At 56.0% G+C, this 59,722-nt stretch overlaps 1 protein-coding gene across 2 annotated transcripts; it reads right to left on the minus strand.

Annotated features, from left to right (window-relative positions):
* Positions 1-13,417: 13,417 nt before the first annotated feature.
* DMBX1 (diencephalon/mesencephalon homeobox 1) lies at positions 13,418-35,736 on the minus strand. Of its 2 annotated transcripts, XR_011431370.1 has the most exons (6): positions 35,701-35,736; positions 21,686-21,851; positions 18,554-18,732; positions 17,926-18,274; positions 14,144-17,150; positions 13,418-13,734 (listed from the first exon to the last, which is right to left on the minus strand). XR_011431370.1 is itself a non-coding variant. In XM_070248430.1 (5 exons), exons 2-5 carry the CDS (start codon positions 21,837-21,839, stop codon positions 16,699-16,701), a joined length of 1,134 nt encoding a protein of 377 aa, XP_070104531.1. In that variant the 5' UTR covers positions 21,840-21,851; positions 35,701-35,736; the 3' UTR covers positions 13,418-16,698. The 2 variants fall into 2 exon arrangements, 1 of the variants encoding a protein (XP_070104531.1); XM_070248430.1 differs by having other exon boundaries at positions 13,418-17,150.
* Positions 35,737-59,722: the final 23,986 nt, after the last annotated feature.

Below are 59,722 nucleotides of genomic sequence, written 5' to 3' on the forward strand. Positions count from 1 at the left end.
GGTGAGAGAAGAAGGGCTTCCCGGGGCTGTGCAAGGCATAGACCTTTCTCCTGGCCTGGCTGGTCTTGCAGAGCCTGGGCTCACTCAGCCTGTGTTCTGTCCTGGTGGGTGAGGGCATCTGGTAGAGGGATGGATGCTGCTTCGCAAGAAGAAACAAGGGGGCTGGGGCTGGGGGGAAGACAATGCAACCCTGGGCCAGCCCCTCCTCTCACTGCAGGGACCCAGGCAAGCAGTGCCCGGTGGTGGTGGCATACACCGGCCCACCACCTCTTACGGGCCATGACTCCCTGCCCCTCCACCCTTGGCTTCATCAGCCTCCCTTGTTCTTTCCAGGGTGGGCTCTGCTGCTCTTCTGCCCTGGCCCAGGCACTTCCCACCAGCCCTGGGGCTCTGTCTCCCTTCCTGTGATCTGCCCCCCTCCCTGCCCTGTCTCTCCCTCCCTGCTGGAGCAGAGTGCATCTATCTCAGTAGCTGCTGAGCAGGTCATCTCTCTTAATTCACATAGGTCAGTGGGCCCTAACCTTTGAAGCATCTAGCCCCTAGAGCTGATGACTTCTTCTCAGAGCACTTCCCCACTCCTACCATGCACGCGCAAGTGTGTGTGTGTGTGTGTGCGCGCGCGCGCGTGCACAAGTATTTAAGGAAGGCCACCTCCCCAGGCTTCAGTCCTGTCTCTTCTGGTTCACTGGTCTGCAGCCTCAGACGCCACCTGCTGCCTTGGTAGAGTAGAGGTGAGAGGGGCCACTGCCAGTGCTGCCTCCGGGTGTGGCGCGATCACCCTTCTCCCACCACCTTCTTGGGGGAGGCACCCCAGATTCTAGTCCTGGAATGCTAGGGCCAGCCCAAACCCCTGTCCCACCTGCTGACCCCCACAAGAAGACTTCCAGATCCCACCTGGGAGCCTGGCTGCTGGGCAGGAACAGTGAGCATGTGAGGGCTCAGGGAAGTGGGCCACAGATCCATGGTGGGAGTGAGTAGAATAGGACAGAGTGGGGATACATTGGCTCCCTGGAGTCTCCTCTCCACTGCCAACCCAGCTGAAGGTCATCATTTGTCCCATCTGTGCCCCCTCCAGAGACACACCCAGAGAGACTGTTTATATCCCGGTGCCCCAGGGCCTACTTTACAATCGTTAGCCCTAGCAAAGCCCCGCCTCCCCCCACCCCCCACACACATCTCTCTTCAGGCCTACCACACAGGGGGGACTCCTCCCTTCATACTCCTTCCCCAGGCAAGAGCTGGGGGACAGGCCCCCTTAGGGCAGTACGGCCACCGAAGAGCCAGTGAGGCCCAAGAGCAGCCCCGCTCTCCTACACACGTGGAGGCTGGAGGATTGCTCTGTCCCCACCTCCACAGACCCCTCCAGGGCAGGCTCCAGCCCCTAAGGACAGACCTAGGGCTCCAGGAGGCCAGTGGGGGTCAGGTTTCTTTTGAAGGTGAGGATACGATTCTGATAGCACCAGGCATCAAGCTCCCTGACCCTGAGGAATTTGAGCTGAGACTGCAGGGACACTGGCCCGAGGGGCCCTGGGATGAGGGCCACACCCTTCCACCCCTGCTCCTGGCCCTGAGACTCTGGGAACTGAAGCACCAGGGCCCACCTCAGCTGTCCAGGGACTGCAGTGGGGAACACATAGCTGGTCTTTCTGAAAGGAGAGATGCTCCCTAGTGCCTGGGGGAACTTGGGGGGGGTGGGGTGTGGCAGAGCAAGCCCACCTCCCAGAGGGAACTACTGATGGCCTGGCCAAGGGAGCCCACTAGGGAGCCAGGAACTCAGATCCTCTCCTGTTCCCACTAGAAGAAATGAGGGCAGCCACTTAGGGCCATTTTTTACTAATTAACTCAACAAATAATTCCTGAGACTTCTGTGCGCCCAGCACTGGGAATACAGTGGTGAACAAGCTCAGGGCTGCAGCCGGGGGTGGGGGAGGGTGCTTACTTTCCATTAGAAGAGACAGACAATAAAGAACTCAATAAATGAGAAAACAAGACAAAAAATGTTAGCTAGTGGACAGTGCGATGCAGAAAATCACAATAGGAAGGCATGATGGAGGGACTTGTTGGATGGTTGGGGCAGTCTTCTCTGAGAGGTGACATTTAAGCTGAGCTCTGACTGACGAGAGAGAGCCATATAAAGGTCTAGAGCAAGAACATTTCAAGCTCAGGAAATGGCCAATGCAAAAGGCCTGAGATGAGAATGAACTTGGCCTTCCTGTCTCAGGCCAAAAAGAAAGGCTGTAGAGATGGGTGGGAGATGAAGTTGGAGACGGTGTGGTGGTGGGGCCCTGGGGGTGGAGTATTGCTCAGCTCACATAAAGCTTAGGAAGCCAGGGTGAGGAGTTAGGGTTTTCTTCTCGGTGAGATGAGAGCCACTGGAGGGTTTTAAGCAGGGAAGTGACACAATCTGATTTATGATTGTAAAGATCGCTCTGCCTGCTGTGTGGAAAATAGAGTGTTGAGGGCCAAGAGGGAAAATGGGGTGGGTTAGGAGGTTACTGCAGCAAGATAGGCTTGGGGCTGGGCCTGGACTGTGGCTGCAAAGTGGGCAGGTTCTACACCCATTTTTGAGGTCCCCCTGTTGGCAGAGTTTAAGGGGAGTGCAAGAGAGGAATCCAGGAAAGAGTTCTAGAATTTTGGTTTGAGCAGCTGGGCATAGGGTAGAGGAAAACCAAGGGCTATGTTAAGATAGAAAGTCTGGTAGCCCAAAGGAGCGGTCTCATAGGAACCGGAACCACAGCCCTGAGTTCTGGAAAGAGAGCACCAGGGGTGCAGATTGAGCAGCTTTTGGCATATGGGTGGTGGGTGGTTAAGCTGTGAGGCCAGGTGAGGCGTATGAGGAGAGAGAAGACAGGACCCAGACCCTAGAAGGGTCTGCCCTCTGAGTCTAGGGGAAAGAAGAGGCCCTAAGCTGCCCCTTCTCTGAATCTTGCCCAAGCGTCTGTGGATGCCAGTGCCTCTCTGATGAGGTCTGCGGACCAGGAGTTGGGAATTTGGGAGAAGTGAGTAGAATGTGAGCTCCAAGAGGTTGGGACTTCTGTCTTGTTCACTGCTGTGCACTCAGTGCCTACCTGGGACAAGGCAGGTGCTCAATAAATCTTTGTGGAACCACTGAATGAGTAAAAGGTGTGAATCTTATCACATGGCTAAGACTCCAGGTCCCTAGGAATAGGGAAATATCAAGATGCCTAGTTCTGGGCAGGAAGGGAGGAAAGTTCCTTATGTGCGTGGGGGTTCTCCTATTTTTTACTTCTTTGTAAGGAAGGGGATGACGCAGGAACGTAGAGCTGGCTAAATAGGCATTAGTGGACGTCTCTGAGAGCCAGGGTCCCTAAAGCAGGAGCTGGCCAGACAGATGAGCCAAGCCTGAGGAAATCGGCACTGCCAGGGAGTGCCACCAGAGGGCACCCTGGGCACATGACAGGGGATAGAGGCGCCTCAGCCCAGGCAGACTGCCCAACTTTGCCTTTTCCTCCTCTGAGGGTCCAGGCCCTGAGGATGGAGGGGAGCAAGGAGTTGGGTGTACATGGGGGCTTGGTGAGTAGGGGGCTTCTGTCACCCAAATTTACTGTGACACCTCCAACCCTGTAACCTGACCTTATCACAGAGGAAGCCCTGACCCTGGACATAGACTTAGGCTTTATCAAGGTCACAGGTAAGACCTGAGTCTGGTCATAGACTAAACCTAAACCTGATCTTAGACTGAGCCCTCATCCTTGATCCCGGTCACACTCTGAGCCTTGATTCTACATGGTCCATATACACTGAACCCTGATCTTGATCTTAGACTGAGATCTATCTTAGTCCAAAGACCAAACCCTGACCTTTATCAAAGATTGAACTCTGACCTGGACACAGACTGAGCCTTGATCATGGACACACATTAAGCTCTTATCTGGTCACAGTCTGAGCCCTGACCCTCATCCATGCACTGAGCCCCAATAACAGACTGAGACTGACCCTACTCACAGAGCCCTGAGTCTGGTCCCAACCTGAACTCCGACCTGATCCATACATTGAACCCTGACCCTGGACAAAGACTGAGCTTTCATTATGGTCACAGACTGACCACCCTTGATCCTTAAGACTTTCTCCCCCAAAACCCCTTTGACTTAAGGACCTTCCAGATGAAGTTCTCAGGCCAGGCTTCAGCCCCAGAAGGAAGTAACTCCTGGAAAGACTTTTGAGGGAGAGAAGGAATTCTGGGTTTCTGAATGGTCCAGAAACTCCTGGACATTTGACCCCTGAGAGGCCAAGCAGAGAAAGGCCAGTTCTAGCCTGTCTAGGACATGAGGGAGGAAGGACAGCTGGGCCTTTGTGAGATACCCCTGGAGCTGGGGGGTGGGCCTTCCCACCTGCCTGTGTGTCTGGGGGGCTCCCAGGCCGGGAGCCTCTTCCATCTGCACTTCTGACTCCGGAGGAACCCTGGGCAAGCCCCTTCTGCTCATTGAGCGGTGCTCCACCCCTTGCTACCTTTCAGGGGAAATGTGAGGAGAAGGTGACCTTCTGTGTGAGAGAGTGGGACCAGAGCATGACTGAGAGGCCCATGTCCCCACCCTGTGCCCTGGCAGGAAGAGAAGCCCCCTCACTCTGGGCACTCTCTCTGGCTGGTCACTTGGAACAGAAAAAGGGAATCATGCTCCAGGTGGCACCCACCGGGCCTCGGCCTCCGGTTGGCAGCGCCCGTGAGACAGGAGCACGGAGGTGGCATGGATCAGGAAGGAGAAGTCCCCAGGGCCCTGCACATTGCTGGGGTCTGGTGTGTGTGAGGGGCCCAAGGGCCGCGGGGAGCACCCAGCCCCTCCCGGGGGCACACTGACCGACGCAGTGTCTGCCTCCCCAGGGAGGCCTGGATGCCCTGTCGCTGCGGCCGGCCTCGGCGCACCTTGGGGGCCCCCGGGGCGGGGGTGGGGCCGAGCCGGGCAGGAGCCGGGGGCGGGGGAGGGGGCGGCTCGAGTCAAAAACGCTGACGCCGAAGACAATGAGCTCTCCGAGGCTGCGGCAACTCATTTGGTCCCGGCCACGCTTTATTAAATTCTCATAAACCTGTCAGGGGGGACAGGGCTCGCTTCAGTTTACCTCATTAGCCCGACACAATGACAGTGGGGGGGGGGGGGTAGCGGAGGGGGCGGCGAGGGGAGGCCCGCGCTCAGCGCTGAGAACCGAGCCAGCCGGGAAGATAATTGAATTAAGTGGCTTTTGTTAATGGTTTTTAAGACTCCGAAGTGTAAATAACATTTAGGGGCTTTCTTTTAATGGGGCTGGGGTTTTAGAGACCCAGGGAGCTTAGAGGAGGCCCGGCCGCCCCTGCCCCTCTCCCCCACCCCGGGGCGAGCCTCTTGAGATGCCCTGCCCGGGATGCAGTGAAGTTAGGCGGGGAGGGGCGAGGGGCGGGGCCAGGGTAGGGAGACGACTTCCTGGTGGGTCTCCGAACAGAGACAGAGAATGGGGTCAGAGCGAGAGAGGGCATAGAGACAGGGGCTGACGATGACCCGCCCGGGCCTGGAATGCCACCACTGGCCAAAATGGCCAGGGATGTTTCTGGGGTGTTCCTGGAGGCTTGGCTTGTGTTCAGGGGACCTGCCGTCCTGGGGCCACCAGTGTAGATTCCTCATTGAGAGGTCAGTGGGGCTGGGAAGGCTACGGCCGTATTGCTTATTGGCAGTGGGAGGCAGTGAGCACCCCGTCACCAGACGCGTGGGAGGGCTGTGAGCTGGAGTTTCCAGCCCGCAGCAGGGGGTGGATTAGACTAGACCCCAGGCTTCCTTAAGGAGTCTGGACTTGAACTGAGATGTAAGAGAACCTGCAGATAGAACTCACTTCTCTGGGGACACAAGGGCCTGGGGGGCTGCGTGCAAGGAAACAGGGACATGGACGAGTAGTTTTGGAATCCATCCCCTGGCTTTCCTCGGTTACAGCTTCTCCCTCCCTGCAGACATGACCAGGCCCAGGAGTTGGCTGGGCTGCAAGGGGCTCTGGGCTAGGTCCCAAGGGGCTGGAGGTGAGATGGGGTGGGGCTGGCCCTAGGCCAGCCCACAAAGGGTTAAGGTGTTAATCGCCCTGCATGCGACAAAGGGAAGTGGGTTTTCTGATCCAGAAAGGATCAGTCCCTGGGACGCCCCATCAGGCCCTTCAGCGTGAAATTACACCCCAGCAGGGGTGCTCCCCTCCCCCTGCACACACACACTCCCGCCTAGGCCTGGCACGGATTAGGGCCTGGAGTCATCAGCTTAATAGACCCCGCCTCCCCGAGCTCCCCCCTCCCCCCCAGGGAGCCTTCAGTCCTGCCTCGGAGCCTGCGCCAACCTCTTTCCTCACCCGCTGTCCACCTGGCTGGCTGGTCGTCTCTGGTCTCACTCTTGGTCTGGTGACTCCATCTATCTCCTCAGCTAAACCCTGACCCTAGCCATGCACTGGGCCCTGAGCCCACTCCCTGTTTTAGCTTCTTCGTAACCTCTAATCAGCACCCTAAATGTTTTTGTCTCACTGCTTATCTATTTGTTATCTATCTCCCCACCAGCACTAAGTGCCTTGGGAACAGGAACTGTCTCCTTCAGTACTGTACCCCAGTGACCGGCTGCATCTGGCACATAGATGGTGCTCAATAAACACTCGTTGACTGAGGCCCCTCCCAACCACCTCGTAAAGACTGGGGTGCAGTGTGGACATTAGTGCTTAAGACTGAGGAGTTGAAGCTAAAGCCAGTACCAGGACAGGGCCATGTCCTCAGGAAGAGACAGGGGCTGTGCCCTGGCCTCTGCCTCAGCCCAGCCTAATATCTCAAGGATGCCATGAATGAGACAGACCAGCAAAGGGAGAGGCCCTGCATGGCCAGAGGGGCTCACTCGTCCTGCAGTGCCACCTCTGGAGACCCTTACACCCCACTTCCTTGGGCCACAGCTGGGCCTTTGCCACAGAGGGTGAGACAAGGGGGTGAATATCACACGGGAGAGAAAATCCAGCAGGACATTCAGAAACAAGGCTGTCTGAGGCAGGCAGGCGGCCAAGAGAGACTACCCTCCACCCTCTGCTCAGGAAGCAGAGGCCCAGAAACAGCAAGGGCCACACAGCAAGGCCAGACAAGAACCAGATTCCTGAGGTCTAGGCAGAGTGTGACCCTCACACCACTCCTCTGGTTCCATTCAACATGTACGGTATTGGTTGAACACCAACTGTGAGCCAGGCTCTGGGCCATGCCAAGTCCTGCTCAGGGAACTCCATCTGCCTATGGAGAAGAGCTGTGTATGCTGGCCAAGAGGAGTCAAGAGAAGGGGGGCTTCCCTGGAGTAATCAGGCAAGGCTTCCTGGAGAGGGTGGCATGTGGATGGGTTCTGAAGAGTGAATAGGCTTTCCCCAGAAGGAGGGATCAGCAGGAGCAAAGACAAGTGGGAAAGGGCACAGTGAGCATGTGAGGCACCACACGGTCCAGCGTGGTAGGATGTCCAGAACAGTGTGAATAGACATGTTCTGTGTACTCGTGCCCAGGCCAGGCCTGATGAGGAGGGTCAGGTTTCAGCTCAATATGAGGAAGAACTTTCCAACACTCAGAGCTGGAGCAGGCTACCCTGCAAGGTAATGAGCTCCCCATCCCTGCAGGTTTGTGGGCGGGGGCTGGGTGTTAGTGACAACTGTCCAAATGGGGACTGACCCCTGAGGATGTCTACTCCAAGAACCTGGAGCAGGAATCCCCAGACCATCCACAGGCCTGGCCCTGCAGGGCAAGCCCTTACCCAGCCCTTGTCCATTCGCTTGGGCTTGACAGCGTCCTGGTGGCTGGAATGGGGGAGAGGGAGCGGAGGAGGCAGGCAGAAGGACTCCATTTGTGGTTCCAGCTACTCAAGGTCCTGCCTGTAAACATGTAGCTTCGACCCAGTCCAGTCTGTGGCACTTAAGTCCAAGTCCAACTTAAAAATAGGGACTGAGGCCCAGAGAGGGACTTTTCCCATATCCCACAGTCCGAGAGGCAGGTTGGGGCTTATGGGCTGCACAGTCTTCCTCTAGGTGGCTTGTCAAGAGCAGACTGAAGGTAAGCCTGGTGAAGCAGCCTTTCAGGCCATCATGTTGGCCCTGCCTCCAGAGGGGCTGTGTATGCTGGGGAGAGGCCCCGAGGCTGAGGGTGCCCTGCACCTTCCAGAAGAACAAAAACTCCCTTTCATCTCTCCCGTGTTGACAAGCATCGAGCCCAGCCTAACTGCATGCTTCCTGAGGTATTGGGGCTCCTGTTTCCTGGAGTTCTCTAAAGAAAGTCTCCCTTCCTCCTGGCTGCCCAGCACATCTGTGCTGAGGTGAGGGGATGGATGGGGTGACCTATGAAGGACCTAGGCTTCCACGTCTGCCAGCCCGCTCAGGTGGGGACGGCAACAAAGAGCGACTTTGTGCACACACGCTCATGCTCACACGCACCCGCACACGCCCCACACAAGCTCTTTCCAAGAATGGCTCTTCAAGCCTGGTTGCCAAGATAAAGGAGCCACTGGGCGGTCGGCCCCCAGGAGGAAATATCGCTCTTGTGTCCTTTGTTGTTCAAAGGGCTTTGCGAAATCTCCAGACTCCTCTTGGAAAGGATCCCGGGCTGAGGTGGCAGTTTCTCGCAGCTGGAGACGAGGGTGAGGATGGCACAGCCTCCCCAGCCTGGCAGCAGGGGAGCCACAGGGGGCCGGGCTTGGAGTCAGGAGCAGCAGTGGCAGCGGCTTAATCCTTCACCTTCTTTATTAGCTCACTCAGTTCCCACAAGCCTGGGGGTAGGCAGATCTCCCCACGTTACAGATGATAAAACAGAGGTTCAGAGAAGCCCAGCGGCTTATTAAATGCCCCCACAGTGAATGATTGCTACAAATGAAACTGACTTGGCACCAGTCACAGACTTAGCTCGGCGCTGCGCTGGCCCCATTCAGAGCCCCAACTCTGACCTCTAATTGAGCTGTGACTTGCCCTAGACTGAGTCCTACTCCTGGCCCCAACTGATCCCTGATCCTAGCCACACAAAAAGCTTTGACCCTGGCACCTCTGGCCCCCAACACAGCTGTGACCAGCCCCAGATTGATCCCTGATGCTAACCTCAGACAACTCCTTGCCCCTGTTCCAGGCCGATCACTGCCTGGTGAGGGGACACGCGTGGAAGGGAAGCCTCAGCTGTAAGAGGAAGTGGAGGCATCTGGGAAGGTGGGAGAAGCTGAGGGCTTTCTGGAGCCTCTGAGGTTCTGATGTCACAGAAGGCCTGGGTGAGTCAGACTGAGGGAGACTGTGTGAGGGAGCGAGACCGGATACAAAATTTGTGGAGTCCGGTGCAAATGAAAACACAGGGCCGGCTGATAAAAATTAAGAATTTCAAGATGGCAACATCAGAACATTACGGGGCTTGAGCCCAGAGCCCTGTGCAACTGCACAGGTCACATGCCCATGAAGGGGCCCCAAGAGGGAGGACAGTATGTGAGGACAGATGTGTGGATCGGGGGACATGGGCGTGACAGTGGCAGCGAGGGCCGGGCCTGACTCTCAGGTGGGCATTTGGGCAGCTTCTTCAGCAGGCCCAGGGCAGCAGTCATTGAGTGTCTGTGGGCACCAAGCTGGCAGTGTGGCTACGGAGGCCCGTACGTAGAGGGGAATTGTGCCATGATCTGAGTGCCCGGCCATCTGGAGGGTGAGTAAGATGGGAAGAATGCATGTCTGGGGGGTGGGGCTAGGCATGCTGAGCATCCAGGGGACAGACTGTGTGTCTGAGGGCTTGTGTTGGGGTTGTGTACATGAGTAGGAGAGACAGATAGACAGACACCCTGAGATCGTGTGTTCCAATGCAGAAGTCAGCATGTTCTGTGTGTATAAGAGAAGATATGTGTGTGAGTGTGGGTGTAATTGTCAGCGTGTGGGAGTGTGTGTGTGACTGAGTGTATCTCAGAACATATGCATATCCCCACCCACCCTCCGACGCCCTGGCCTGTGCTGCCTTCCCTGTTGTGAGGGGCTCCTAGGTGGAGATGCCCCCCAGCCTGCCCTGGCCCAGCCTCCAGGCCCTTGTGAGGCCAGGTCCCCTTCAGAGACATTCCTGCCTGCCATAGGGTGAGCAGAGCCACAGAGCCACCTCCTAGGCTGCTGGGGTGATCCTGGGCCAGTAGTGTCAGGTTCCAGGCCGGGCCCTCCCTCTGCAACCCTCTGAGGGCCTTTGTTGGAAGTTCAGACAAACTTGTCAGGGGGGCGGGCAGGAGGCCTCCTCTTAATCAGCTTTCCCAGAAGGAAGAGGAGAGTGAGAGATGGGGGTTGGGGGGTGGGGTCCAGCCCGAGGCAGCTCTGTGAGAAAGAGGCGGGAGGGGCGGACCCAGCCCCACTGGCCCTAGGACCCTCTCAGCAGGTGCCCCTTCCACAAGGGCCCCTAAGGAACTAGACACCTGGACTGAAAGAACACTGGGGCCAAGGCCTAAGAAAGGGAGGATTTGGGGAGAAGCTTCAGGGAGCGCCCCTGCCTTTCTCAGCTCACCCACCATGCGCAGTCTGCGCACCTACTGTGTGCTGGGCACAAGGCCACTCAGCCCCTCAGCCTCCTCCTAGCCCGTCTCCTCTACCTCATCTTAGCTTCCCAGGAAGCAGGCTGGACATGGTTAAAGATTCCCATTCAACAGAAGAGGAAACTGAGGACCAGAGGGGCAGTTATTTGCCCACAGTAAACCACACGCTGGGAGAGTAGCTGGTCCCAACTCCATCATAGAATCTTCTTTGCTTCATAGTCAGTGTTTCCCTGAGGCCCCTTGTCAGTGTCTCCCTGTGTGATCTCATTCGCCACATCTCTGTTGACAACCACCAAGGTTAAGAGTGTGGATTCTGAGGTGAGCCAGCTTCATACCTTGGTTCACCTACTGCTACTGTGTGGTCATGGGCAAGTTATTTAGCCTTTCCGTGCCTCGGTTTCCTCATCTGTAAAATGGGGATAATAGTACCTACTTCATAGGGTTGTGTGAGGATTAAGTGACTTCATGTTTGTCAAGTGCCAGGCACAGAGAAAGTGCTATATAAGTATGTGTTAAATAAAGCCTAAGTTGTCAGTGCAGACAGACCCCTCTCTTGAGCTGTGACCCGGTACATCCCAACATCTTCCCTTGAATAAACTGAAGGCTCCTCCAATGAGCTCAGGCTCACGCCTCCACTCCCACCTCAGCCCCAGGGTCCCCATCTACCTGTTGCTGAGCCAAAGACTCAGGGGCACCCTTGCCCCTCCATGCCTGCAGTCACCAAAGTAATGCTACTTCCCAAATCTCTCATCAATGTGACCCCTCCGCCCTTCCCCTCTCCCCCAGGCCACATCGATGCCACCCTCCTCTCAACAGGACATGACAACGGCTCCCTCTCTGGTCTCCTTGCCTCCTCATGCAGCAAAGGTATGGGGGGCAGGATTTACTAAAACTAGTCTCATCGCCCCACTCCCCCACTGGGAAGAGCTTCCAGTGCCCCCCACAGCCCTTGGGCTTGAGTCCGAGCTCCCAGCTTCCCTCTCCATCCTCAGCCCCTGACACTACCCCGCACCATCCTCAAGCCCCACCCAGACAGGCCCCCTGCTCCTCAGGGTTCAGGGCTCCCCCACCGGCTAGGTCCTGCAGCTCTAGGGGTGCTGTGCCTCTTCAGGACACCCTTCTCTCTTGCCCTCCTGGTGCATACTAGACCTGTGACTCAGCCGAAAAGTCTCCCTCCCAAGGGGCCTTCCTGGCCTCCCCAGGCTGAGCTAGGGACTCCTCCTCTGTACTCCCATAGTTCTTTCTTTCTTTATTTTTTTGAGGAAGATTAGCCCTGAGCTAACATCTGCCACCAATCCTCCTCTTTTTGCTGAGGAAGACTGGCCCTGAGCTGACATCCATGCCCATCTTCCTCTACTTTATATGTGGGACGCCTGCCACAGCATGGCTTGCCAAGCGGTGCCATGTCCGCACCCAGGATCCGAACCGATGAACCCCGGGCCACCAAAGCAGAACATGCGCACTTAACCGCTGTGCCACTGGGCCGGCCCCGATACTTCTCTATTTTTTGAATCCCACATCACCCTGTGTCGTAACTGTCTTGAGAGCAGGGACCAGGTCTTCCTTACTTGCTTCTATGTACCCAGCACCCAGCACAGGGCCAGGCATACAGCAGATGCTCAATAAGTGCTGAGTGGACGAGTGATTCGAACTGCAGGGTTACTAGGGCCAGGGAAGATGTGTTCCATGGGGCTGAGGTATGTAGGAGGCACGTGGTGGCTCAGGTCTGGGAGGGAGCAGTGGGAGATTTGGGAGACATTTGATCTGCCAGCCCCTCCGAGGGAGGCGGGAAGGCAGGGTGAAGGGGGGTGCTCCCCACCCTAATCCTCAGCCCCACTGGGGAGAGAAGAATGTGTCTCCTAGCGACCTGGGAAACGGGGAGGTCAGGGTCCGCCCCTGGGAAGCCCAGCAGGCAGCTCCCTGCACCCTATTCAGTCCTGCTGGGGTTCTCCTACCAGGAAATCCCCAGAGGGGACTCTCACTGCCCCCAAACCCCAGCCCCAAGCTTGTACCACCCCTCTCGCTCAGGAGGCCTGTGCAGACGCTCTGGAAGCCCAGGGAAGGGCGGTGGAGGCTGAGTAGGGGCTGTCCTCTTTTTCTTGAAATGCAGCAGAGCGGACCAAGATTTCACAGCGAGACGAACTTCTTAGTTGTGTACTTTTTCTGCACTTATTGCCTATATACTCAGTCTCAAAGTCTCCCTCTGTCTCTTGCTCATGCACAAGCACACACACACACATACACAAATGCAAACAGACCCTTAGGAATTCGTGGCACAGGTTCTCATATCTACATATAGACTCATAGGCTATAACACACACACACACACACACACATGTGCGCCTCACCCTGAGCTGGAAGGACCCACATAAATCTGTAATCCATCCTGCCACCCATAGCAGAAATCCCTTCTTCATCCTGTGCTTGCTCATCTCTGAGGACAAAGAGCTCACTCCCTCCAGAGGCCACCATCCCATTGGAGAACAGCTCTGACTTTAGATCCAAATGTGCCTTCCTGTCCCTCCCCTTTGGCCCTAGCTCACTTGCTCTTCCCCACAGAATCCCCTGCCCCTCTCCATCCTACAGACCCATCGCTCAGGCTACCCTGAATACTCGAGGTGTCCTGCCACAGGCTGCCCTGCCACATGTGCCTGGGTGAGGTCCAAGCAGCTGAGAGGAGATAGAACCCTTCCCCACCCTGGTCCCCCTGCTCCCCATGACCACTCCAGAGTGGCACACCAGCCATAGATCGGTAAGGGCCATGGAGTGAGCTACGAGGCCGGCGTGGGAGTGGCCAATCATGAGTCAGGCCTGCCTCCTCCCCCACCGGCCACAGTGCTTGACAGGCAGTGAGCAGACCTCGAGACAGCTCCTACTCAGCACACTGCGGGCATCTCTGGGAATGAAGCTGGACCGAGCACTGTGCTGCCAGATTCTCTTTTATTAGCCAAGTAGGACAGAGAACAGGTCACAACGTCACAGGAAGTCAGACAGACAGACGGACAGATACACGGGACAGGGTGTCATGCTGTACTACGCAGGGGTTGGGGCAGGGGAGAAGGAGGTGTGAGTCTTGTTTTTTCAACTAACAGAATAAATAAATACGGTACACAGTGTTTTTGCCACAGCTGGCACGACTTCTAAGCACAAATGGTCACAAAACAGCTGGTTTGGAAAGCAGTCTGTATGGCCGGCTGGCTGCAGAGTCCGAGTGGGAGCCCAGGCTCCTGGGCATGCTCTGGGGAAGTGAGGAAGCAGGGAAATGGAGACCTCAGATAGGAGGGAGAGGGAAGGAGCGAGGCTTTCCTGGAAGGGACAGTCAGAGCCTCAGGGTGACCAGCAGGCCCAGCTAGGCTTCAGGTTCAGCCTCAGGTATAGTGGGCCCACCCCAAGCCCACACCCTCTGCTCCCATAGGAGATGCCAGGCACACCCTCCTCTTGCTCTCTAGCTGCTCTCAGTAACTGAGGCTGGTCCCCTAAGAGAGGCTGAGATCCGCCCAGCGGGTGGGGACCCCATATACTTTCCTTGCCTTCTCTGGGCTGGTGCAATTGGGTCAATTAAATGAGGAAGTGTTGACAGAGCTGAGGGAAGTGGGGCTGAGCCTGAGGTGGGCCTGGCTCCAGCCATGACTCTGGGACAGACTTGCCTTTTAGGAGGACAAAGGAGGCTTCCTGGAGGAGGTGGTGAGGTCTGGAGCTGTTGGATTCCAAGGCCCAGTAACAGTCATTTGCATCCAGGGACATGCAGAAAGCTTCAGTCCCCAGGCCTGGTCTAGATGAGATTGTTTTAGTTTCAGAAGCAGACCTTTCTGGAGCTGATCCCAGAGGACAAACCAAAAATCACTTCTGTCTCTTACAGTCTCCACCACCCTCCCGTCCCCCTGCCTAAGTCTCTCCTTCTCTGATGCTCTTGTGGCTGTTGGACTCACCTTCCAAATCCCAGATACCAGATCCCGGTTCACCTGATCCCCCTGTTCAGAAACCCTCACCTGCTTATCTAGGTAAGGTCTTTAGCCTGAACTCAAGGCCCTCAGCCTCCCTCTCATGAGGCCTGCCACCCCTTCCCCATTGTCCACTTAATCTCACTCCATTGCTATGTTCAAATAGTTTTCCTGGCCCAGGTTACTATCTCCCTCACTTTTTTCCCATCTAAAGCCTTCTCCATCTGCCCCAACCTAGATGGACCTCCAAAGATGATGGGCATCCACGGCTCTGCAAACCAATCCTACCGGAGCGCCAATAGACCCCCCTCTCTTAGCACCGGGAAGGGAGACAAGCCTTAGGAATCTTTACCCAGTTTTCAGATGCAACTTCTCTAAGCAAAGGGTGGAAGGTTCAGTGGTGAGCCACAGAGGGTTGGGGATCATGATCCGGAATCTGTGCAAGCCATCCCCCTCCCCCTGCCCTGAAGGCCTGAGACCATGTGAAGACATGGAGATGGATGACCACAGAGGCTGGCACTGGAACTCAAGAAAAGCAAGATCAAATCCAGATTGTCTCAGCTAGAAAGGACCCATTATACTTATTAGGAAACTGAGGCCCAGAGACTGTGGCCATGCCCTCGGAGAGGCTTGTGTGAGCAACACCCACTGCTCCACAGCAAGGCAAGGGTAATTTTCTAATTCATACATTGTGCTTTTGAGAACCTTTTTGTGGTGGTTGTTAGTTTAACTAAAAACTTCTGCCCTGCAAGGTTGTGAACACAGACATGCAGAATGTTAGAGCTGGACAGGATGTCACAGGCCATCTAATCCAGATGGGGAAACGGGCCCAGAGAGGCTTTGGGCTGACTCAAGGTCACACCGCTTTGAAAGGGATTCTGCTGAGCTGGATCCCTGGCCATAAGCAAGAACACATCCTGCTGTACCCGTGACTAGCTGGACAGAAGCCTCTCCTTCAACAGGTGGCCCTAGGACAGGACACCGACAGAAGCCCGAGACTCCACAGTGCTGCCTGTCGCCCTCACTGGGATCAGGAGCTGGAGTTCAACCTTCCTTCCTGGTTCAAGGCGGGCCTGCAACAGACACTCCCTGTTGGACCGGGAGGCCAGCTGCGGGAGAGGAGCACCTGCTGCTCTGCCCTGAAGAGCACCGCTCCCCTGCTGCCTCCCGCACCAGAGAGAGGGCTGGAGCCCTGTGGTCCATCCTGGATGCACGCTGGCAGCAGGCCCCATCCTGGAGGTCTTACAGGCAGGGTGCTGCCATCCACTGCCTGCCCCATCCGACTCCTGCCTCCCCTCCCCTGGCCTCACAGCTGAGAAGAGAGAAAAGAGAATGTGTCCACCACACCTTCTAGAGGCCAGGCCAGGGCAGGGTGGGTGGGGGACAAGTGCCACCTCCTGCCTGCAGCTCCAGTGGCCACAGGGTCTCCAGCCAGGACCTTATCACTTCTCTTGAGTATGGAAAGGGACAAATTCAGAGAGAGGGTACCGGTGCGGGGAGGAGACAGGCAGGCAGAGAAGAAGCAGGAGAGGGACAGCAAGAAGCAAAATTACTAAAACTAAAAAGCCACAACCCCAAACAAAACATTGCTTGGGAATTGACGACACTAACACAACCAGCACCAAAGAAAGCAAGCTGAGGCAGGGAGAAGAGACATGGGGGAAAGATCCAGAGTGGGGAAGACAGAGGCCAGGGAGAGAGGGGCAGGAAACAGGATAGAGGCAGGGAGAGGGAGGTCAGGGAAGAAGGGAAGGGGAGAGAGAGACAGAGAGAAGGGAGAGCCAGAGTGAGAGGCAGAAGCTGCGGTGGAGGCCAGGGCGGCAGTGGAAAAGGAGCGGGGCAGGGGCCTGGGACAGGCTGGGGCCTGAAAATATAGCTTTATATATGTATAGTTATATCTCACATTCCACACAGCAACTTACTAGGGGCAGACCAGACGGGGAGGGAGGGAAAGGAGGGGAGGAGGTGACACGGAGGTGGGGATCTAGCCGGTGAGAGCCTCTCACTCCCCTGTGGAAAGCCTGGCCCCCTCCAGCCACTCCCCTCCTCCCCATCAGCCTCCTGGGGATCCAAGCAGGGCCATGCAGAGGATGTGCAGGTGTGGGCCTCCCCTAGGGCTAGGGCTCTGGGGAGGGCATGGGGGCAGGACTCCAGGCCCAGGATCCCTGGGCTCATAGGGTTAACTCCTTGAGAGCCGGCTGGGGATAACCATGGGCTGGGAGGGTGGCCCCAAGACCCCTGGCTGGGCTGGAGGCCAGCAGTCAGTTGGGCAGTGTATCGAGTCCCAGAGAGGCCGCGTGCTGCTTGGCCCGAAGCCGCAGGTTCTCGATGCTCGTGGTTTTACTGTTCAGGGCAGCCGAGGCAGGTGCCAGGCCTGCTGGGGGCGCAGGCAGCAGTGGGGCCCCCCACACACCCTGGTGGGCAGCGGCGGCTGCTGACAGGGACTGGTAATAGGACTGGCAGTGCAGTGAGCCCAGCGGGGCCATGTTGACGCCCAGGTAGGGCACGGCGGCGGCGGCAGCGGCAGCAGCGGGGGCCGGGCCCCCCACTTCGAAGGATGAGTAGTGCACCAGGTTGTTGGTGGCCGCCATGTGCTGGCGGAATTGCTCCTGCAGACGGAAGAGGCTCAGCGGGGATGAGGAGTAAGAGTGGGAGGGGCCCAGGAGGCCGCCCCCAGGGGCTGCAGGAGCCAGGGCCAGGCTGCCTGGGGAATCTGCAAGCAGAAAATCAGGTACCAAGGACTCAGGACAAGGGCAGTGGCTCGCCAGCAGGGGCCCCCTCAGCCTTCCCATCCCCTTGGCACTGCAGACAAAACAGGCTTTGGCTGAAACCATATCCACCCATCTCAGCCAGGGCAGCCCCTGAAGCATCCCTCAGAATCCTGGGAGGGAGGGTTCCTGCAGGAGCCCCAGGGACCCTGCCAAAGCCCCCATTTCTGACTTCCTGGGGAGACCCCTTGCCTTTCCAAGGGCTCTCTGCTCCCCATCCCCTCTCTAGTCCATGGCTCCCATCCTCCTCCAGCTCTCAGCCCCATCCCCTCCCTGCCCGGGCTCAGGGTTTATGTCTGAGATATGCCTCATGCCACAGCTCTGTTCCTGCAAAAACACAGCTCCGAGTCTCTGCTGCGTGTGGGAACCTCTGGTATCGGTATTTAGGCACTGATACGTCTGTACCAGTGGTTAAAATACTGGAATATTTCCATAATGGTTGATGAATAGCCTTTGCCCTGAGCTCCCCAAGTACCCCTCCCCTGCCAGCCAGCCCCAGAACCCCCAAAACCTTCCCAGGATTCACCATCTAACAAATGACCACCTGGCCAGGCCTGCTATGGCGAAGTCCTTTGTAATGGGTCATGTCTGACTGCCGTGTGTTAACGGCTGACTCTACCCCCTGCTCTGACCCTCCTCGCATACCCAAGCCCCTGTCCCTCTGGACCTGGCCATCCCCTGGGTTGGGCCACAGGACCCATAGCACCTGCCAAGCCTCACCTGCCTTGGGGCTGCCCCTCTTGCAGCCCAGCCCCTTGCTCTCAGCCCCAGGGCTCTTCTCAGTTTTGGGATCCTCGGCCCCTGCCCGGGGGTCCTCCTCCCGGTCCAGCTGGTCCTCGGGGGCTGACTCACTGGCCGATTGCTCAGACAGGCTCAGGTGAAGCTCAGCTGGGGGGTCGCCACTGTGCAGGCTGGGGGGCTGGTCTGTCTCCAGCTGGGTGTCTGGGGTTGGGGCCTCGGTCTTGCCTTCCCCATGGGAGCCCTCAGCCTCCTTCTGCTTCTGGAGCTGCTCCTTCTGCAGGCTGCGCTGCTTTTTCCGGAACTTAGCCCTGCGGTTCTTGAACCACACCTGCAGGCAGGGAGAGGAGCAGGAGGAGCAGCAAGAAGAGAAGTGGAGTTGTGGAGCTTGGTGCGCCGGGAGGGGATGGACAGGGTAACACTGCCCCCACCACTCCAGGAAACACACACCCCGGTCCCTTCCCAAACTTCCCTCCTCTCACTGATGGCATTCGTGGAGACATCAGTTGCACTTTGGCACTGACGGCTGAAATGCTGGCTCCTGAACAATGGGAAGCCAAGATGGGCTGGTGCTTGTCTGCAAGGCCTAATTAGAGGAGCAGGGCCCTACCTGCACCCGGGCCTCAGGCAGGTTGGTGCACATGGCCAGCCTCTCACGCATCACCACGTCTGGGTAGTGGGTCTTCTGGAAGGTCTTTTCCAGGGCCTCGAGCTGCTGAGCCGTGAACGCGGTGCGGCTGCGACGCTGTTTGCGATGCTGGGAGCCATAGCGGGCCTCCAAGATGATGTCTTGAAATGTACAGCCGTTGGAGGGCAAGGAGAGGGGGCCCATTTAATTAAGCGAAATAGGTTTCGAATTTTACCCTGTTCTGACCCACTGCAGACACCCAGACTCCAGCCAGAGCTGGACCCTGGCCCTTTCCCTTTGGAAATCACCCGTCCCCTCCCCACATGGCTGGATTATCAAGATCTCTTCATCTCTTCATTTGCCATCAGGACCACAGAGATCTAAATCATCTCCATGAACACCTGTTAGGAATGTGATTAAGGGGGGGGTCTTCCTTATTTGGTTTGGGGGTGGGTGGGTAGGTGGGTAGGCATTGCCCTATGATTCTTAAAGTCCTAGGGTACTATGAATATAACATTCTGAGGTTATATGATGCTAATAATCTCTAAATCCATGTCACAAAGGTTCTAATATCCTATGAGCCTTAGACTCTGGATGCCAACAGAATACTGGCCCCTGACCGTGAGAAGCCAGGCTGTGAGCTGGGACTTATCTGCAAGGTCTAGTCAGAAGAGGTCTGACTGGGTAGACAGAAGTCATTGGCACTTGATTCTATGTCCTCTGGGGATGAATCTCCTCATCCGGATTGGCCCGTGAGTCTCTGATGGCAGGACCTGAGGCTCCTGCTCTTCTGTCTCCGCAACAGAAAGCCTGGCTCTGGCAGGGCCCTCAGAGCACAGGAAAGGCTTGTTGCATCCAGTCTTGACCCTTCTGGCTGCTTCCTCAAGGAGGAAAGAACAAAGAGGCCAGGTGCGAACGACCACAAGCTTGGAGGGGAGACAGGGCTGGTGGGTCATTGATTCCACGGTCCTGCCCACATGCCAGTAACATGGAACCACCCTGGACAGACGCCTACCCAGGGCTAGTGTCTAGCCTCCAGCCCTTCTGCTTGACTAGCCCCTAGAGGATGGACAGTAACCTCTCTCTCCCTGCCTCCCCTCACCCATAAGTGGATCCTGGACTGTCTATGCAGAAGGGAAGCCGAGCTGCCTCAGCCTCTGCATAGTCTATGTCAGACTCCAGGGACAGAGAATCATCCACAACACTCTAGACGAGGAAGGAGGCAACTGGGTGTCTAGGAAACCTCAGACTGTGGGCTGCTGCCTCTTCCATTTACAGAGGGAGCCCTGAACCCCTTATGACGGGCGCTGATCCCAGCCCAGACTGAGCCCCGAGCTCACGCTGGTCACCCTGGAGCAGGAGGGAGTGGGGACCCCTGTCAGCCGAAGCCTGGTTGAGGGAGCAGCAGCTTAGTGTCCTGCTGCTGGCTCCAGGGCCCGGAGAGGGGTGGTCCCAGGGGAGGCCGGGCTGCATCATCAGCTGCACCTCCTGCTAGAAGGCAGGGCCTCCGTACAAAGGCCCACCCAGAACTCATGTCCCTCCTTCTTCAGAATTAGAGAACTGGGGTGGAGTGCTGAATATTCCAGTGCCTCTGCCCCAGCCAGCAGAAGTAAGCATTCCATCCCTGACTCCTCTCTGGGTCAAGAATACGGTCAGGAGCTGGTGTCACCACCAGGCTGAGCCCATGGGATGCACTCCAAACCAGAGAAGCAGCCGTAGCCGGGGCAGGACTGTACCTGCATTCCCACACTAGCTCCCCCACGCTGATCTACAGAAGGTGACCGAGGCCTCAGTTTTACCCACCGAGCCCTGCCCAGAGGCCTGGCAGGGTCTAAAGGAGTGGGAGAAGCTGCTCCACCCTCCCTTCCAGGCCGGCACCTCCACCCAGGCAGGGTCCTCATACCCCAAATCACGTTTGTGCCTTTGCTCACACTAGTCCACTCCTTGTCCTTTTAAGGTCTGGCTCTTCCTCCACAGCCTCCAGGAAGCCCCCTCTGACTACACCAGCAGATGATGCTGCTCTGAGCTGCCCCACCACTATCCTGGCCACATTTCTCCTGCTGTGCCCTCACATGGGTTTATGGGCACCTGGTCTCCCTGGGTGTGCCCTGAAGTCCTCTGAGGACAGCCTGGCACAGGTTCACCAGCTTCTCAAGGTTTGGCCCGGGACAGGATGGGGTGGGTGGCATCACCTCCCAGGAAACCACACTCCCCACTTATGCCATCAAGTCCCTCCCACACCCACGGGGAGGCTGCTGTGGCAGAGCCACAATGAACCAGGAGTGGGGGGACCTGGCTGCAGCCCCCTCATGGACACCTACCTTGGGACTTGGGTGATACGACCTCTGAGCACCTACCAGTCCCTGCTGAATACTTCGCATATGTTATCTCAAGTAACCCCCAAACCATCCTATGGGGTGGGCACTGCCATTGCTCCCTGTTTATAAAGGGGGAAATTGAGGCACAGCGAAGAGAGGTGAGTGGGCAGCCCCTGCAGTGACTGCAAGTCTGTGACTTCGAAGCCCATATTTTTAGCCATAATGTCACATTCCAATCCCCTGCCCCACCCCTGCCTCGATTTAACCTGAGCCTCAGTTTCCTTGTTCACAAGATGGAGATAAGAACCTCTCCTTCTCGAGGTTGAATGGTTTGCTGCACAGAGCCTGCCACGGGGCCTGGCACATAAGTGGTGTTCATAACGTGGGAGCCATTACTATTTATATGACTCCCCATGCCTAAAATAGCCTTTCCTGGGCACTCCCACAACTTCCTAGCTGTAATACCCTGGGCTAGTCCCTTACCCTCCTACTCAGTCTCTTCGTCTGCGAGATAGGCCAATGGACCCCCCCCCACACACACACAGAGCTGTTAGGGAAATTTGAAGGCACAGGGCAGCTCCAGTGCCCAGCACAGTGCTGGCAAACAAGGGCTGCTCCAGATAGTCACCCAGAGATTTGAACTGACATTTCTCTGTGTTGCTAAGTGACCTGGGTACTTTGCCAAAGCTCCCTCCTATCTTAGTGTTCCAGAGCCACCTCCCCAAGACCTCTCCTGCCCCCCTCCCCCCGAGCCTCCATAATCCTGTCCCCAGGGGCCCATCCCCACGGCCCTTACCAGCCAGGCGCTCAGCCAGCGTAAGCGCATGCACCGACGGCCGGTAGTCGGGGGCGTGCTGGGCCTGCTGGGCCGCCTGCTGGTGCAGGTTGTACATGGCACTGAGCGAGTTCATGGCGTGCAGCGAGTAGCCGTTCACCCCGTAGTGCTGCATCGCGGCATGCGCCTGCAGACAGGGCAGAGGGAGAGGGGACAGGAGGCAGGGCGTCACACTCTACCCTGGGGGAGACACCGCCCCCGGCCCAGATCTTGGATGCCCACCTCACCCCCAGAGCTTCTGCCTCCCCATCAGAAAGTGGCCTGTCTTGCCCACAGCTCAGAGTGTGAGGGTTCCTGCATTTACTCATTCATTCACCGACTCATTCACAGGTTCACTCAGCGGGACTTGTGAAGGGTTTAATGCAGCTCCGCTCTGGAGTCACACTGCCTGGGCTGGAATCCCAACTCTGCCACTTAGGAGCTTTGTGGCTTTGGGCAAGTCATATCACTTCTCTGGCCCTCAGTTTCTCCATCTGCAAAATGGGGTTAATAATAGTCTTATCTCTGGGGCTGTTGCAAGGGTTAAGAAAAGCCTTTCAATAGGGCCTGGCACATGGTATGTGCTCAAAAATGTCGGTCATTGGGAATGTCAATCCACTGGCTGCTTTATGCATCATCTCTTCACTTAGTCACCCAGGCACCTGCTCATTTATCCATTCATCAATTCACTCACACGCTTATTACTAATCCAACAAACCCCCACTGAGGCCCACGTGGGGCCAAGTCCAGAGCTAGGTTAGGGACACTGAGGCATTCACGCTGATCAGATAGTGGATTAAAACCCTAATGTTCTGCACAGACATAAGAACACTATTGTCATGACTGTTCTACATTCACTGCCATTACCTCCCTCTATTCTCACCATATTCCCAAGCAGCAAGAAGGCCAAGAACAATGAACCCCATTTACAGATGAGTCTACTGAGGCTTAAAGAGCTGGGACACATTGAGGCCACACAGCCAATCCTGCCCCGCCTGCATTGCTTCAGCCTCATTCTTTGTGGTCAATTCATCAGAGAACACAGCCCTCCCACTGAGATGGCTCAGAGCAGCGCGAGGCTGCCAGGGTCCCGTCAGCCTCAGGTCTCCTCCAGACCCTCACAGTCCTCTGAGCACCCACCACGTATCGACCTGAAATGTCATTTTTAGAATGTTGTCCCATGTTTGCAGGAAACACACATGTGTTTCCCGGGTGTGGGAGTGGGAAGGGGAAGTTCGGGGCAATGGCAGGTCCATTTGATAAGAGAAAGAACGTGCCCAGGTGTTTCAGCTCCCCACCCTCACTGAAATAGACACAGGCTATACGTAACCAAACAGCCACAGAGCGCGCACACACATATGCAGACAAGCACACGTGTTTCATGCACAAACGCACATACGCAGACATTCTCTGCAAGACATTCACAGAAGCAGTCACATTCACACACAAACTCATCCACATTCACAAATTCAATGTCATTATTCCCACAGTTCCACACACAGACACTCTCACAGATGTCTATCCATGCAGCAGATATACCTCCACACAAACATTATACTCACACACGTTCGTATATCACACATATTCATTCGACAAACATGCATTAAGCACCCACCTACTAAGTACCAAACAAAGTCCTTGCCTTCATACAATTTACATTCCAAGGGAGGAGGGCTATAAAACAAGACATAAATATGTATAATGAGTGTTCTGAAGAAAAATAAGGCAGAAGAGGAGAATAACAAGAGGAAAAGAGGTTATTTTAGAACGTGTGGTCCTGAAAGGGCTCTCTGGGATCTGAAGTAAGCCATGCGAGGCTCTGGGGGAAAGGCTTTCCAGGCAGAAGGAACAGCAAGGAGGAGAACAACAATGAACAAGCTTGGTATGTGTGTGGAACAGCAAGAAAACCAGGGTAGCTGGAGCACAGAGAGGGAGGGAGCGAGTGGGGGAGGTGACGTTGGTGGGAGAGGAGGGGCCAGATCCTGGGGGGCTTCATGGCGCACTGTGAGGAGTCTGCGTTTTATCCAGAGTGAAATGGAAGCTCCTGGAGGGTCTTGGACGGGGGGAGTAACATGATAGGATTTGTAGTTAAAAGCTCACTTTGACTGCTGTGTGGAGAACAGACCACAGAGTGTCGAGCAAAGGCCAGGCCACTGCAGAAGGCCTGGCCACCAGGCGCCTTCCAGTAGGGTGGCAGGGGTGGAGGTGGTGGGAAGGGTCAGGTTCAGGACACAGTTTGAAGGTAGGGTCGACATGATTGCTGATGGGTTAGTTATGAGATGTGAGGAAAAGAGGGCAAAAAAGGATGACTCAGGCTTTTGGCCTGAGCAACCGAGTGAAGATGGATCTTTTCCTGAATCAGGAGCCCTGGAGGAGAAGCGGGTGTGCGGATGGGGGACTGGAAATCAAGGTTTTTGGGAGACATGGTAAGTGTGAGATATGGATCCGACTTCCAAGCAAGAATGCTGAACTGGCAGTTGGATGTACGAGTCAACAGCTGAGGGCTGGGTTTACAGATTTCTGAGTCGGCATTCACACATGACACCTACCAACAACAGTCACCCACAGAAGCCCACTCTGCACCATAAACACGGCCCCAAAAGCAGACACCTAAGAGAAGAGAATGATAGACATGCAACACCAAGTGCTTAACCTTTAGCATAACAGAATGTACTGTTAACAAAGCTAAAAGGGAAATAACAAACCTGGAAAAATATCTACCATGTATACGCCATAGCAAAATTGATAGAATAAATAGCACAAATAAAAACAAAAGAGAATATCCATAATATATAAAGAGCTCTTATATAGAAACAAAAAGGATGGTCTCCTTGATAAAAGATGGGCTAAGTAAATGAGGAGACAACGTCTCACGGAAGAAACACAAATAGCCGTCTGACAGAGGACAAAAAGCTCAGCCTTACTTGTAACCAAAAAAATAAAAATAGAAACAGTAAGATACCATTTTTCACCAATCAGGTTAGCAAATAGGAAGAAAGATGATTACCCAGGGTTATCTAGGGGAGTGGAAAATGGTCCTTCTCCTACCTCTCTGACAAAAGAGCTCTTTAGTCCCTGCACCAACAGCCTTTAGAGAGAGCGTCATTTGACTCAACAATTCCATTTCCAGAAATTTATCCTTCAAGGATGCAGAGATATGTGTACAGGAATATTTACCACAGCTCTGCTTACGAGGGCAAACAACTGGAAACCTCACTGTCCATCGCGAGTTCAGTAAACGAGGGGACAGTCGTGCCCGCAACGGAATACAGCGCCACGGTTTAAAACAATGATGCGCATCTGTATGTGCTGATGCTCACAATATATTGTTGAGTGGGAGAAATAGGTACAGTATGCATGATGTGATCCCATCTTTGTAATGGATGTATAAATATGCATAGAAAAAAGTCTGGATGGTCGTACCCTGAAATATTAACAGAGGTTATCTCTAGGAGATAGCACACGGGATTACAGGCGATTTTCACATTCATATTCTTTCTTTCTTTCCTGTTTTGAGGACAGAGATGGGGAGGGTTATCTTTGTGTTCCAATGGATGAGGCCAGGCTCCAAAATGTGTCACAAGCTCCAGGTGGGGAAGAGAGAACAGAGTAGAAGTAATTTTATCCATCCCTTCCCCTCACCTGCTGGGCTGGATCCCCCTCCCCCACCAAACTCAGAGACTTTTTTGCTTAAAAGCTCGCTGCTGTTAATGTGGTAACTGACATTTTAACTGACTTAATAATTGCTGATCTCCCAGTTTTTGATGCATGACAAGTCTTTATTAACGGAAGCCAGGAGAGGCACCCCCCTCAGCCCCACAACTGCCCCAGCCCATGGGCCCTCTAAAGGTCTCCAAGACCTTCCCAGTGTGGCCCCCGGCCCCTCCTCCAGCCCGAGGCCCTCCCCTCCCCAGCATGGCACTATCAGATTACCTGCCACTCCCTCTTGCCTTTGCCCCTGCAGGGCTCTCCTCAAACACCTTTCCCTTTCTCCTCCTTTGCCTGACAAATTCTCCTCTCCATCAAGGCCTAGTTCAACTGACACCCCCTAGGAAATAGGGCCTTCCCCAACTTGTCCCTAAGAAGGCATCTGTCCCCTCTCCCGGCTCCGGATAACGAAGCTCAGGTCATAGAAATGATGATGACAACAACAACAAGAATAATACTAGCTACCATTTACTGAACACACAGAGCCCTAGTTCACCACACAACACACCTCAGGTGGATTTTCTAAATTCCAGCACCTGGATCAAAGTAGGGTGATGACACTTCCATCTCCCCAATTAGACTGAGCTCCATGAGGGCAGAGAGTGTATCTCACGCATTTCTGGACTCCTCAGCCCAGCCCAAATCACTGGCACTGGTAGAGAGGCAGGATCAGGAGATGAGGGTCAGATGAATGAATTAATAACAACAACAATTTATTAAGTGCCTCAGAGACATCAGACGTCTCCATCAATCCTCCCAACAGCCCTAGGAGGTAAGGACTATTATCATGCCCATCTCTCAGATGCGGAAATGGAAGGTGAGAAAGATTGGATAATTTGTTAAAGGCCATGCAGCTAGGAAGTGGTGGAACAGGTTTCCACAGGTGAGGTTCTTCCCACCAGCTAGTGCTCCCTAACGCCAGTCACGCAGGCTCGTACTCCAGTACGTTTGTTCCCTGACTTCTAGCATCTCTGATCTGATCCAAGGCAATAGGAGGAGAGCAGAAAAAAAAGCACATTTCCCCTGGTATGTGTGCTCATGTGTGCATGTGTGTTGTGGGATGAGGCTATGTGTGAGCCCAAATCCTCCCAGCTGGGGTCCTCTCTCCCCAGCCTCACACTCCTCTTCCTCACTCCATGTGGACATCAGGGCTCCTCTGAGGCCACAGGGGGGCCCTTGCCTGTGGATGCTACTTACCATCCGAGCTGCACGCATGTGGTACCACACAGTCACATGTCAGCAGCTCACCTCAGTGTCCATGTGTGGCCATGTATGTGTGCAGCCTGATTGCAATCAGCCAATAATTGTGTGTGCATCTGTATTTATGTGGGTATCTGTGGTTATTTACATGTCTCTGTGGGTATGCATGTCTGTGGGCCTGTGTGTGTGTGTGTGTGTGTGTGTGACCAGAGGAACGTACACTACATAGTACCCTCAGAGGTCATGCGGCCCTGAACAGGGCTCTGAGAGAGAAATACAAAGAGAAAGAAAAAAAAAGCAAAGAGATGGAGTTGATGCAGAGACACAGAAAGACAGATTAATAAAAAAAAAAGTACAAAAAAAGAAAGATCAACATACAGAAAATAGGTTTGTCTTATCTATTTTTTGTTTCTGCAACACCTAGTACAAAACCTTGTACCCAGTCAGCACTTAGTAAATAATAAATGTTGGATGGATGAGAAAGAACACAGGCTAAGAGATGGAGAGGGAGGCAGGGCCACGACAGCCCAGTACGGTCCTCGGGACAGAGTGGACACTCAGAGCCCCAGTCCCACCACCTCCTCTCTCCCCAGGACTACAAGCCTGGATTTTGGGGGAACCCTGCTCAGTGGACCCTTCTCCAGCAACAGGGGCAGCCCAGACCTGCCCCCTGTGGTCCTCAGCCAGGCCCAGCAGCTGGAACCCCATCCACACCCAGTTCTGAGTGCTGTGGGTCCTACAGAGAGGCCAAGAGCCACCCAGGCTGAAGTCCTGCAGGGCCCACAGGAGCCTCTACACAGGGCCCTGCACCCCTGGCCCCAGGCGGGGCCCGCCGTGGGCTCAGCCCACTGCACACTCCAAACAGAATCAATTATATATTTAAAAGGTGCCGCCCCGCAATTCCTGGCAAGTCAGGAGAGCCATCCATCATGGCGAGGCCGCGTTTCACAAGCTGTCGAATTGTGCTTACATTGGTTAAAAGAATCTTTATATTTCATTAAGCAAGCAGATCGGTGGATCTCCCGCCACAGGCGCCATATAGATGGCTTTAATTTTCCAAATCTGCAAATGCATCCGTTATGTCCCCGCGTCGCTGCTGGCTGCGGCCTAATGCCCAGCCAATCGAAGAATCAAGCAGAATTTTATTAGGGGGCATTTTTTATAAATTAACAGCAGCACTGCTGGGGAACCGCACACAAGGCATCTTTGATTAAAAGGAAAGTGGGCTCTTCCTTTGGTCACACCTGGCTCGGCCACCCCACAGGCCTGCCCCATCTCTCTTTCTTCGTTTCTAAACTTTTAATCCTCCCTCAGTTTCTTCTCATTCCATCACAGTGGGGAACAAGGCAGAACAACTTTGCTTAAAGGAAAGGAAAGAAAGCAGGAGGGGGAGGAACCAGCACTCTCTGAGCAACTTGCCTCCTCCGTGCCCCGCACGAGACACACATTACACACATTATCTCACGACAGTGATGGCAACCTTTTACTGAACACTTACCACGGACCAAGCCCTCGTCTGCTCACTCTAGCAAGCTTCAACACAAGCCTATTAGGTAGGAATTATTATCCCCATTACATGAACGAGAAAACTGAGACTCAGGGAGGTAAAGGCCCCACAGTTAGTAACTGGTAGAGGCAGGACAGGAACCCCGCGTTGCCGAGGATCTATCCGGTATTTATTTCTAGAGTATGGCCCAGAGACAAGACCTGGTGAGGACTAGCCCTGGGTATCAATGGCAGTGGGAGGGATGGAAGGTAGACTGCTGCCATGGACTTCCTTCTCTGAACAATGCTGCTGCCCCTTCAGCCCTGGGTTCCCTGGTGACCCTCTGGGGGAAGGAGCCCCTGCAGCTGTCCCTCCTACCTAACGGTTTGGAGAGCAAAAGCATTTTCATTCAGCAGGCAGAAGAACATGCGTACACAACCCCAGGAGCACCAGGCCAGGGCTCCTGCCCCAACCACATGCTGCTGTGTGACCTTGGCCAGGGTCCCACCATCTCTGACCTCTTCTGATAAAACACTGACCCAATGGCTGCCCCAGGAAAGAGAAAAATCTTGGTCTTGAGAAGTGTGTAACCCAAGGCTGGCCAGCCACCTGGGGGAGGCTGAGGAGGAGAGATGCCTTCATGTGTGTGCACGCACATGTGTGTGTTGGGGGGCAGCTGAACGAGAAGACCTAGAAGTCTTCCAGCTATGAGCTAGTGGGTCCAAGATTTTCAGAGAAGCTGTGTGCCTGGCTCATGCCAGATATTCAACTATGGAACCTCATTAATTTCTTACCTCAGCTCTATGAGGGAGACCCTATTATCGTCTCCACTTTACAGATTAGGAACTGAGGCTCAAGGAAGGTGAGTCACCCTTGGCTGATTTCTTTGGGAACTGGGAAAGCTGAGGCCCCTCCCAATAAGTACCCCTATTCCCACATCTTTCCTTAGTCCTGAGTTGCCAGGAATCAGCAGTGGGAGCAGATGATGTAAGGGGTACCCAGACCTCTGCCCTGCCCTGACCAAGGACCCTGCCAGCACAAAGTCTGGGGGCAGACTTGAGATGAGGAGATCCCCAGCTGCTCTCTCTCAGGTGCTGTTTATTTTACAGAAGCTCCAAGAACCCCAGATCCATTCTCAGGTCACTGTTGACCCCTCCAAGCTCCCCAAAACTCCACTGTCAGTATCAGGCCCTCAAAGGTGCAAAGCCCAGGAACCAGCCTCTTGCCCCTCTTGCCAGGGGCCAGATTCCTCCCAGCCATGCCCCTCAGAGGGGTGGGCCAGGGCACCAACAATTCAGTGATTCAATGTGGCCAGCAAGGCCACAGGGAATGGTCAAGGACACATTCCAAAGACACGTCACGGCTAATGGCCCCAAACACGGCATCATTTGCTTCTGGGTATCTAAGAGCTGGGGCATCTGGGACACATTCTCCTCCCTCAGACTCTCGTGCTCCTGGGTTGCAAACCTCTGCCCCACTGCTCCCATCAGAGCACATTTAAACCTGTTTCCATCTCTCCCATTTAAAACAAATGAACTCATCTCTCAGACCGGTTATCTTTGGTCCCTTCAAATCCAAATTTCTTGAAAGGCATTTCCAAATTCATCATCTCCACTTCCTCTCCTCCTGCTCACTCCTCACCCACTGCACCACCACCCTCCCACCCACCACTGAAACACAGCTCTCTGAAGTCACCATGTTGCTGCCTCCTCCTCTGGGAACCCTGTCTCTCCACCAGCATTACCTGGAGAACTCCTGATCCCTCACTCTAGACTTAAGCACCCCCTTCTCCAGGAAGCCTCCCCAGATAGCCCAGGCTGAGTCAAGCGACTTCTCTGAACTCCTATCACAGCATAACCTCACCAAATTATAGTTGCCCATTTGGCTGCCCGTTACCTGAGCTATAATAAATACTATTTTTACCAACCATCCTGATAGAGACCTGACAGGGAGCATCTCTTTTAATCCTCACAGCAATCTCATCATTCCCATCTGACTGATAAGGAAGCTGAGACCTAGAAAGGTAAAGCCACTTGCCTAAAGCCACCCAGCTAAGCAGTTTAGCCAGGATGGAATCAGAAAGTCTAACTCCAAAGTGAGAACTCAGAGCTCACCAAGAGCCCTCAGCCTCACCAGTCCGGAGCTCCGGTAGGGCAGGGTCTGGCTCCAGAGCCGGTACTCAGTGCCCAGCACGGGAGACATTAGACACTCACTCCACAAGTAAAGGTGGAGTCACTATTTGTCAGGCAATGGACTTTGGGGTAGTGTAATAACTTCCAGCTCCAGAGGCTCAGATTCTCGAGAAATGCAGACAGACAGATGCCCTGGATGAGGGGAGACCAGCTCCGGGAGATGTGACAAGGGCAGCAGAGCCCAGAAGTGAGCGAGCCAAGGCCCAGAGTCTCCTCCTCACCCTGCCTGCCCTGTCCTCGCCCAGCAGGGAAGACCCCCCGTCCCCACTAGAAGCCAAGCCACCTCCTAGCCATAGCTGCAGCCCTAACTTTGCCACACACTGAGCCCTGACCCTGTCACACACAAAGCCCTGGCCTCTGCTCTCACCCATGCCCCAGTGGCATTTGATAAAGGCATCACGACCCCTACATTGCTACCATTAACTTCACACTGCCTGCTCCTTGTGGGGAGGGAATGGGCTGTTGGTGAGGTCCAGAATCGCCAGCATTCCCCTTCCAGCTCAGCTGAGGTCCCCCAGAGGGGTCATGGAGTGGGAGCCAAGGACCTCAGACAGGTGGGCTTTAGGTTGTGCGGCTTTACAAGGGTCAGATCAGACGGAGTGCTGGACTCCGGTACCTGGAGCTCTTCAGTTCCTCAAAGGAGATTCTCACCTCCTTTGTTGGGGAGGGGAGAAGGAAAGGGGGAGGGGCAGCGGGGAGCCCTCCAGGGTCAGGCTGGGTCTCAGGACAGACCCGCCCGCGGCCCTCTTGATGAGCCCAGGGCTTAGTTCCCTACACAAACTGTTATCCATTAACATCCAATTATCCCTCGGTCCGAGCCATTAATTATAAATCAGCCGCTAATTGGGGTAATTAGCCCCCCGCAGGCTAATGGGCTGAGACTGAAGGAAGCCCTCCGCCCGCCGACCTCGGGTTTTCCGAGGTGCTTAATGTTGGGGGGTGCAAAGAAAGCAGGCGGCTGGAGTTAATGTTTTTTCTTCCAGGTTGTGAAATGTGGCAGCGGGAGGGAGAGAAGATGAGAGAGGCCAGTTTCTGTTGTTTTCTCTCGAATCCCATCCAGCATCCGCTTTTGAGGGCAGGCAGGCACCGGGGGAGGCCTGACCGCAGGCCCTGAGAGTAGAACTGTTGGGTAATTGCTTGATTCTCCGCCTCCTTTCCAGCGTAGATGTTGCTAGAGCGCTGGAGTCAAAGACTGAGGAGGCTTGGACGGAGGCAGGGTGGAGCAGGGGACAGGGTCGGCCACCAGCACGTTCCTGGCCTCTCACCCAGCGCGAAGGGGGCGGCCAGGAGTCCCGCAGGGGCCAGCTGGGCCGCTCCGGGCTGGTCCTGACCCAGGCAGGGACGGGACCTCGGAAGCAGGGACTTCAGGGTCCCTGCGGAGCCGCTGCTCCAGGCCCAGAGGTGGGCCTCGGACGGCTGGAGGAGCTCTGGGAGCGTCTGTGGTGCCGGCTCGAGAGCCGGTTCCTGCCCTGTGTTGCGTGCGCGCGCGCGCGGGGCCAGACGTACGGATAGACAGAGGGCCGCAAACAAACCCCTACCGGATAGAGCTGCGGAGGCAGGAAGGGCCTGCGAGACCCATGTGCTCCAGTGACTCTGGGGCACAATGAAGCAGCGCCCGCAGGGCGGCAGACTGGCCGCAAGGAGTCACCCGGTCTGGGAAGTGCGCTCCGGCCTGGCGACCGAGGATTCAGGGACTCTTCCCTTTGCCGATACCGGAAACCTGGCTCAAGTCCGAAGGACAGTGGGGGCCAGAGCTGAGATCCCAGGTCTGTGAGAGCTGGGATGTCCGGCCATCTGGCGGCACTGGGCTGAGTCAAATCAGTTGTCCGAAGAATGGACGGGTGACTACACGGAAAGTGAGATCGATGGATGGCGGGAGGGCCCAGCTCAGTGCCCTTCTTACCAAAAGGGAAACTGAGGTGCAGGGAGGAGCAATGACTCGCCCAAGGTCAGAGATGAGGAGTACTCAGTGCAGGACAAATGTCCAGACCGGACCACAAGCTCCGCTCGAAGCTCACCCGCCCCCCAGCACCCCTCCCTACCCCGCCCGCCCGCTTGGTAATGGGCTTTGGCGGGCGGCAGCGGCGTCGCCCGAGGCCTTGATTAGATATTTATTGCTGTCATTTACATGGGCACCGTGGGGCGGCCGAGCGGGACGTGGGGAAGGGGCGGGGGAGAGGGATGGGAACGTGGCGGGAGGTGGGGGCTGGCTCCTCAAGGACCAGAGACCCGGCAGCGGGAGTGAGCAGCGAGGCCCCGGGAGAGCGGCGGGAATAGGGAGCACAGAGGCCGGGTTGAGCTGTAGACGCACGCCGGCCCTCCAGCTCCGGGGCGAGCGCGGGAGGTGCGGCTGTTGCGCCTCCGAGCGCTGCCCTGGGGGTGTCTGCGCGTGTTATGCGTGAGTGTCCGAGTGAGTTTAACCTGGGTGTATATAACTGTGTCTATCAGAGGGATTTGTGAATGTCCGTCCAGCAGATCTGCCTGTGTGCCTCTATGTGTGTGTACGTGCCTCTACACGTGTGGCTTCTCCCCGGGTGTGTCTGAGTACCCAAAGCCCAGGTGACTCTAATTCATGCCGTTGGAATCTGTGTGGCTGTCAGCATGTGTGTCTGTGTGTGTCCCTGTGTGTGTGTGAATCTGGACAGCCCCAAAATGTGCGTGTGTCTGTGTGTGCGCGCGTGCGCGCGCGCAGAATTAGCTTCAGAGATGGGAGCTGTGCCGTCGGTCAGGCTCTCCCCCTTTGCCCCAGGGCGGTCTGAGTGAGTGCTCCAATCGCCAAACCCGATCGGGCATCTCCCAGAACCCAGGCTTCGGGGAAGCTGGAGCGGAGGGCTGTGGGCGATCCCGCGTTCTAGGCCCGACCTGGCCAGTACTGTTGACCAAGCGTCATCTGAAAACTTTGTTTCCTGCTTAAGATCCGCTAGGCAGTCTGTGAGTAGGTCCGCGCGGCTCGGGTCCCCAATGCGAGCTTTGTTTGTATCGCAGCAGAGAAACGGCTCCAATTTCGCGACTACACGGGATCGCGCGTGTGAAAGTGGTGGGGCCGGGGTGCAGTGGTCCCCCAGACACTCACCCATCGCCCTTGAAGCTGACCCGCGAGCCCGCCTTGGGGCGGAGCCAATACCGAGTCCCGGAGCGCTGCCTTCGTGGTTGCCTTCGCCCGGGGCGGGTTTCCTCTCCTCTGAACTGTGTTCCGATTTCCACGCGGGGTCTGTGCGGCCCGCCGCAGCCAGGTTCCGTAGCCCTAGCCGGAGTCCCGGCCCATACGGTCTGCGGGGGTGGGGGAAGGCGTTTACCCCCATCCTGAGTAGCGATTCTCCGCTTCTTGTCCAAAAACTGTGTCTACCCCGGCCACAGAGGAGAGAAATTTGAGCCAATTATCCGGATAATTTGCTCTCACTAGGCAGCAAATTCGATTCTTTTTCTGACCGCCTACACACGCATTAGAATTGCTGGTTTGCAGAGAGGGGAGGTAGGGAATTAATTCAGCGATCCTTAGGTCTGAATGCCTTTCCCTTTTGGGGGAGGACTGGGGATGCGGCGAAGGGAAACACGAATCCCCGCAAAATTGAAAACACTCCACCCTACCTAACACTAATAGGCGACAGGACCTCCTAGGAAGATGCTGGGCCCGGCCAACCCGCCTGCATCGCACAGGATCCCGAGCTCCAGGGAGAGGAACAGACACCCGCCACCCTGCCCTCGCGGCAGCGAACTGGGAACTTGAACAATTTCCAAGGCTGTGGCGCAAATAACCTCCGCCGTGAGAACAGCCTCTTTCCCCAAAGGGCCCATAGAGTCAGTAACGCCCTCCCCTCTCCCCGACGTCCTTAAACCTGGGCCGCCTCAGAAAACCAGCAGCGGCCCGGCCGGCCCAGGGCCTCTGCAGACTTTTCTAAAACGAAAATGACCGTCCCGTGCCCCGGGCGGAACCGGCCCTGAGGCTGCGCCCGAGGCTCCGCAGGTTCCCTGCTTCGGGGGATTCCAAACATGGAAAGAGGGCGGAAAGGCCGTGGATCCCGGCCTCCCCCGACTCCCCCATCCGGGACCCCCTCATCGGACAAATCACAAGCCTGAGGAGCCCGCCCCCACCACACACGGGAATCCAGGAAAAGTTCGGGTCCCAGACTGGGGCGAATGTGGAGGGGAGGTTCCGCTCAGGCCCCCCGTGCGCACCACGAGGGCTGCAGCGGCCCCTGCGCAGAGTCCGGGAACTTGTGACTAGGGAGAAAGTTCAGCCGGCGGTGTCCGGGAAATCGCCTGTTCCCGTTCAGGACCGGGTCACGGCCCCCCCCCCCCCGGGTGGAGGCACAGAGAGGGGAGACCCAGCCGTTCCCCCGGCCCCTCGACCGCTCCACCCGACGCACCGCGAGAGGCGCTCCAGGGGCTGGCCCCAGCCTGCGGTTCCCCGCCGGAGCTCACCCAACCCACGCCAGCCGAGGCCTCGGAAGGCACAACGAATTCCTGGGGACTAGGCCCGCTGCGCCCCAAACACCCACCTGGGGGACCCTAGCCCGAGACCGCGTTTACGAGGACAGAGACTGACCGAGCGTCGGAACACCCCCAACTGGAGAATTCGTGCAGAATCGCAATCCTGAGAGAAAAGGCGCACTCTCCCGCTGCGGAGACTGAGCGGGAGCCTCGCGGGCGGGACCAGAGCCGGATCCCGGGCAGTGTCGCGAGCACCACCGGGCTCGCGGCGCAGCGCGGACGCGGACGCGGAAGCTGGGGAGGCGTCGGCGGCCCCTGCGCTCCCCCGGAGCAGACCTGGGCTGCTGGCCGCGCCCCCTCCCCAGCCCCAGCCCCGGGCTCCGCGTCGCCCCGGGCCGCATCTGCTCCGCATTACCCCAGCCACCTCCTCCCCACCCCCTCCAAACTGAGAAGGATTTGTCTCCGCTTAATATCCAAACCTTTTTGTATTTATTTTTTTTCAGGGGCGAAGTAATATCTTCCAAATGAGGCAAAACCGTGACGGATCCCAAGCGTTCTCCGCGGGTGCCTGCGTCTCCGCGGGCCCAGCTTCCGTCTCCGCCTCGGCGCATTTCTGCCCGCGGCTCTCTTCTCTCTTTCTGCCTCGGAATTTCGAGTTTTGCGCTCTTTCTGTCTCCTCGGATTGCTCGCTCGCTCTGACTCCGTTTTCAGCCCTGGGTATCACTCCGTCCGTCTCACCCCGGGTGTCTCCCTCTATCTAAACCTGACTGTCTCTCTGGCCTTCCCCTCCGCGTCCTCTGTCCCTGCGCCGTCTGTCTGTCTATCTCCAAGTCCCTGGCCCAGGCAAACTTTCCGGTCCTCCTAGCGGGTCAGGACTGCAGGACCACAAGAGGGGAGGCAGTCCCCAGAGCTCTCTGCCCGCGTCCTCCCCGCCCCAGCACCCCTCCCTGCTCGGCCCCGCCGGCCCCGGCCGCTCGCACCTGGTCGCCCGGACCCGCACCGCCGCCGCCGCTGCCGTCTACGCGCGCCACCGCCCGGGCTGGAGTTTTAAACAGCATTTCCCGGGCGCCTGGCGCGAGCCCACAAGCTCCCTAATGGCCCCGGTGGCTGCCAATCACGCGTCGCTCCCGCCCCCGCCCCGCCCCGCCAGTGCTGCAGAGCTGCACTCAACCTAGGCTGCCGGGGTCTGACCGTCGGTGGGTCTGCGGGCTCGGCCAGCGTCCGTCACCTGCTCTGAATCTCCGTTTCTCGGTCTCCGGACCCCGGGATCTCTGCTTCTCTCGGGTGTGGGGAAGCTGCCGGTTGAGAAACCTTCCCCTCCTGAGGACTCCTCCGCGGCTAGGGGTTTAGTACTAGGGTCAGCAGCGATGGCGTGGCTGACACTTAGCACTAGTGTCAGCAGCGGCCCTGACTCCCACCCCCACCGTCCGTCCAAGATTGGTCCCGAGCTGCGCACACACCCAACACTCTCTCTCTCTCTCTCTCTCTCTCCCTCCCCCTACCACTCCCACACCACCCTCGCACCACCACACCACCCCACAACCCGCAATCAGAACTCACCGCCCACACACTCGGCCCATACACAGGATGGCGCTCCTAGCAGCCGGTCATCTGGCAGCTGGGGCTGCAGAAGTGGGACTCAGCTTCACAGGCAGCACAGGCACCTGTCTCACGGGAGACAGACAGAGGGTGCCTGGCCCACATGGGGAAAACCCTGGGCCCAGGGCCCTCCTGTTCCGGCCAGTACCCCACTCCCTCCAGGCAGGACCAGTTCACAGGAAGAAGAAAGACTTCTAGAGCTGGATCTGAGGCCAGGTGCTGATGGAAGCCAGCCTCCTGAAAGGCGTGTCCGAGGTGTGTGCCAGAGGGACGGATTAGTGCCCATGCTGCTGGCAATGCTAGAGTGGCCAGTGACTGTACTGAGGCTCTCTGTGTGTGGCTGTGTGGAGGTGGCTGGAGAGGCACTTGACCAAGTGTGTTTAGGGTGTGAAGTGTGTGTGGTGTGTGTCCCTGTATGGCTGGGATTCTGTGAAGCCTGCCATTGGCCACAGTGACAGCAACTGTAAGTCTCATGTGGAGTGTGTCCTTGTGACCGGTGCTGCCATGACCACAAGTCCATGTGTAACTGTGGAGCCTCATATGGCTGTAAGTTCTTTTTGTGTGTATAACCAATCCTTGTGCAATTGTGAGTTCAAGCATGGTTGTGAATCCAGGTGGCTAGGTGCAGAATGGACACAGGGTGGGCACATGGTCTGACACTTGGGGCTGGAGCAGCTGGACCCTGGTTCTGGCATTCCCTCTGGTCTGTAAGTGACGCTCCTGGGTCTAGCTCCTAGGAGCTGGGCTGTTTGCTTAGGAGCAAAGGCATGAAGCAAAGGAGGTGTTGGCTGGCCAATGCTGCCAGCAGATTTTAGAGTCCTGGCCTGGGTGGAGGAGGTCAGGAATTTTGGCCTGGGCGGGACAGAAAGGGCCACAGACAGATTTGAGGGTGATCCCCAGGAGAGTGAGGGGCTGAGCGCCTGGTGGGGGGGGGGGGGCAGGAGCCGTGGGCCTCAGAAAGGAGGGGAGAGGAGGGGCGGTAAGAGGATTAGGCTGCTCAGACCCTTCTCTCCCACCAGGATCCCCCACCCCCACCCCAAAGCTCCAGAAAAGATTTCTTCTGCCAAAGAAAAACCGTTTAGGCTCCATTTAAAGGGACAAGAAAGGGGGAGGCAGGGGCTTTAAATAACCTTTTAATTTCCCTTCAGGGATCTGGCCTTGTGAGGGAGGAGAGGGGAGGGGAAGGAAGGGAAGGGGAGCAAACGCTGACTCTGGCTTAGACAGTCGGACAGCGGCCAGGTGCTCACACTCCGGAGAAATGGTGGGAAGGACACTGTGCCCCACACGGCTGCCCTCCACACACAAACAAAGGCACACAGATCATCCTTGAGAAAACTGTAACCCCCTACGCACACTGACAGTCGTTCAGTCACACACAGACATGGATGCAGGTGCACAAACGGAGGGTCACATGTAGAGACACACAAACTAAGGGGACCACTGAAGTCACTTCCATGGTAGCACAGATGTGGAGTCCCTCCCTGCCCCTAGCCATCCCTACTTGGTGGTGCCGGGAGGGTTTGCTGAGGACACTCCCCTCAAGAGGAATCCCAGCTTCAATTGGGGCTCCCCTTAAAGCAGAAGGGAGCTTCATCTTTGTTTGCCCAGGGCCCCACCTCCAATCCATCCCTCCCTAGTTCCTGCCTCAGACAGGACAGGCTGCCTGGCAGACTGCAGGGTTGAGGATCCCAACCCAGCCTGGGCCTGATTTGGGGGCCAGGCCCGCCAGGCCCAGACATGGGGGGCAGGGCTGTTGAGGATAGCGCAACTGAGGGCTACTGAGGCTCCAGGAAGTGGGGCATAGGGCCCAACTAGGCACTCGCCCTTTGAAGGAACTTGTCTGCCACACAGACTCTGAGCCCAGCTGGGGAAATCCTTGCTTCCCACCTATCCCAGGACCCCTCGAGCGCCAGCTGTCGCAGTTCCAGAGGTGGTGGCTAGGTGGCCAGTATGCCTTGAGCCTCATGGTACACACTAGGCCTCCACAGACTGGAATTCCCAGACAATTCGAGAGGGCCAGACTACCAAGCCAGATCCACCCTCGCCTCCACACAGGCCTCCACAGGGGGGACACCCTGGGCAGAGAGAGCACCGGCTCTCAGTCACATTCCCACCCCGAGTGTTTCCACAGACACTGCAGCACAGTGCTGGGCTCTGGGTTGATTGTGGATCCTTATGGGGAGGGGAGAGCAAATTCCCTGGCACATGCTGAGACAGAAAGTTGAGAAGGAAACTAGCTGGGAAGGTTAAGGATAAGGTGTCCTTTAGGAGGCCTGGGGCAATGGGGAGCTGGGCATGCCACAACGTGGGTGGGTTTTACTAATTTAACAAAATGATTCCAAAGGTGCCCTGGTCTAGACAGGAGCTAAGAAGTGGAAATGATTCAGGGCCTCCCTCCCTAGCCTGCTCCTGGAGCCTCCCCCGCCCGCAGCCCCTGGGCTGTGGCTGACACCTTCAAAGGGCTTAAAAAGAAGGCATCCCCAGACTGGCTGCGGACCCGCTCCCAACAGACTCTCGGGGCTGCTGGGGCTGGGAGTGGAGGCAGCGGATGTGCTGGTATGTTTGTGTGCATTCCATATCCTGTGAGTTATGTGTATATGAGTAGTTACATGTATGTACTCCTCTATTTGTGTGTAACATGTGTGTGTGCACGTTTGAATGCATCATATTTGAATGTAGACTCTGTCTTTGTGGAGTGTGTGTGTGGGTGCTGGGGGAGATGTTTCTAAATCGGACCAAGGTCCTGGGTAGTCCAGGAATGGTTAAGTTGGGACCTTGGGGAAACGAGGTACTCACAGGGCTTCAGGCAGGCCTGGAAACTCGAGACCACCGGGCCCGAGCCGGCAGTGCAGAAAGATCTGGGCAGTGAGGGTCCGAGGGTCCCCTAGAGTCCCAGGGCAGGCCCCAGCTCTGCCATCTCTGGCTCCCGGCTTCATTTAGAGCAGCAATCCCAAACCCAACCCCCTCCCCCGACCCGAGACATTCTGAGAGAACTCGCAGCCTCCTCATCCACTCTCAGCGCGGGAGGGGAGGGGGCACTTGCCCCATGGGACCACTGTCCGGGCGTCCCCAGACGGGCAGAGGATACCGTCAGACGGCAGGAACGCCGGGCTGCGATGGAAGAGGCTCGCCCGCGAGCTTGAGACCGGCCGTCCGCGCGCCTTCGCGGGGGCGCACTCTCCGGCGCGTCCAGGGAGCCGGAGTCAGGAGGCCGAGTCCTGGCTCGGGGTGGGGGGCGCCGGGCCCGCTCCCGCCCCCTCGGCCGGCGCTCCCGGGGCAGCGGCTAGGGGGTAGGCGGCTTAGAGCTAATTCGAGAGTTAATGGCGGCGGCCGGGCCCCCCGCGGCCCCCTCCCCCCAGCCCCGGGCAGGGCCGCCGGCCGCCCGCATCTGCGCGGTCCGCGGCGATTCATCATCTTGATCCATGGCGCGCGCTGACGGCGGCCCCGGCCGCGCTGACAAGACTAACAAAGCAATTTGCCACGAGCCATCTCCTGGACAGGTTATTAGCGCGGCCGCCGCTTAAAGAGCCTCCCCCCGCCCCAGCTCCGCGCTCGGGCCCCGCCCTCGACGGGCTGCTGCCCCTCACCGCGCGAAGATACCCCGCGAACTCCCAGCCCTCTCCGACCACCCCAAGTACCCACACACACCCTATTAGTTGCTTCCTCTGTTAGCTGGGGTCGCTACCTGTTCCGCCTCCTCCCTCCGACCGGCTCCTGCCCCCACAGCTCCCCAAATCCCCCACGTGCTCCTGGTCCCTGCCCACCATCACTCAGCCTTTCCCCTGGTACTACCCGACTTATCCACTCACCTTCTTAGAGGGCACCGCCCACTTCTGCTCTCCATCCTTCGCACCTCCTCCACCGACCTCCTTGCCATAAGGGATTAGAAAACCCTATTTCCTCCCAGCTTTGGGGGAAGGGGGTTCTCCTACTGTGTCTTTGACTTTCCCCTGACCACTTCTGCCCCCTGGTAACCTTACTGTGGGGAGTGGGGTGGCCCAAGGCCGGCTGGGTGGCTGTGGAGGTGGGGAACGCTCTGGCTTCTCCAAGGGACTAGAGACAAGATGAGTGGGGTGCACTTTCTCCGAGGGAGGCCATGAAAGCCAAGGGAAATGTTGGGCCTCTTCCAAACAGAGGCTCAGAGAAATGCAGGGACTTGTTCAGGGCCACACAGCAGAACAGGGCAGAAGAGGGACTGGAACCAGGTGTGTGGCCTCCCCAGCCGGGGCTTCATCCCTGGCTGCACCGGCTCTGGGAAGTCTCTGGGAAGTCGAGGAGGCCAAGAGACCAGGCTGCCCTCTCCAGGCAACTCCCCTCCCACCTGCAGTGAGGGTTGGGGGAGAGCTATATATGCGAGTGGAGATGTGTTTGGCCAGATTAATCTAGGTATAATATATATAATGAGGGAGAGGAGCCTACATTCAGATCCCCAAAAGCAAAGTAACTATGTGGTCATTTCAGGTGGAAGTCTCTTTCTCGAAAGAATTCTCTGGGTACAGTGTCCTGGATCTTTAGATATATGGTGGGTCTGTGTGAAGGAACTGGATGTGCACTAGGTGGGCTCCTGGGTGTGTGTCTGGGTGCATGGACAAAGCCAAGTGCTGTATAGGTGTGTGCTTGCACAGGTGGAGCCATGTCAAGTGTGTCCCCCTGAATATATGTGGGGATTGCTCCGTGTGTGTGTGTGTGCACTGGGGACAAGTGTGTCCTGGGAGGGGCCATCGTGTAGCACACGTGTGAACGTGCCTGTGCACCCGTAGAGTTACTGGGCTTCAATCCAGGAAGGAGCCCCCACCCCCATGTTCACTCTTCTCTTAGATCCAGCCTCAACATTCCCACATTGCCAGCTTCCGTAGCTGGGTAGTGAGGAGAGACGTGGCCCTGCTCTGAGAGCCTGGGGGAGCTCCTTCTTAGGGATCCAGATATAGGAGGGGGCACTGTATCTGCAGGGCAGGCGGCCTTGAACCTCAGGTTGCTGTGCAGGCCCAGGTGGGGGCAGGGGAACAGAACATGTGCCATGAATCTGGCTTTTTTCTTTTCCTCTGGCCAACCAGGCTGTGTCTTCACCCGCAGGGAGGCCCAGCTCTGTCGCTGCCTGCGCCACCACTGCGTCCCTGACGTGAAATATGGGGGGCGCAGGCCGCGCTGGGGAGATTTGTCATCTGTGCTCAGCGGGTGACTCTATCTGCAGACTATTAGAGTATAAAATATATTTTACAAGAGTTTTAGCTACAGGTGACTTGCTCTTTATTACTAGATGTGGGCAAAATCAATACTTCTGTAACTAAAAGATCATTTATTTTGCTTTTTGAAACATTTTTCAACAGGGGCACTGGCTAAGCTTGCAAAGCTATGATTAAGAGTTATGGTGGCGCCTGTTTCCTTTAACCCTTTAAGGACCGCAGCCCGGGCACTCCTAGTGCTGATACCTGCCCGTGGAAAGGCAGACACACAGACACACGTCCCAACTGCAGCAAACACAGACACACTGACTGATAGAGGCCCCCACTATGATAAAGCCTTCATGCAGATACGCTGATTCTCACACATGTATGTGAACACTCTCCTGGGTACGCACAGAAATAGAGTGGCACACATGCTCCTTCCCACTCAGAGACCCACAAATCAAGTGCACCTGTGCACAAATGTATGCTACATGAAAGCCACTAGCACGCACTTCTACACACAAGTACTTCCTGCCTTATGCCCTCACACACTCACACATACACACAGTGACACTGAGACGTGCATAGTCACATTGTGCTAACTTCTGACTCTGGGTGAGTAGCCAGCCAAGGGTGGGGATTCTGAAGGGGGTTGGAAGATGATGAGTGGGTCTCACGAATGCAGCTATGGCCACTATGGGGCAAGGAATGGAGAAATCCCAGGAGTGTCAGGGCCCAAAGACAGGATCTGTGGAACCTGGGCCCTACTCCAGTCAGAGCCCAGCTCTCCTCAAGCCCTCATCCTCAAGACAGCCCTGCCCCTTAAGCAGGGGGTGCCTTTTCTAGAAGCTGACTATAGGAAAGCTGTGAAGTCACACAACTCTGTCAAAACTGCTCTTTGTTAACCACCCCTGGCCTGTGGGTGTTCAGAATGATTAAGTGGCCACATACCATTCCCAGAATGACATCACCTAACCAAATCAGAGGTGTCTTCTACCCATGATCTGACTCAGCAAATCAGCATTAGCCAGTTCTTATTTATCTCAGGGCTGGGGAGAGACACGGAGAAGACAGTGACTTAACCTGCCCATAGGTGAAGTTCTGATGCTGAGATTCCAGAAATGAGACTGGCCAAGTGTATCAGTTATCCATTGCTGCATAACAAATTACCTCTAAACTTAAGTGGTCTAAAACAGACATTTATTATATCGCAGTTTCTGAGGGTCAGGAATCCAGGAGCAGCTTAGCTGGGTGGTCCAGGCCTGGGGTCCTTCGTGGGTTGCAGGTATATTGGTCAGGGCTGCATCATCTCAAGGCTTGATTGGGGCTGGAGGGTCCTCTTCCAAACAGGCTCATTCACATGGCTGGCAGTTGGTGCTGGTTGTCAGCAGAGGTGCCTTGGTTCTCCTCTGTGTGGTCTCTGGGCAGGATAGCCTGGACTTCTTTATATGGTGGCTGGGATCCAACCCAGAGAGAGAAATGTCAAAATAGAAGCTGTAGTCTTTTATAGCCTAACCTCAAAAGTGACATCCCATCACTTACACTATGTTCTAGTCATTGTGAGCAAGTCATTGAGTCCAACCCACACTCAAGGAGAGGAGAATTAGTCTTCACCACTCAAAGGAAGAAGTATCAAAGAATTTGTGGACATATTTTTAAAACTACCACAACTTGGCAAGGGGAAACTTCCAGTGTCTACAAAATGACAAGCACTTCTTAATGACTACAAACTCCAGGAAAACCATGGAGCGTCCTGAAGTGGAGGGGTCATCACCAGGAGATGGTGGGGACTCCGGAGTAGCCCTTGCTCAGCACCACAGTATAGCAATATAACATGCACAGTAATTAAATGCATGGACCCTGGAGCCAGACTCCCTGGGTTCAAATCCAGGCTCTGTCACCACCTGTGTGAACTTGGGCAAATCACCTAACCTCCGTGCCTCAGTTTTCTTATTTGTAAAATGGGGTAAACAAGGGTACTTACGCCGTAGGGTTGTTATAAGGATTAAGTGAGTTAACATTTAGCGTCCTGCCTGGGATGTGGTAAATGCCACCTAAGTATCAGCTGATACTATCAGTTCCTCCCTCTCATTGACAGCCCCCTCCCTGTGGACACTGTCTCAAGCTAACCCCATAGCCCCACCACCCGCAGCCCAGTTACCCTGGGCCCCTCCCTACCGCAGCCCCACAGGCTGGCCCCTTGGGGGGGCTAAGCAGACACACTGGGCTCCGTGAGCTCCATTTGACTCTGCCAGCCCAGCACTGCCTTTTGTGGCCTCTCTGGGAATGTTGTGCAATATGTTGGCCACAAACATTTTATGAGCAAGAGGACAGGAAGAAATTTTCCTCTATCGACCGCGGTCGGGCCTGCTCCCTCCCCCTCCGCTTCGTATGTCTCCTTAGCAATGAGGGGGACAAGGCAAAGACTGCCCTCTCAACAGGGCCCCTGAGGAGCAGCCCAGGCTCAGGGCCTCTTCATCCCACCTCCCCAGTGCCAGCCCCGAAACAATGACCACCAACCCACCCCTGGCGTGGAGGGGTAGGCAGGCCTGGATCTAGGACCCAAGAGCCCCAGCCCCTAGGAGCAGGCGACCCCAGACAGGGTCACCTGCTCCCAAGACATTTCACCCAAACACCATGAAAAGAGAAAAAGAAGGTTTTTGTAGGAAATTGTTCCTAAAGCTACACCTGTTCAATAGGAAGCTCCATCCTCTCTATTCTAGGATTATGTCTTTTCAACTTTTTGATGCTGAAATATCCTTTCTTTTATGAAAGCATGCTGACAGCAGTTGGTAGTTTTCCCTCAGTCCCCTTATATGGCAAAACCAATAACTGGCAACTTTATGCTGGAGCCCATATTTTAAAATATCGCTCTCTCCTATGCAGGAAGCATTTCATCAAGAGCACCTGCTGACTGCTAGCCTGGGCTCAGACACCAGGTGACAGGGGCAGCTCAGCTCGCCACGTTCCTGTGCCAGATCTGCCAGCGCAACCACCTGGTGTGACCCAGGATGAGCCCCTTCTTCTCCCCAGCTCTGGGTGGTCTCCCCATCTGCTCAGTGAGTAAGTTGGACAGATATTCTTTCTCAGTCTGTGATCTAGACCAGCTCTGGCCTCTATCCTGGGCCCCCTCTGCCCTCCCTGCCCTATTCCCCCAGCCCCCCCCCAGATGACCACAGGTAGAAGCTGATACACAGGGGAGGCAGGCTGGGCCTGAGAGTCACCTCTAACTGGCCTGAAATGCCCCTTCTCCAGGCTCCATTGGACACAGTCTCTGAGCTGGGGGCAGGGAGACGGGAGAGGTCTTCGGCCTTTGGCCAGGGGGACCTTCCTGATGCACCAGGGAGGGAGAGAAGGATTTGTCTCAGGGGCTAGGTCTGCACGGAGTTCTTGGGACCCCCTCCCCTCCCTGCCCCCAAGGCTTGGCTGGAGCACAAGGGGCCCCTTTGTGGGGCCTAATCTCAAAGCACTGCGGCTTTAGCGACCTTCAGGGATGAAAGCGCCAGGAGCTGGCGGCTGGGAGGTGGTGTGGGGGCAGCCCCACTAATCCCTGTGCTTTCGCCAAACAAAGCTGCCAGGAGGGGCTGGCTCCCAGGAGATGATCCAGAGAACCAATTCCTCGAGCCTAACCCGCTCTGACAGCCCGAAAAGGAGAGGCCGCTACCGACCCCAGCTTGGCCATAGGGGCTAAAGGAGGCTTGGCCTGGGTCCTCCCATGTCCGCCCGTGGAAACTTCTCCCTGTCCGCAAGGATATGTTTCTTTACTTCCCCTCTCTTCAAGTTTGGCTCTCCTGGCCACCTAGTTCCTCAGCCCCAAACACCTCAACCTCTTTCCAGGCCCTGATACCCTAGTCCTGCAACACCCCAGTTCTTAACCTCCAGCCCCCATATCTCAAATCCTCAGCCCTCCAACATTCCAATCCTCAGTATCCCAGACCCAAATGCTTTAGCTCCCAGTCTTCTGTCTCCTAATTTCTCACCCCCAGTCCCAACCCACAGACTCCCAAACCCTCAGCTTCCCAATCTCTACTCTCCAGATTCTCAGCCCCCAATCCTCAACTCTCCAGTCTCCCATCCCATCCCCCAGGTCCCCACCTCCAGCCTCCATAGAACACCAACCCCTGTTCTCTCAGCCCTTCCCTTCTCTGTCCAACCTGATGCTCCTACAGGATTCATCTGGCTGTCTCTGCCCCATTCTATTCTGTCTGACCAGGCTTCCCGGCACCGTGTGCCCAGACCTGTACTCAGCTGGCCATGGAGAAGACTGAGGAGGGAAATGATTCTGATTACCCTGATTAAACCTGAGCCTCCCACCAGATACTCCCTACAGCTGTGTTCACCCTGGAATCCTGAGGCTTCATTCCAGTCTCACCGGTGAGCACACCATCATGGCCAGAAGAAGGGGTGGGGTCCCTCCGGGGCTCAGCGCTCTGTGAAAAGCAGCCCAGGGGACTAGCTTCCTGGGGGAGGGGGTGTCAGCAGGGCTGGGCTTTCTGCTGCCCTGTTTCTCCCCTAGGCTGAGGAGATCCAGGAAGCAGAAATCTCCACCAGACCCAGAGAGAGCCAGGTGCCAGGTGGGGTTACCCAGGCCGGCAGAGGCCACTGAGGAGTCAGGATGGCTTTGGGGCCCATGGGGGAGGGGGTGGGCAGGGCAAGAGGGATTCCCAGGAGAGCGGTGGGGGCCAGACTGGCCCAGAGCATTTTCCCACCATAGCCTCTGCCGTCTCCACTCCGCTAATCTGATTACGATATTTACCAACCTCCCATGGCCTGCTTGGGGCGGAGGGGGGCGTAGCACTGAGGATCTCAGTTCCAGTTCCCAGCATAACGGGAGGCCCAGAAAGGTGTTTCTGGGCCCTGAAATGACCATCCCTCCTGCCTGCCCCAGGGCACAGGGCTATCTGAAAGAGCCTCCCCATTAGGTTTAGCCTTCCTCAGGCAGTCTTCCCGGCCACCCTCAGTCTCCAGAACCTGCATGCTCTCCAAGCCACTCTGGGCCCTTCATGCTGTCCCATCCCAGAGCCATAGTTAATATGATATTATTCAAGTCTGGCACAGTGCCTCCCTTTCTGAGGGTCAAACTTTAATGGTGAGCTTTTAGGCAGTGAGGACAAAAAGGGTGGTGGTGCAGGCTCCAAGGGGCTGCTCTACCTAGCTGGAGTCAATGTCACACACACTTGCTTTGACCTTACACCCAGGATCAGCCCCTTCCCAAAGTGTGAGAGCGTATGTGTATCTGTGTGTGTGTGTGTGTGTGTGTGTGTACAGGGGCACTGCAGCACCCGCCTCAGGTTTCACTGAGAAAAGAACAGACAAACCTTGCTCTCTCTCTCTTTCTCACAGATACACACACATTCACACTATTTATTAATGTGTCACAGACACGGTCACACTGTCACACAGGGAAGGTCCACCCTTCCCAGCGCCTTCCCTCTCCCCTGTCCCACCGCACAGGTCTATTGGGGAGCCCCGTGGGCTGGCTTGGGCCTGCTGTCTCCCCCAGCTGGTGTAGATGTGAGAGTCCAGTCGGGGGAGGATGCTGCTTGTAGATGACAGATCTTAGGGGGCTGGAGGGAAGACTTACTCCTTATCGCCCCCAAATGGGACCATTTAAGAGGCAGAATGCCAGTCTCCCTGAGGGTTGAGGACGGTGGAGGTGGCCCTCCCCAGGGGTTCGACAGAACCTCTTCCACCTCCCTCCACCCCAGAGGTCTAAGGCCCCAAGCTCATTCATCCCTTGCAGGATTTCAGATACAGAAGTTATTCTGGGGAGCAGATAAGAGTTTCTTTAAAAAACTTACAATGCAAGGCCAAATTCAGACTAGGACAAAGCTCACCCTCTCCAGAGGGCTCTCTAGAGTTCCCACCCACAGTGTACTCAACACCTACCCCTGTGGGTTATTCAAGCTACAGGTCATTACAGCCATGGGTCCTGAAAATAGAGAAAGGATTGGGCGCCCCCTGCTGTCTGGCCTTCAGAACTGCGCCCCCTCCCCACGGTTCCCCAGCCAGGATCCTTATGTAACCCCAAATCACACAGGGCTCCCTCCTCTCAACGCCCACCTCCAGAAGCCCTTGGTTGGGTGGAAGAAACTTAGGGTTCCACTTCCCCCCGGTAGCTAACTGGAAAAGGGAATGACCTGGCTGAGATAGGGATGGTTGTCAAGGAGATGGACTTTCACAGGCTGAATCTTGACTTTTTAGCCCCTAAGGAGCTGAGGGAGAGGAGAGACTAACACAGGAAACCACCTAAGAGAGGGGAAGGGGAGGACTGTGACCCAGAGACTCAGGAGGGGTCAAGGGAGGGGAATCTGATGAAGGAGGAGAGATGTGCACGGGTGAGGACACAGGTGAGCTGGGATGAGCAAAGGAGCAGGGAAGGTGAAGAGTGAAGGGATGCCACCAAGCGGCTCAGGAGCAGGAGTCCGTGCCCCCTGCCGCCTGCCAGCTGCTCGTCCACATCCAGCCCTGTGTGTCCAGTCAGCCCTGTGACTGATGGCCAGGCCCCCGCTGGGGCACTGAGGGCAGGCACTCAGCAGAGGCAAACAGCTTGCATGTCTGTGGCCTCTGGACTATGTGGCATGGTGGGGGCAGTGGGCAGAACAGATTGAGTTCAGTGCTGTGGTCAGAAGCCTGAACCTGTGGGGGGTCTGGGGTTGTGAGCTGGGCCTTGGGCTCCTCTCCTTTCCACGCCTCAGCATCTGCCTGGGCCAGGGGTCCTTGCTCAGGCAGGCCCAGCCCCTCTCTCCTGTTGTGAAGCCCAGAAGGGAGTGCCCTTCAGGACAGGACAGAACCCTGTATTCCAGCCCCCCAGCTCCCATAGTGTGCCCCAGCACAGACCGCAGTCCCAAGGAAGGGGAGGGGCAAGCTCACTGTCTCCTCTCAGCCTTATCTTCCTCCATCCCCTTGGTGCTGTGTATGCATGGCCGGAGGGGTGTTAATTAGACCTCACTTACAGATTGTGCAGCACCGCATTCATGATTTCTGCCTCCCAAAGCATTTACCTGCCCAGCCTCCTGAGAAAACCTGGCTTCGTTACCTCCTTTCTCAGCAGGGGTCCTTGTGGGGGGTGGCCGGGGAGGAGGCAGGCTGGGGTGGTCAGTGTGTAACTCCCTCATGGTCACCCAGCAGATGAGCTGGGCTAGGGCCTGGGTGTCCTGCACTCACCCAGGGCGCTGCCCACTGTCTCCCCAGCCTCTCCAGCGCCCTGTGGTAGGTCCATCCATCTGCCCCCCAGCCTCTCAGATCTTTCCACACACACATTACACAAAGGCCAGAAGATCTGTGATCAAGAGGAGGGGTGAGGACCCGTGTAAGCAGACTCGAGAGCTACCTTCTACTCCAAAGCCTGTGAGGTTGTCTTGGTTCTGGGGTGAGTCCTGCTTAGGGGTCTCAGGGCCCTGGTATCAAGAAAGGCCAATCAGGACACCAAATGAGGAAACACTAAGCAATGAGACAAGTGGCCAGGGAGGCGCTGAACTTCCGGTGCCTGAGGGAGTACAAGAAGAGACTGGAGAAGGGAGGCTGGATGGGTTGTTCCCAGGTAGGAATGGGACAAGTCACCCACCTTCTGACCAACCCCTTGGTCCCTACTCCTCTTCCTCCCGAGACACAGGGTCAGAAGGAAGAGTTCGAGTGGCCTCATTTCTCAAACGTCCCTCTCTCCACTGCCAGGTTCCCCAAGGGAACCTGGTGTCCAGGCTTAAAGATGACCCAGCCCAACCCCCCCAGGAGTCCTCCTCTCTGCCCCTACCCAGACCTCCTGCTGTGCCTGGCTCAGCGGGGATGGGGACGCCAAGGGGCCAGGGAGGGAGCTCCTCAGCAGTTGCGGCACTGCTAATAGACTGTCCTCAGCCACATCCTATTACCGCACAGCCCCTCCCCAGCCCCCCAGCCTGGCCGGCCTGCGCCTCTCCGCGGCCCCAGGGACCAGGCATCAGATTGGAGTCAAGATTCCGAGAGTGTCATTTGCCGCCGCCGTTGATGGTGCTGATAATAGGGACGAGCTGGCGGGCGGGGAGCGGCGGCGCAGAGGCGGACTCTCTATTAAGGCGTCCCCTCTCAGCACAGCAGAAAGCGGGAGGCAGGTCAGAGTCGGCATTGGGCAGGCAAGGCCGGGAGAGTTCTGTGATGAGCTGGGCGGCTTGCCTCTGCTGCTGTCTGCTCCGTTAGTGCACACCAGGCACTGGCAGGCAGCGCGAGGACTGGGTGGTTAGGGGGTCGGAGGATGCCAAATCCCAGGAAGGGAGTGGAGGATAAATGGGAAGCCCTAGTCCACCCCTTTGCCACACAGTGCCCTGAGAGTCTGTCTGTTTCCATCCCACTTCACTGCCTGGGACCCAAAGCCCCCTGCTGCTCCCTGCTGTCCTGCCTGCTTTCAGAGCAGAATTGCACAGAAGGCCAGGAACCCTCACACCTGCCCAGAGAAACCTGGCAGAGGCTCCCCTCAGCAGCTGCAAGCCCTGCTGGGATCTGGGCCACTGGAAATTCTTAGGGCAGGACTTCACTGCCCCGTACCTCCTCCAGGACCACCATCACTGCCAGCCCCCTGTGTTACCATCCTCCACACACACCCAGCACTGACTCTCGCTGTCCCCAACTCCATCATAGTCGCCACTCAGCGAGTGGTCATGAGCACAGGCTCTGGAGCTCCTCCAATTACTAGCTGGGTTACCTTTAATCACATATTTCAACCCCTCTGTGCAAAGTTTCATCGTCTTTAAAATGGAGATAATATTGGCTACCTTATAGGGTTCAAAGGATTAAACAAGTTGTGACAGATAAAGTGTCTAGAATTGTGCAGGGCACAGAGTTAGTACTCCATAAATGATGTGGTTGTTACTATAATCCCTGTTCTCACCATCATCAACTTCATTACCACCATCTCTACCCTCATCATCACCACCTCCCCTGCCCTCCTTAATAGTAAAAGCAGCCATCACTTACGTAGTGTTCACCATGTGCCAGGCACTGTTCTCAGTATTTTACACATATTAACTCATTTAATCCTCATGACAGCTCTATGAGGTAGGCACTACTATTATCCCTATTTTACAGATGAGGAAACTGAGGCACAGAAAAGTTAAATAACTTGCCTAAGGTTGCACAGCTACCAAATGTCAGAACCAGAAGTCAAATCCAGGGCGTGTTCTCAGCTACTATGCCAAGCTATCTCCCATTAGAGGCCACTTCTTTGCCTACTGTAGCCTATGGTAGGGCTAACTCTTTGCCACCTTTTGACTATTGCCATCACTTCCCCATCACCTCCACCAGTACCGATACCTCGGCTCTCTCCCCACCTTCATCAGCACATTAGCACCACCACCACCCTGTGGCTATCTCCCTCCCCATGATCGTCATCCCCGCCAACCTCGCCCTCCCTCAGATCCTCAGCACTGGAACTCACAGCCCGCCCAGAACAGATTCTTGCTTCTGCCCTCCCTAGGCCCTGTGCTCTGAGAGGTGTGAATGTTCCCTGTGATTCAGACCTGTTCATGTGGCCAGACCTGGAAAGGACAGAGAAATTTAAATTGCTACAAAGCTATTCAGGTGCCAGCTAGAATTTAAGGTCGGCTGGAGCCTGCAAGACGTGCTTTGCAAAGCTGACTTCTCAGTTCTCTCAGGAGGCCCAGTATGGTTTAAACACCCTTTTAGCATTCTGAGAGCCTCTGATGTGGAAAGACACCTTCTACCCAACAAATAGCTGAGCTGAGAACAGATATGTCAACACAGACACAATCCCTCCAATTGGCTACTTAGAAGTCTGTCTTCTCAACCTACTGAAAACCTTGAGCGTAGGGACACAGACTCATTCTTATCCTTGTCCCATTTCTTCTCCAGTACATCCTCCACCCTTCCACCCCCCAACACACACCCAATACCAATGAATAAACAGACAGATGAGCGCTAGTTGGGGCTGGAAGGGGAGGAAGAACTTGCTGTCCACGGTACTGAGACAGAACCTTGCTCCTTAGGGATGCACAGGTCCCCTCTTGTCCTTTACAGGTAAGAACTAGTCTTCAGTTTTTCCGGTGCCCATCACAACTTGCCAATCCCATCACTGTTTGCAAAGCCCATTACTATTTGCAGAGCCTGTCCCTATCTACAAGGCCCATTACTGTTTGCAGAGCCTATCATTGTTTGTAGAGCCTTAAATCATCTGCCAAGCTCATCAGTGTTTGCAGAGCCCATTACCATCTGCAGAGCACATCCCATCACTGATTTCTGAGCGTGTCACTGTTACAGGTCCCATCACAATTTGCAGTGTATGTTACTATTTTCAGAGCCCAAGACTTCACAAAGAGTGTTCCTATTTGCAGAGCCAAACTGCACATTTAGGTCATTGTGGTTTACAGAGCTGTCACCGTTTGCAGAGCCAGGATCAAAGCAGAGGACATAGAGGGTGCTCAAGAGGCTCTTATGACCCATCCTCTGCAAGCACAGAGATAGAGAAAGATAGAAGGAAAGAAGGAAATAACAGAGAAATCTGTATTCATTAAACCAGACTCCTATGGGCCTGGGCCTGTGTTGGGCTCTGTAAACAAATACATGGGGAAATGCAGCAAAGACAACTCCCAGTTCTCGAGTCAGACTCTGTGCTAAGTGCTTTACTGTTATGATCTCATTTTATCTTCACCACAATCTGGAGAGATAGGGACTGTTTCTACTCCCATCTTACAGGTGAGGAGGCTGTCTCTGACTGGGAGGGAGCAAATAACTTACCCATTGTCATAGAACTTGGTAATAGCAGGTCTAGTACTTGGACCCAGGATGGTCTGACTCCACAAATCATCTCTACTACTTCTCATGGGGTAAAAATGGAGGAAAAGGGAGGTGGGAGGGTACGAGAGATTGGCTACCTGTCTGAATAGAGACCAAGCTGTGCCCTCAAAACAGTGTAAAGGCGGAGGCCAAGCCTTTGAAAGCTTTCATAGCGTCCCTGGCCTGACTGAGTCCAAGTGCAGACTTTGGAGGATAAAGCCCCCCACTGGGGACACTGAGCATCCAGGATGCCCTGTCTCTGAGCTTCAGGACAGGCCAGCTTCCCCTGTCCATCCGGCTCTTCAGCTACAGTGGCCTTCGAACCTGAGCATAAAGACCTCATGGAGCCACAATGAGTCTTATCCCCGGCAAACGACAAGCCTGGAGACAGAGACACAGACACAGACTGAGAAACACCAGGATTCCGAGACAGAGAATCAGAGACAAAGAGAGACAAGCAAGAGCCAGAGATAGAGTCACAGAGACAGGTAGAGAGAGATACGGAGTCAGACAGAGAGAGAGAGACAGGTTCACAGGCCCATGGAGAGACAGAGCCAGACATGGGGAGACACAGAGAGAGAAAGAGAGGCCCAGAGAAACCAAAAGCAGCAGAGGCAGGGATAGTAGCTGGGAGGGCATGAGGTGGAAGAGGACTCAGAGGCACCAGCTGGGAGGAGCACCTGTTCAGGCCCCACTCGGAGGGTCCACAGCACCCGGCAAAGGCGGGCGAGGCTCTTACTGAAGAGGCAAAAGAAGCCCTTCCCGGCATGTGCTGGATGTCGGCTGTGAAAGAATCTGCAGGACACGACCCCATTCCCGGGTAAGAATGTGCGCACAGCCCAAGCCCAGGGTTAAGCCCAATTATATCCCCCTTTACCCACCTTGGGGGTGACTCAAGAGATAGCCACCTTGCGCTCGAGTGGGTTCTGAGCCTGGAATTTGGTAGATGAATGCTTTCCCTGAGCTTAACAATTTAGCCCTCTCCTCAATCACCAGCAGTCCAGAGTCATGCCACATAGGCAGGCAATCTTCATAAAACAGCATGCTTGCTGTGCAAACCCAGCAGGCAGGGTCTCAAACCCCCCTTCCCTCCAGTCAGCCACCCCTGCACCCCCCTATATGGAAATCCTCTGCTTCCCACAGCCAAGTCTTGCCCCCCAGGCTAGATAATTGGATAACTTTCTTGAAAAGGTCCCTGCTGGTTTCTAGCTGTGTCGAGGGTACCAAGTAACCAGGAGATGCTTGGGGGCCTAGCACACAGTAGGCGCAATCAACATTGGAGGTGCCGTGGGCAGGGCCCCCTTGTCTTTGCTGTCCCTACTCCCACCCCTGAGGCCAGTGTGGAAGGTGCCCAAAACTGGAGAAGAGCAGGTTGGGCTTTGCCCTTCATGTGGTCCAAGAAGGAGAAAGAGGAAGGCAAGGAGGCCCCAGGCAGGCCCGGAGTCAAACTCCAGTCTGGGCCCCACTCGCCCCTGCCCCAGCCTCAGGTGGGCCACGGGCTCCTCTCTCCAGGAAGGTAATGGCTTCTGGCCTGAAACAACTGAGCCACTGGGCCACTTCAGCTCGGCCGCTCCTCTCCCCACCCACTCATACTCGCATCCTTGGGGCTGGGGAGAGGGGGGGCGTTCAGGCCCCCTTCCCTCAGGGCAGGCTGCCCAGACTGGCTCCCCATCCCCTCTGTGCTCTCCTAGGTAATGAGCCTGAATGGGGGAGGGGGAAATTGGAGTGGATCCCAAGGGTCTCCCTGCTCCCCAGCCTTCCTCCTGTGGGGGAGGGGTGTCAAGTATCATTGGCTGTTGGATTCTTACTGCAGTCTGCCTCTTCTGAAGTAATAATATTAACAATAATAGAGGGTCCCACCTCTTGAGCGCCTACTCTCTGCCAGCCACTCTGTTGCAGGCTTTACATTTCCTTCATATAAATCCTATAAAGAAGGTATTATTTTATCACCTTTTTAAAGATGGGGCCTGCGCATACACAGGTTAAGGACCTGGCCCAAGGATACACATCCATTAAGCAGTGCAGCAGGATTTAGACCAGGGCAGGCCTGGGAGGAAGGAGGGCCCACCCACTCAAGGACCACTGAGATGCTGCTGAGCCCCACCTGGAGGCTCCCTGGGTGTGTAGGGGGTGCTTTTCCCATCCTCATTCCATCTAGTCCCGCAGGCCTCCACCTGTGCACCCCTGAGTCAGGCTCCTACCTAGGGCTCCTCCCCAGAGCCGGGCTGCTGATTAATTGTGACTGAACCCTCCCTGCAGCCAACTAATCAGATCTGCCCCACTGGCAGCCAGAGGAATCCTTCCTAAGCATGAAATTGGGCCTGATTGCCCCATGGTGGGGGCCAAGCACCTTGATGGGGCTGAGGGGCCAGGCCAACTGGCAGGTCCTTTCATTGGGCCAGGGATGCCCAGGAGGATTTCTTCTTGAGGGTCTGACTCCTCTAGCTTCTCCTCCAAGGGATTCAGGATGCTGAAGCCTGCCGCAGGGAAAGCCAATGAAGGAACCAGCCCCAGAGAGGGTCAGGGCTTAGCTATGGTTGCACAGGGAGAGGAATATCCCCCTACCATCCCAGCAGCCTGAAATACCAGAGCACATCTTCACCCTACCACAGAAGGCCCTTTCCTCTCACTGACCAGGGTCCTGGGGTCAGCCCAGACCACCACAAGGTGGGTCCCAGAATCTGAGGATAGCACGCGCTCTCTCTCTCTCATGCACGCACACGTGCGCGCGCATACACACACACACACACACACACACACACCCTCTTCCCAGTGACAACAGTGGTGGGTATGATGGACACACAAGCACACACGTGCACACAGCACAGGGCCAGGGGCAGCAGCCAGTGCCCTGCTTGCTAAAGACTCATTAACCCTAACCTCTGCTCCCCATGGACTGAGTCAGCCACAGGGTCATTGTCTCACCACCTAAGGCTCAGTGTGGGTATCCTCCAGGCCACAGCAATTGCCCTCTGCCACCCCCGCAGCAGCTGTGGGGACTGAGGAGGTGACTCTATTTAGTGTCCACTGTCTGTCCATGCAAAGGATTGGCCTCTCTCAGAGGCTCAGTGTCTATACGTGCGTATGTGTGTGTGTTAAGAGTGTGTGTTCATGGTCATTTCATGTGTTGAGTCTGTGGTCAGTGCATGTGGCTGTGAGGTTTGTGTGAGGAGTGTGAGGCTAAGGATACACATACCAGTGACCACAAACACACACTGTCCGAAAGCATCCATATCACCATGGACACACACAGACTGTGGACACACACGGAGCACGGCAGCATGCGTGTTCCCCAGACACACACTGATCACACACCCTCAGCACTTTACAGATGCGAAGAGGCTGCGGCTCTCCTGACATCCTGCCCTGGGTTGGCTTGTAGCTGAGCTCTGTGCCCTCTGTGCCCTTTTCCCAGATGGGTAAAGGGAAGCTGCCGCCCTCTCTCCCCAACATCCGCACCTCAGGGAAGGCCCAGAGGACCTGGTGAGGAAAGTCCTGGACCCCTAACCCTGCAGAGAGGAACCCTCACTCAGCGTCACCAAGGGGACTCAGGCTGCTTTCTGGCCCAGTGCCACATCTCAGTCCCTCCCACCTGCCCTGAGACTGGCCCCTTTCATCAAAGTCAAAGAGCAGGCCCAGATTCCAGAGACAGGGGCCATCCTGGCAGGCTCGCACTAAAAGACACACATGCTCACTCACAGACACTAACACACACTTGTCTTCTAGGGAAGAGCAGTGGGGAGGTCTGTGAGAAAGCACAGGTGTGGGGCTGTGCACCTGGCCGTGTCTGCACGGGCCATCGTGTGGCTGACCTCAGAGTCCCGTGTGGACCGGAGTTTCTGCTGCGACGGCAGGGAGGCACTGCATCTGAATGTGGGACTGCGTGTATGTGAGTGGTAGAGCGTCCATCTGTGCCTGCGAGCGTGTATGTGCGTGCTCTTATGAGCCAGTGTTGCCGAGTGTGTGAGCAGTCGTGGCCTGGCTTGAGTGTGACGCTGAGCCTGGGCGTGTAGGCGTGCACGCCTCCCTGTGTGTTCTCAAGTGTTTTTGCGGCTTGGGAGGGTGATTGTGAGCCAGTGCGTGTGTGTTTGTGGGCTCGTGTACGTGGGGTGATTGTGGGCCCCCGTGTGTAACTCAGCCTGCGTGGGTGACTGTGTGCCTGGAAAGGTGTGGCCGTGACTGCGTTTCCCCATTCCCCCTGCTGGGCTGGGCAGTGCGGCCGCCCGCCCCGGGGAGGCCCGCCCCCTCCGCCGACGGAGGAAACTTTTCCCAAATCCCCGAGCCGCTTAGGGCGAAGCCGCCCCCGCGGCCTAATCCGCGCCCCCCGCCGATCTGCATAATCGGGTTAGCGCCGCGCTCCCTCCCGCTCCGCCGCCGCCGCAGCCGCGCGCGATTCTCTCGCTGTCACTTAGGGAGGCTCAGCGCGATTTGCGGCCTAATCCCCCGGGATCGCTCGGCCGCCGCTCCCCGAGGGGCCGCCAGATTGTTCCCTTCATAATTGATTGACTCTATTTGCCGGATTGGGACTTCAAAGCGCCGGCGGCGCGGGGCGCCTGGGAAGGAGCGGGGCGGCGGGGCGGCGGGCGCCCTCGCCCCGGGCCGTGTCCCGGGCCCGGAGGGTGGAGCGTGAAATTCGCCCGTGATGATGGTGGTGACGACGACGACGCTGACGGTGTGATCGAGTCACGACCACCGTTACTGAGGCAGGTCTGGGCCAGGCACGGTGCTCCGCTTCCTGAGTCCTCGCTTTACACCCTCCTCCCAACCTTAGAGCCAGCGAGTAAGAACTGCCCCATTTCCCAGGTGAGGAAACAGGTTCAGAGAGATCTCCTCCGAACACCTTCTCCCGGCCCAGCGCTGTTTTAGGTTCTGGGGATGTGGCTGTGGTTCCAGGGAACTTGATTCTAGTGAAAACAGGGCCAAGTGATGGGATAGTGCCTGGGGGGAGAGAGGGGGAGAGAGGGGGAGAGGTGGGGAGGTGGTAAACTAGACTGGCCGTCAACGGAGGCTTCTGAAGAGGGTGACCTGTTAGCTGAAACCAGAAAGCTGTGCAGCAACCTGCTCCCTGAAGCTGCGGCCAGGCCCTGGGCAGCGGGAAAGGCAGGGGGGAAGGTCCCTGTGCAAGGGCAGCCCCTTAGCAAGCAGCAAAGCTGAGAGTGACTCAGGGCCTCCTGACTCCAAAGCCCAGAGGCTGAGGCCCCACAGTTCCTCCCCACCTGCCCACCTAGGTGAGTGCCAACCTCAGCACAGACAGAGCCCTTGGCAGAAATGTCCAGACCCACAGGCCCGGCACCTGTCCAGCTCCAGACAGCCCACCCCACTGCGGGCTCCTGGATTGGCCTGTCAGTGCTGGTGCCTGTGTGGTTCCATATCATCGATCAGAGACTGCCTACTGGGCAGCCGTGCACCCAGCACCTTGCTGGACCAAGGGCCTGCTACTTCCCCCACTCCCAAGGGGGCAGTGGGCAGGGGCAGGGCAGTGGGGAAACTGGAAACCTAGCCATAGCTGCTCCCAGGAATTGCTGGCCCAGTCTCAGGAATCCCCAGAAACGCTTAATTAATTCTTGATTACTCACTGTCTCTGCAGCTGCCATTAACCACCTCCCCAGCCTGGGCCCAGTTAGGCCATGTAATTAAATTAGCACAGGGAGAAGACTTCCAGGCCAGAGCAAGGTACTCCTGCTGGGCCTCTTGGAAGTTCTGGGGATGAACAAGGAAAGGCTCAGGGACACCAAGGGAAGCATCCAGAATCACACAGCGGGTCTAGAACTGGCCCAAGTGTAACTCCCTGAAATTAGTTCTGGCCCCCTCATCCGCCATCTCATGAGAACACCACTCTCAGCACATATTTTAAACCTTAAATGTTTTTTAAATGACAAGAGATTTGCTGCTGTCCTTAATTAAATTTATGCCAATTCACTGAGCTTTTGGAGGGATGGATTTTGGACAGGGGAGGGGAGACCGGGATTTCCACAGGGTAGGAAGCAGAAGACAAGAGGTTTGCAACACAGAGGCATCTCCCACCTTCAGGGTCAAAGGGGAGGGCAGAGGGAGATGGCTGCCGCAGGGTGGTGGCAGGGGAGGGGACAATAGAGGACTGAGGCTCTGTCCACAGGACCTCCTTTGGGGGCAGATGGGGAGTCACTTTCCCTTTCACAAAAGAAATCAGAGAAAATAGCCTAAAAGAACACCCTGAGGGTGCAAGTATATGTACCAGACGCCAAGGCAGAACGGGCTGGAGAATAGGGGCCTACAGAGTGAGGAGGGCCGAGCCGGAGCCCGCTGCCCCATCCCACCAGGAAAGGCCTCCCTCCCTGCAGCCTTCCCTCCCTCAATCCGGGGAGATGCTGGCTGACAGCCCTCCCTCCCCCAAACCAGCTCCTTGTCACTTCAGAAAATCAGAAATAAGCCTTAGTGATTAGAGGGAGACGAGAGTGAGATGGGGCTTAGAGGCCCCGGCTCAGGGAGGTGTTAAGAGGCGAGTGGGACTCAGAGTATTAGGGGGGCAGAGCTAATAGCTTCTCTGGACGCCCCTCCCCGCAGGATGGGAGCACGGGGTGGGGGGGGAGATGTGGGGAGGAGAGCAGAAGGAAGGTGTGAAATGGAGAAGGAACAGAGAAGGAGGCAAGGAGGGAGAGGGAAGGATAGAGAAAAAGGCGACTGAGGGAGTGAGGTGCGGAAGTAAAGGAGAGAAGTACAAATTAAGGAACAAGATGTCACTTTCCCTATTTGGTTGAAGAAATAATTTTTAAAAAGATAATCACCAGCGTTGGTGAGGGAAGCAGAAATGGAGCCTTGGGAGGACAAAATGCACAACGTTGGAGGTTCTGGAGGTAGAGGGCTTTCTGGCAATAGCTATCAAAGGTTGAACTCTGCATCCCCTGGAGCCTAACAGTTCCACTTCTAGGCATCTGTCCCATAGCAACAGTGGCCTCCATGCACAGCAGTGGAAGGACAGAGGTGGTCGCTGCAATGATGCTCATCACTGCCACATACTGGAAACAACTCAATGTCCATCAAGAAAGGCCTGGCTAAATACAGCATGGTACACCCATCCCATGAAATACTATGCACCCAGGAAGAAGGAGGAGATAGATCTGGGTGTGCTGACATGGAAAGATTCAGCCAGTGTATTGTTTGGCGAATACAGTAGGTCATTAAGCAATATAAATGTTAGGGGCCCAATTTGAAATGTTAAAAAAAAACCACTTAAAACTATGTTGGGGGGGGGTATAAATGTATGGAATCAAATGTCTGGAAGGAAGGAGAACCCCCAGTTACTGACAGTGGGATTCATGGGGCTGGGGGGGATTTAGTTTGTCACTGAGTATTCTTCTGCATTACGAGGTTTTTCAAACCATGTTTTAGTTATGTACATTTAAGAATAATTTTTTTTTTTTTTACAAGGGATAAGGAAGGAGGGGAGGGCAGGAGAGAAAAGTAAGAAGGAAAGAAGGCAGGTTAGGGCGGGAGGGAG

The sequence above is a fragment of the Equus caballus genome, chromosome 2 (assembly GCF_041296265.1).
Source record: "Equus caballus isolate H_3958 breed thoroughbred chromosome 2, TB-T2T, whole genome shotgun sequence".
Taxonomy (NCBI): domain Eukaryota; kingdom Metazoa; phylum Chordata; class Mammalia; order Perissodactyla; family Equidae; genus Equus; species Equus caballus.

What these genes read in the sequence shown, in the direction of transcription:
- DMBX1 (XM_070248430.1), bottom strand. Translation starts at nt 21,839, where the DNA reads ATGCAGCACTACGGGGTGAACGGCTACTCGCTGCACGCCATGAACTCG. An exon ending in TGCCTGAGGCCCGGGTGCAG is followed by an intron (nt 18,275 to 18,553) that starts GTAGGGCCCTGC and finishes CCCTGCCTGCAG; the next exon opens with GTGTGGTTCAAGAACCGCAG. An exon ending in GAGGGGCAGCCCCAAGGCAG is followed by an intron (nt 17,151 to 17,925) that starts GTGAGGCTTGGC and finishes TTCTGCTTGCAG; the next exon opens with ATTCCCCAGGCAGCCTGGCC.